The sequence below is a fragment of the Podarcis gaigeae genome (genome assembly GCF_964106915.1).
Source record: "Podarcis gaigeae genome assembly, chromosome: 17".
Lineage (NCBI taxonomy): Eukaryota > Metazoa > Chordata > Lepidosauria > Squamata > Lacertidae > Podarcis > Podarcis gaigeae.
The window spans coordinates 39366435-39424944 of NC_139694.1; the positions used below are offsets into that span (position 1 = coordinate 39366435).

General features: G+C 45.0%; 3 protein-coding genes and 1 long non-coding RNA gene across 10 annotated transcripts; 2 read left to right on the top strand and 2 right to left on the bottom strand.

Annotated features, from left to right (window-relative positions):
• Positions 1–12175: 12175 nt before the first annotated feature.
• Positions 12176–19465, top strand: OPN1MW3 (opsin 1, medium wave sensitive 3). The gene is made up of 6 exons (XM_083719510.1): positions 12176–13745; positions 14212–14508; positions 14943–15111; positions 15814–15979; positions 16585–16824; positions 17823–19465. Exons 1-6 carry the CDS (start codon positions 13637–13639, stop codon positions 17937–17939), a joined length of 1098 nt encoding a protein of 365 aa, XP_083575636.1. The 5' UTR covers positions 12176–13636; the 3' UTR covers positions 17940–19465.
• Positions 19466–19568: 103 nt separating this feature from the next.
• On the bottom strand, positions 19569–35523 carry TEX28 (testis expressed 28). Of its 6 annotated transcripts, none has more exons than XM_083719419.1 (7): positions 35096–35523; positions 33407–33518; positions 29390–29456; positions 25469–25539; positions 23929–24599; positions 21148–21283; positions 19569–20007 (listed from the first exon to the last, which is right to left on the bottom strand). In XM_083719419.1, the coding sequence occupies exons 3-7, from the start codon at positions 29442–29444 to the stop codon at positions 19693–19695; spliced, it is 1248 nt and encodes a 415-aa protein (XP_083575545.1). In that variant the 5' UTR covers positions 29445–29456; positions 33407–33518; positions 35096–35523; the 3' UTR covers positions 19569–19692. The 6 variants fall into 6 exon arrangements, with proteins under 6 accessions (XP_083575545.1, XP_083575549.1, XP_083575550.1 ...); XM_083719423.1 differs by lacking the exon at positions 35096–35523 and adding an exon at positions 34669–34781; XM_083719424.1 differs by lacking the exon at positions 35096–35523 and adding an exon at positions 34495–34615.
• Positions 35524–35541: 18 nt separating this feature from the next.
• LOC310834729 (protein bicaudal D homolog 2-like) lies at positions 35542–58156 on the top strand. Of its 2 annotated transcripts, none has more exons than XM_083718905.1 (9): positions 35542–35913; positions 40228–40447; positions 40559–40771; positions 42811–42963; positions 45254–45661; positions 52553–53320; positions 55544–55695; positions 56488–56692; positions 57494–58156. In XM_083718905.1, the coding sequence occupies exons 2-9, from the start codon at positions 40235–40237 to the stop codon at positions 57497–57499; spliced, it is 2118 nt and encodes a 705-aa protein (XP_083575031.1). In that variant the 5' UTR covers positions 35542–35913; positions 40228–40234; the 3' UTR covers positions 57500–58156. The 2 variants fall into 2 exon arrangements, with proteins under 2 accessions (XP_083575031.1, XP_083575032.1); XM_083718906.1 differs by having other exon boundaries at positions 35654–36490.
• LOC310835423 lies at positions 53594–55536 on the bottom strand. Its single transcript, XR_014559662.1, has 2 exons — positions 54949–55536; positions 53594–54275 (listed from the first exon to the last, which is right to left on the bottom strand). It is a non-coding gene; the product is annotated as an uncharacterized lncRNA (long non-coding RNA).
• Positions 58157–58510: the final 354 nt, after the last annotated feature.

Consider the following 58510-nt stretch of genomic DNA (forward strand, 5'->3'; position numbering starts at 1 on the left):
TGGAGGAACAGGGACCCCCCAGACCCCTGGGTGCCAGATTTCCCCCTCTAAATGCTGGGGTTAAATCAAAGCCTTGAGGAGTAAGGTGAGCTGACAGGCTGAGCCAGACAGAGGGAGATGATGGCCCAGCCATTAACCCATGGCAAAAGACAAAAGACAAAAGACCCTGCCAGTAACCCAGGGGGAGGTTGCTAGGGCAATGTGAGCATGATGTCACACAGAAAATAGTTGTCCCTTTACACAGAGGTGTTTTTTAGCAAGGTGTTTTGGGAACAAGAATGAGGAAGTTAAAGAGAACTCCATGCGGTGCTCATGCCCCACATCACCCAACATTTCTCCAATGAAATTAGGGATGTCCTATTCCATAAGAATAAGAATAAGAATAAGAGGGTGGCGCTTGGGGGGGAAAATTGTCATCGCGCCACTCCTTGGTGTGTGGAGTGCCTCAGGGTGCGATACTCTCCCCGATGCTTTTAACATCTTTATGCGCCCCCTCGCCCCGCTCAGTATGCCGATGACACCCAACTCATCTGTTGATGGACGGCCATCCTGACTTGGCCCCAGACACACTGATCAGATGTTTGGAAGCTGTGGCTGGATGGTTACGTGGAAGCCTGTTGAAGTTAAATCCTTCGAAGACAGAGGTCCTCTGGCTGGGTTGGGACAATATGGGATTGGGGGGGGCAACTCCCATCTCTTGTGGGGGTGCAATTAGTGCCAGCACCGTCCGTTAACAGTTTGGGTGTAATCTTCAACACCTCCCTTTCCATGGAGGCGCAGATTGCAGCTACAACAAAGGCGGCATTTTTTCATCTCCGCCAGGCTAAGCAGTTGGCTCCTTACCTCTCTCGCCCTAACCTAGCCACTGTGATCCACGCGACGGTCACCTCCAGACTGGATTATTGTAAATCGCTCTACGTGGGGCTGCCCTTGAGACTGACCCAGAAACTCCATCGGGTGCAGAATGCCGCAGCGAGACTCCTTATGGGGTCTTCGCTGCGAGATCACATTCACCCGGTGTTATACCAGCTGCACTGGCTCCCGGTGGAGTACAGGATCAGGTTTAAGGTGCTGGTTTTAACCTTCAAAGCCCTATACGGCCTAGGGCCCTCGTACCTACGGGACCGCCTCTCCTGGTATGCCCCACAGAGGAACTTATGATCTTCAAATAAAAACACCTTGAAGGTCCCAAGCCACAGAGAGGTTAGGCTGGCCTCAACTAGAGCCAGGGCTTTTTCGGCTGCGGCTCCAACCTGGTGGAACGCTCTGTCACAAGAGACAAGGGCCCTGCAGGACTTGACATCTTTCCGCAGGGCCTGCAAGACAGAGCTGTTCCACCAGGCCTTTGGTCAGGGCGCAGCCTGACTCCCTCCTTTGGCAATCTTTACAGAACTTTAGTTTATGGTTGCCATCAATTTTCAATTTAATTAATTTTTAGAATGTTTTTATAATGTTGCACTATTTTAGTGTTGTTAGCCGCCCTGAGCCTGGCTTTGGCTGGGGAGGGCGGGATATAAATTTATTATTATTATTATTATTATTATTATTATTATTATTATTATTATTATTAACAGCACCAAGAATATCCTTGCAGAGAATGCAGTTACAAATTAAAGAAGGCAGTTTTGGAATTCCAAATTTGGAACTATATCATGTTGCTTATTTGCTGTCAAGTATTAAATATTGGAAAACCACTGTTGGTATAAATTTTCTGACATGGGTAACTCTATTTATTTATTTTTTAATATATTTATTAGGTTTTTGCAAAAGAAAAGACACATAACAACCACAAATTTAAAAAGAAACAAAACATAATCAAAAATACATATAAAACAGATCAAAACGACAGAAAACAGAAAAGTAAGATTCCACCCAACAAAATAAGAAACATAAAAACTCCAACTTTTAAAATCATACTTGATTAACTTTCTTTCTTGACCTCCTCACGCCTCCCTTTTTTGTGTTCCTCTTTACCCAATCAGATACAGCAGATCCTTACCCTCTTTCAAAACTCATTTCTAATTATTAGATTTGTTCTATTTATGTCTCCAATCTTTCCTCCTTATACTTAAACACCTTTAAAATATTGTTTACTTTCGACATAATATACCTTTGGTCTTTCACCCTTTTCTGTTACATTTTAGCATACTTTTTTGCACTATATCACTAATGCCATATTATTTTCATATCCAACATCATTTTAACATTCATAAACTTTGCAGTGTTTCTGCAGATAATCTTTAAACTTCTTCCAGTCCTCTTCCACTAACTCTTCTCCCAGGTCTTGGATTCTGCCGGTCATTTCTGCCAACTCCATATAGTCTATTACTTGCGTCTGCCATTCTTCCAAGGTGGGCAAATCTTGTGTCTTCCAATACTTTGCGATAAGTATTCTTGCTGCTGTTGTCACGTACATAAAAAACGTTCTATCTTTCTTTAACACCAATTGGCCGACTATGCCCAAGAGAAAGACCTCTGGTTTCTTAAGGAAGGTATATTTAAATACCTTTTTCAGTTCATTATATATCATCTCCCAGAAAGCACCACCAGAGGTGGAAGAATGTACCCTCAGACTCTTTACATTTCCAACACTTGTTATCAGGCAGATGATAAATTTTTGCAAGCTTGACTGGGGTCATGTACCACCTATAAATCATTTTCATAATATTCTCTCTTAAGGCATTACAAGCCGTAAATTTCATACCGGTGGTCTGACATGGGTAACTCTAGAATACATACATAGAGCACCTTTGGTTGGTTGGACAATACTAGGATCAAAATATTCAAAATCCCAGGTGATTCTGGAAACCACTAAGTCAGTTAGATGGAATATATTGTCTAATTTGATTCATTCTCACATGCTAAACTTACTGTGTGGAGAAACCCTACTCTAAAAATTGCAAAAAAGATAGTAACATGGAAAAACTGGATGGAAGCAGGTGTGTTGACTCTGGACCAGCTGATAGATGAGTAAGATGAATTTTATACTTATGCTGTTTTAAGACAAAAAATGTCACCCATCAGATGAGGCCCAGTGGCAATATCTCCAATTGCAACATCTCCTAGCAAGAGTTTGGGCCGTCAGCCTTCTCAGCTTCTGAGACACCTGAGATATTGGAGCAATTGGATAGCTCACTTGAAACTAAAAAGCCAGTGATTACTTTTAAAAGATATTTATTAACAACAAATAAGTTTGGTATGCAAACTTTAAGAAATGATTGGAATAAAGAATTGGAACTTTCAGTATTATCCAGACAGTGAGAAAGTATTTTAGCCTCGAAACTCAAGGTATTGATGGAGTTTAAATTAAGACTTATACAACAGAAAATAATATTCAGAATGTAACTTTTAGCGGAGAATATTCTTTTAACTATATACCTATTGTATGGAAGTTAAAAATGGGACAATGAAAATGGTGACCAAGAGACTGATACTGATGAATTGGAAAAATGAAGATATGATCCCCTTTAATCAATAGATTGACAATATGACAACACTCGCAACTTATGAATGTACTGCTTACAGATATAGACTTTGGATAAATATGACAACATTTTGAATGAGTTCATGAAGAATGTAGTAGGATATTAACATCTACATATGTATTAGGATAATAACATCATATATATTTAAATAAGAACATTTTTTTTAAAGGCAGGGTTTTGAAATGGGCAGTATAAACTCAGGAAGTACGTAGAACCTATCATAGACCATCACACATTCAGTATGACCTTCATTTTATGACCCAGTTATTTTTAATCAGTATTTTCATTACACTATACTGTATATTGATCTTCAGTGAAAGAGAGTCAAAGCACTAACATTATTTTTTTTAAAAAAAACTAACAAATCTTTTTCTGTCAACATAATTAAAGGTGGTGACTAGATAAAGATATTTAAAAAATGATAAAATTAAATATTAACATGATAGCTTCATGGTGCTACAACACTGTAACTCTCTTACATAAAAGAATAAATTATAACAGGAAAAGTATTGCAGTCCTAATTAAAAGATCAATTTAAAATGGGTTATAGAATGATGCCCCCCTCAGCGGTTCTAGTGGTTGACCTGTGTCAAGCCCATGGCTGTGGACAGAACAGAGTGGCCTGGGAACACAGAAACAGTGCAATACTCTTGGTACTACAGAAAATCAGTTGCAATTCTGCTTGCAGCTTTCAAAGGAAGAGCAATGATTGGGCACTGGAGCTACCTGTCTGGATGCAGCCCTATTTAGAGTTGGCTGTTGTGTTTCTGTACAGTTACACACATCTCTATGATTCTGTAACTGCTGACATCCTGTGAATGTCCTTCACTGCTTTCCTTATGAACCTTTGGAGAATTACTGAATCCTGGCAGCTGAGAGATGCAGCAAAAGTACTCACTTATATGGAACATGATTTTGTAAGAGAGGTTACCTCCCTTTGAAAGTTATCCTTCAGGTAAGGTTTAAGTAAACAGAAACATCTCGGGCAACTGAAGTGGCCACTTGGTGCATTGGTGAGTATGGATGAGAGCCAGTGTTATCACACATTTCAGTGGGCCTACTCTGAGTATGATTAGCACTGGTTATTACCCACAGAAATTAATGGGGACAATGAAGCAACTTAAGGGACGCCGGTGGTGCTGTGGGTAAAACCTCAGTGCCTAGGGCTTGCCGATCGCATGGTCGGCGGTTGGAATCCCCGTGGCGGGGTGAGCTCCTGTCTTTCGGTCCCAGCTCCTGCCCACCTAGCAGTTCAAAAGCACCCTTAAGTGCAAGTAGATAAATAGGTACCGCTTTATAGCGGGAAGGTAAACGGCGTTTCCGTGTGCTGCACTGGTGCTGGCTCGCCAGAGCAGCTTCGTCACGCTGGCCACGTGACCCGGAAGTGTCTCTGGACAGCGCTGGCCCCTGGCCTCTTAAGTGAGATGGGCGCACAACCCTAGAGTCGGACATGACTGGCCCATACGGGCAGGGGTACCTTTACCTTTACCTATATGAAGCAACTTGATTACCGTATATTCCTATACAGCTTCTACTCATTTCATTGGGGGGTGATCCATTTCATTATGGATCACCACTTGTGTTTCCCACTCAAATGCCATTAATGGCACCAACAAACTGCTGTCTTGGGTGTTACCACCTCCCACCAGTGGTGGGCTTTGGGCTGTCAGATTTCAATGGTGCCCAGTGCAACACTAAAATTTGAAGCACACCGCTCTAAAACCGCCTCTGCTCCCATTTCCTTCTGAAGCAGTCATTCTCAAGGTGTAGCCTTGCCTTCTTCACACAACAGCCCTGACAGAGACCCCAGTTAGCTTATGTATATGAGTTACAAGAGAGAAGTGAATACAGTGGTACCTCAGGTTACATACGCTTCAGGTTACAGACTCCGCTAACCCAGAAACAGTGGTACCTCGGGTTAAGAACTTTGCTTCAGGTTGAGAACAGAAATTGTGCGGGGGTGGCACAGTGACAGTGGGAGGCCCCATTAGCTAAAGTGGTGCTTCAGGTTAAGAACAGTTTCAGGTTAAGAACAGACCTCCGGAACGAATTAAGTTCTTAACCTGAGGTACCACTGTATTGTCAGAAAAATTAGGGTCTGTTGTTCCAACTGGTCTGGGCCCCAGCTCTGTCAGCATCTTGGATGGATGGCAGCAGTGATTTGTGGTGCTGCAAACACACACACCCTTCCGCCTTTCCCTTCCTGTAGCTCTTGACTTCTTTGTGTCCCCCCCCATCTTGTTTCTTGCGCTCACCTGTGCACAATGTTGCCAGGCTTTTAATCTCCTCTGATCTCCTGTTTAACCCTAATTAGCAATTAAGGTTCCATTAATGTTTTGTCCTGCTTTCTATTTATACAACTGGAGAGGAGAGGAGTAAAGTCCCATCTCATCTCTTCCTTTTACTCTCTCTAAAGAATGGGCTCACCCTCCATCCTGACAGGGCAGCGGCTCATAACCCCCCCTCTCCCTCCGAACCTTCAAGGACTTGCCTGACCACTCAATGATTTTCTTGCCTGTAGGATCAATTGCAAATGTGCTGGGTGCTGCATTGCTGCATGACTGACAATTGTATTTTCATTGCCTTTTTATTTCTCATATATTGTATTACAATTTGAATTCCATAGAATTAAAAATGTGATACAGTAAAATACAGCATATGAGAAATAAAAGAAGCAATACAAATGCAACTGACAATCAATATGAATATTTAATGCAATGGTTGAGCATTCTTTCATCTTCAGTGTCAATTCTGCAGACCACAAAATTAAGCTTGAAGATCACAATCTGGGAACACCTGTGACAGGGAACTATCCTGCCTATGAAGGTGATCCAAATACAGCTGTCAGCAGCAATATAGGACAAAGAAAGCAAGGGGAGTTTTTAAGCCACAACCACACTCTTGTTTAAATGCAATTTCCTGGATATTTCTCATAGTTAGGCACATCAGCTTTCCAATGTCAGCCCTGTCCCTGCTCTCAGCAGAGCATTGCTCTTTATTTCATTCCCCCTGCTGGGTGCTCCAGTTGGACCTTTGCCCTGACCTATACACTCAAGTGATATAACAGCAATTTACTCTGGAGCAGCAATGGAAGTGACCCAGCCCAGCTTAATATCTGCAATGCAGGAATCACAGCTAGAAAATCCTCAAGAGACGGCCATTCAACCTCTCTTTAAAAACCTCCAATGGAGGAGAGTACACAACCTTCCAAGGGACTTTAGTTGAGATTCCTGCTTTACGGGGGGTTGGACTAGATGATCCTTGGAATCCCTTCCAACCCTAAGAGTCTATGGTTCCATGAGTCTGTTCCACTATCAAACAGCTCTGAAGGTCAGAAAGTTCTTTCAGATGTTTAGTTGGAATCTCCTTTCTTGTAATTTGGATCCATTGGCTTGGTCCCTGCTCTTCAGAGCAGGAGAAAACAAGCTTGCTCTCTCTTCCGTGTGACAGCCCTTCAGCTATTTGGCCCATCACAAGGAATATGGCCAACCAGAGTCTATTAAAAAGTTCCACTTCATTTTGCCGTCTTCACAAAACTTCTAAGTCATCAGTGTGACCATCAACATGTGGGATCCACACCTTTTAAAAATATCCTTATGACTGCTTGTTTTCCAGACTCAGACACCATGATTCTTGATGCTATATCCACACGATTCAGATGCCCCCTTACCATTAAGTGAGAGGTAGTCATTTATTGTAGTGGCTTCTTCAGGAGGAAAAGTTAAGAGGCCGTGCCATGTTACGGCCTCCAACCCTGTGTCATTCAGGGGGTGCATTGCGGAGCACTAACCAGGACACTCCAACATATTCTTCTTTTTCTCCTACTTGATTTTCTGCCCTGGCCAACATTCAATCAGCATTAGGGTTGCCATATTTTGAAGAGCAAAAAAGAGGACACATTTGAGCCACCGGCACTGCCACGTTGCCCTCGCACTCTCCCTCACACACTCAGTTACACACACACACATACATTGCCCCCCCCCCCCACTGTGAATAGCAGAGCTGCCGCCAATGCTGCTTTTGCCGCCCCCTACTCCTCTGGAGAGATTCAGCCTGCACTTCCCTCACCATGAAGCGGGCAGCAGGGCTCACAGAGGGATTCCGGGCTTCCTGGCCCAGGGGAGCGCGGTGCTGTGAACCTGAGATGGCGCCAGACAAGGAGCTGGGGGGACCAGGGCGGGCAAGCAGTGAATAGGTGCATGCGCTGCCGCCCCCCAATACAAGTGCTTTAATACATGTCTGCACTCCCCGCCTCCCCCTAACTATGCCACTGCACACACACACACACACACACACACACACACACACACACACACACATTGCCCCTCTATTTCCCCCTCTCCACTACCTTGGTCCTTGGGCAGCTTCCCAGCCAGTTTGAGAGCACTGGGGAGGGACACAACTGCATGCAAATGCTCCCTTGGAATGAAAGAAAACTACCTGGACATACTTGCAGATTCTAAAAATTCACCCAGAGATTTTGACCCCTGGAAAAAAGATACGTATCCAGGAAAATCTGGACGTATGACAACCCTAGTCAGCATTCTGTGCACACTAAGCATTCTCCATCCTGACAAAGCCACTGAGGTGTGCGTTCCCCTTTGCATTTTTTGTCTCCTAAACATTTTTTGCACTTCTACAAACCTTTGTGTTCCTTCAAGTCTACTGATTCCTCTCTTCCCCCACCCCACAGGATGCAACTTGCTATTGTTCAATATTTGTTCAATATTTTGGAGTCAGAAACTCCTACCAACAAACCTATACTTCTCCTCTCTTTTGAGTGCTGATGACTTTAGCTGCACAGACATCTGTCACCATTTTGTGATGGGTTCTGCCCCTGCACGGCCATTTTGTGACTAGAGGGCCTGTTAAGTCTGTGCAGCCATCTGACAGAGGAGGCTGTTGCATTCCTTATTTAGGCCACAGTGCTGTTGTATTTCCAGTGAAGCAATCTGTGCTGTGCTTTGAGGTGCTGTTTACCAACATGTCCATTTGGGCTTCTGTCAGTTCCTCATTTTTTCAATCCATGTTTCCACATCAGTTTGAATTTTTAAAAAGTCCTTATGAAAATTCATTGGCATTTTAATGCAAATTTCTCCTAATATACACATTTTTTACAAAGCAATTTCTCATACTAGAATGCATTTTTATATATCTTCACAAATATATGCATTTATATGCATACTTTACCCTATGCCTTTTAGGACAAGTTATTTGGCTGGAGAACTGCATTGCAAAATTCAGAGAAATGTAGATTTTGAATCAAAATCCCCACCCCACCCCGTGCCTCCCGCATACCCCAGAAACATAACCGCTGACTTATAGGTTGCTTCTCTGAAACGCACATTCCTCTTCCCTGGAGGTGACTTTCATACTGCCTAGTTAAACGTCCTGTGCAAAGGTATGGAAAATGGACATGGCAGGGGGCAGTCATACATGCTGTGCTACTCACAGGAGTGAATGGGGCCAATTATGACCAGAATTCCATAAAAGAGCTGGATTTTACCAGATTTTCAGATGGTTTTTCAAAGTGTGGGTGCTAAACACACACACAGACATTTGGAATACTAGTTATTTGGAATACTAATTGTTATTCATTTAGTTAAACATATCAGACATATATAAAATTTTATTGTATACAGAAAAAAAGGAAATAGGAACACTTGAGTGTCTGATATGTTTAATTAAATAAATAATAACTAGTATTCCAAAAACTTCACTGGAGTCTCAAAGTATTCCCAACAAAGTGTATGGATTTATGTTTTCTCATACCTTATTATATCTCCCTATCACCAGATGGGACTAAATCTTTAACACAGCCAAACAAAAGAGCTAATATGTGATGACAATAAAGAAAGATCTAAAGGGTTTGAGACCTGGGTATCTTGAAGGACCACCAACACTTCCTGATTTTATGCTTATCACCTGAGACCCTTATTGGAGTCTCCCCGACCCCCTGCCTTCTGAAATTAGGCAAGTAGTAAGACGGCATTCCCAGGTGTGGCCCTCTGAGTGCAGAACACCCTTCCAGGGAATCCCATCTGACACCAAATCTGGTGTCTTTCTGTTGCCAAGCAAAGACATTCTGCAGCATGTTATCCTCAGCATTAGTCTGGCTTAAATTCCTTTTTGCTGTCTTATTGCTCTGTTTTGTTTCATTTATTAATTACATTTATATGCATGCATATTCTGGTTTTTCCCTGCTGTGGTTGTGTTAACTCTATACTGTTTATGATGTTTATGGTCTGCGAACCAACTACACTAAACTACTATTGCATTTATAGTCTGCTTTCCTCCCAGAAGCTTGAGGTGGTGAACAGGCTTCTCCTACCCATTTTCTTCTCCCTGTGTCATGCTCCCGTCCCAAAGCACGACAACAGTGGCTCTTACTTGAAACTAAATATAGATATTTATTCAGGCTAATAAATGTGCGAACTCAGCAGCAGGATTTGAGTCCAAAAGTGATGGTCCAAGGGGACACAAGCAAGGCAAGAGATGCCGAACTGAACAGAACCAATGAATATGTCCCAACAGTCTCCCTCCTCTCCTCCCCAGCTTTTGAATACAAGATGGGGCAAGCTCACTTACAAGGCTTTCTTCCCACGAGACCCCTGCATGTTCAAATGTACACTCCTTCTGGGTGAGTGTGTCTGATTTCACCTATGGAAGCAATGCTCCTCTGCCTCCAGCTCTTCCTCCTCATCTTGTTTTGCTCCTCACCCTGAATGGGTGAAATACTTCCCCCATGCTCTTCCCCAATGAGGTGCTACACTCCATAGGAAGGGTGATGAAGAGAGACAGTGGATCTGCCTTCCCCTCCCCAACATCTGGAGTCATAAGGGGAGGACCTCCATCCTGTTTTTAAGCCTCCATCCTGTTTCTTCTTCTCCTCTTCTTTCATCTGTGGTTTATTTATTGTTTCATAAAATTTATACATAGTTTGATTGTTAAAAAACCCCTCAACGTGGTTATGAAAGGAAGACAATAAAATCAGGGTGGTATGCAATGAAAGCCTTAGAAGCAAGAGTTGATAGCTGAGGTGTGTGGACTAGAAGCAGGCAGAAGTCAGAGAGAGAGAGAAAGAGGAAGGGAGGGAGGGAAGGAAGGAAGGAGGGAGGGAGGGAGATATCATAGAATCATAAAAAGAGTTGGAAGGGACCCCAAGAGTAATCTAATAGCACCCCCCCTTGCAATGCAGGAATCTCAGCTAAAGCATCCATGGCAGATGGCCACCCAACCTCTGCTTTAAAATCTCCAGGGAAGGAGAGTCCACCACCTTCCGAGGGATCCCATTCCACTGTCAAATGGCTCTTGCCATCAGAAAGTTATTCCTGATGTTGAGTTGGAATCTCCGTTCTTGTAACTTGAAACCTTTGGTTCCCTCCAGAGCAGGAGAAACCAAGCTTGCTCCATCTTTCATGTGACAGCCCTGGAGATACTTGAAGATGGCTATCATATCTCCTCTTAGTTTCCTCTTCCCCAGGCTAAACTTACCTAGCTCCCTCAATCATTCTTCATAAGGCTTGATTTCCAGACCCTTGATCATTTTGGTTGCCATCCTCTGCACTTTCCAGCTTGTCAACATTGTTCTTAAATTGTGGTGCCCAAAATTGGACCCAGTATTCCAGGTGTGGTCTGAGCAAGGCAGAATAGAGTGGCACTATGACTTCCCTTGATTAGGACACCATACGTCTGTTGATACAGTCTAGAATGGCATTAGCATTTTTATTTATTAATTTTTTTAAAAAAAATTGCTCCTGCATGCATCACACTGCTGACGCATGCTGAGCTTCTGGTCCACCAAGACCCCTCGATCCTTTTCACATGTACAGCTAGTAAGCCAAGTGTCCCCCATCTTATATTTGCGCATCTAGTTCTTCCTGCCTAAGTGCAGAACCTTACATTTGTCCCTACTGAAATTCATTTTGTTAGCTTGGGACCAGTTCTCCAATCTGTTAAGGTCATTTTGAATTCATATTCTGTCTTCTGTGGCATTAGTTACCCCTCCCAATTTGGTGTCATCTGCAAATTGGATGAGCATCCCCTCAAATCCTCCATCCAAGTTGTATATAAAGATGTTGAACAACAACAGGCCCTGTGGCACCCCACTTGTCATTTTTCTCCAGGATGATGAGGAATAATAATAATAATGATTTATTTATTTATACATACATACATACATACATACATACATACCTTTCCCACCTGGCTGGGTTTCCCCAGCCACTTTGGGCGGCTTCCAACAAAATATTAAAATACAATAGTCTGTTAAACATTAAAAGCTTCCCTAAACAGGGCTGCCTTCAGATGTCTTCTAAAAGTCTGGTAGTTGTTCTTCTCTTTGACATCTGGTGGGAGGGCGTTCCACAGGGTGGGTGCCACTACCGAGAAGGCCCTCTGCCTGGTTCCCTGAAACTTGGCTTCTCACAGTGAGGGAACCGCCAGAAGGCCCTCGGCGCTGGACCTCAGTGTCCGGGCAGAACGATGGGGGTGGAGACACTCCTTCAGGTATACTGGACCGAGGCCGTTTAGGGCTTTAAAGGCCAGCACCAGCATTTTGAATTGTTCTCGGAAACGTACTGGGAGCCAATGTAGGTCTTTCTTTTTTCTTTTCTTTTTTTGTTACAGCCTTTATTAATTTTCCAAAAAAAATTCCAATTAACACATCAAATCATAATCTAATAAAAATAAGAAATAAAATAAAAAAGATCAAATTGTCTTCCAAATTGTAATTTTGATTTTAATTTTGATTTATCGGCTTCCTACAGTCTGAACCTCGAAGCATATCCAAATCTCAGTCCTGCTTCTCATTGATATTTCCATATTTCCATATCTCAATTTTATCTCTCCAGACTTCTTTGCCTCTGGCTCTGCGATCCTCAATCATGTCAGAAAACAGATAACCTAGGCGGTCCAGAAGGATGTTATGGTCGATTGTATCAAAAGCCGCTGAGAGATCCAGCAGAACTCGGAAACAGCTCTCAACTTTGTCCCTAGCCCACTGGAGATCATCACCCAGCGCGACCAAGGCAGTTTCAGTCCCATGATGAGGCCTGAATCCCGACTGGAAGGGATCCAAATGGTCCACATCCTCCAGGCGTGCCTGGAGTTGTTCAGCAACCACTCGCTCTTTGGTTTTGGTCCTCCAACCAGCTACAAATCCACCTAACAGTTATTTTGTTCAATCCACATTTTGCCAGCTTCCTCACAAGAATATCATGGGGGACTTTGTCAAAAGATGTTTGATTTCTGTTTGAATCCAAGGCTGCGGTTATGGGGAAAGCAAGACTCCCTTGGGGTGTTCATGCTGTGAACCCCTCCATCACAGGCTCAGGTTGTATATTTGTTTAATGAAACATCTAACATAAGGACCCCCCCAGTCTCCACTGTGGTTCATTCTAAAGGAAACACAAACCCAGAGAGCCCTGGAATCTTGCATCGCTCGGAGCTTGGGGTGGCATGCACAAGATGATTGTCGTTCTGCTTAAGGAAGCATTTTGTGGGGTTTGTTTTGGCCTTGGCAGAGGACAGGCAATTCTGAGGCATATTGCTTTGTGGCACCATGGTTGGTGAGTCCATGGTGGGCTGAAACCTTGCCTTCAGTGATGAACAGCTATCTCCGGCTGTAGGAAAATTGGGCCAAAACGTCCTTTGGCCTAGTTAGAAAAATGGGCCATTAGGAAATTGCAAGGAAGGACCGTTCTGAGAGGGATTAGCTGAGCTCTTTTGACTCTCTAATCACCCTTCCATGCTCATCCCTCACCTGAAGTGTCCGGCAAAGACACCCATGGTGACGCAGGGTACGCGTGAGTCCTTCATGCCATGGTAAATGGGGGGGGGGCTGAGACAGGGAGGGGGCCAAATCGCAGCCCAATTAAGGGATAAAACATTTAAGGGCTTTGGGGATCTTGTGCTCCAAGCTGGGTGCTTAATCCACCTGGGGGGGTAGGTATATAAATGAGTATTTGTCCTGGACCCTGGCACAGACAAGCGGATGGGAGAGACTGAGCGGTAGCGAGGGAAAGAAAGAGGAAAACAGAGAGCAACAGAGACAGAGAGAATCGAGTAGGAAAGAAAAAGAAAAAGGGAGGGAGTGGGACAGGGCAACAAACAGGTGCAGGTGGAAGGTGGGAAAGAAGGCAGCAAAGGCCATGACAGAAGCCTGGGATGTGGCTGTATTTGCTGCCCGCCGGCGCAATGAAGATGATGATACCACCAGAGACAGCTTGTTTACTTACACCAACAGCAACAATACTCGGGGTGAGCCCAGCAGCAGGGCAGCAGAAATGGGGGGGGGGAGCCTAAAATTGGGGATTAGATATGGAGGTGCACTGGCATTTAGTTTAACCTTGATAGAGCAAGTGATGCAGCAAGGGGGATGGTTAGTTGGTTACAAGCCTGTCTAGGGGACAAGTGTTCGAAAAGTGGAATTTGCCCAAGTTTTTTTGGGAAAGGTTCTGGAAAGTTTTGGGGACTAGGCAAGGAAGGGTTCTCAGCTGGTACAGGTGGAGGTCTCTGTGTGCAACTAGAGAGAGGTGTAACCTTATCCACTTTCCTGGTGTATGACTTGTGAAGGGGAAGGACCCTGTACGGTCTGCAAGGGAAGGGACACTAAGAAAATATGGGAAGATGCCTTCCCAAGTCTTGGTACAGTAGATTCCTGATGGATTATCTTATGAGGCAGGCTGGGATCCCTCCAACTCCTAACCTTTTCCCTCCTTCGCAGACCCTTTTGAAGGTCCAAACTATCACATTGCACCACGATGGGTCTATAACATCACTTCTCTCTGGATGATCTTTGTGGTCGTTGCCTCAGTCTTCACTAATGGTTTGGTATTGGTGGCCACTGCCAAGTTCAAGAAGCTACGGCATCCACTCAACTGGATTTTGGTGAACTTGGCAATAGCTGATCTGGGTGAGACAGTTATTGCCAGCACCATCAGCGTCATCAACCAGATCTTTGGCTATTTCATTCTTGGTCATCCCATGTGTGTGTTGGAAGGATACACCGTGTCTGCTTGTGGTAAGAGGCCAAGGGATTTCTTATTTACAATAATTTCTGCTTAATGCTCTGTCATCCTATTCCTTCCCCATGTTATCCCTCCTGGCTCATATATTTACCCCCATTTAATCACAAGCCAGAGTCCTGTTTTCTTCCAAGATCACCACACTCTTTCCACCCTGCTTCTCCTTGTCAGGAATTTATGGGGTAGAAGGAATGCCAGCCCCACCCTTATCCCTGCTTGTCTTCCTCCTATGAATTCTGTGCATTCCAGAACTCTTTAGCTATGGTGTTTAGCAAGTGCAAAAGTTTGATCTACAATGCCCTCAACTATGATTGTAGTTGCTGAGAAAGCCAGGTAACGGGAGATGAATTGGGACAGTCCCAAAGTCTCATGGTAGAATCCATACTCCCTTTTGTGACAACTGCTCCCGCTGTTCTTTCCTCTCCCACAGGCATAACAGCCCTCTGGTCTTTAGCCATTATCTCCTGGGAGCGTTGGGTTGTTGTCTGCAAGCCCTTTGGAAATGTCAAGTTTGATGCCAAACTGGCCATGGCTGGCATTGTCTTCTCCTGGGTGTGGTCTTGTATTTGGACAGCACCACCCATCTTTGGCTGGAGTAGGTGAGTGTGAGGAGAGACTTGGACCGGCAGCAGCTGTGGAGAGAAGCAAGTAATGTAAGCACATGTACATAAAAAGAAGGGCTGGTGATGGGGACTGGGAAGGTTAGACCCTATTCCATTTCAACTGTGCTAGCAGGACAAGCGCCACAAGCTTTGCCAAAGTAACACAGAACTGTTCAAGCCAGGCAATGTCCACTGAGAAAGATTAGAGGGAAAGAAGAGGTCACGGAGTTCCTTGCTATGAGAAAATCTGCCCCATTTACAGTCTGTGAGATATTACATGTAGCTTTTGGCATGGGGAAATTTTTCTGGGGTTGTGAAGCTTAAGTAGGGTATTCTATTGAAGTACTGCCTCAGGCAATGGGCATTTCTGTATAAGGCTTAAAGCAGTTTGTGTCAATCAGCTTGTCACAGGAATGTTAAAACTACAGAATGGTTAGAATGTTTATTCATATCACAAAGGCCACCACTCCATGTGTGTAGCCAGGATTTGCGGGGGGGGGGGGGGAGAGAACCTCAGTTAGCTATGTATTTTTTTATTTCCCCCTCCCACTACGCCCTTGCACTGCTCTGTTTTCTCTTTTGAACTGCTCTGGATGAGAGACAGTCGTTCTCTCATCAAATAGTGGTGGAAGAGACTCAAAGCTGATTTAAGTCCTGTTTGTGAAAATGGTCTTCCTCTTTCCTCTCCCTGTCCTGCAGGTACTGGCCCCATGGTCTGAAGACATCATGCGGTCCAGATGTATTCAGTGGCAGTGAGGACCCTGGAGTTCAGTCTTACATGGTTGTGCTCATGATCACCTGTTGCTTCCTCCCACTGGCGGTCATCATTCTCTGCTACCTGCAAGTGTGGCTCGCTATCCGTGCGGTGAGCACCCACCTTATCCTAGGACCCCACCTCTGCATGCCCTGATTCTCCCTCAGGCTCAGAACAAAGCTTCACATAGGAACAGTCACCCTTAATCCTGTCCCTTTTGCTGATTTCTGAAACTGCATCTCTCCCAAACTTGAGCTACCATACCTCTGGGATTTTTGTCTGGGATCGAACTACCAATTGCTAACATTCTACCATGCCTTCATTTTACTACTTCCACTGTGGAATCCCCTTGGTCACATTGCAACCAACAGTAGAATGTTCTCTCCATAGCTGCAGGCCAGACAAGACCCCACAAATATAGTGGGATTTTCATTTCTGTAGCAGACCCCACTCTCTGCCCCTGCTTAATTTCTTGGTGAGCCCCTGTTATCCAGATCCAGTTGGAACCCCCCCCCCCATTTCCACTGGATTCCTTCCCTTTTCCATGGCTTGCTGTATATTGCTTGTGAGAAGATAGCCTGGTTGAAACATACCTGGATATAGTCTCCCATGAGACCTTCTCTTGTTTTACCTAAACCAGGTTTGTTGCAGGTTGAATCCCTCTCATCCATGTTCTGTGTGTGGGAATAATCTCACCTCCTCTTCCTCTTGTACAGGTTGCTGCCCAGCAGAAGGAATCGGAATCTACACAGAAAGCTGAGAGGGAAGTATCAAGGATGGTAGTGGTTATGATCATTGCCTATTGCTTCTGCTGGGGACCATATACGATCTTTGCCTGCTTTGCTGCTGCCAACCCAGGCTATGCCTTCCACCCCCTTGCAGCTGCCCTGCCTGCCTTCTTTGCAAAGAGCGCCACCATCTACAACCCCATTATCTACGTCTTCATGAACAGACAGGTAATCTGCTATATTGTAAAATGGAGAATTAAGAGGCTAGCCAAGATATTAAAAGTACTGAAAACCAGAGTTGTAAGGGAAGGGATTTATGGACAGAAAACCCCATGTAGGATGAATGGCCTTGTAGATGACGAGTGTTGTATAGCTATACATACTGGAGGCATGTAGAACTGCTCGCCAGTTCTGATTAACCTTGTCTCCATTTCCTCCACCCACTCGCCCTCTCTCTTGGAACTGTAGAGTTGGAAGGGACCCCAAGAGTAATCTAATAGCACCCCCTTGCAATGCAGGAATCTCACCTAAAGCATCCATGGCAGATGGCCACCCAACCTCTGCTTTAAAATCTCCAGGGAAGGAGAGTCCACCACCTTCCGAGGGATCCCATTCCACTGTCAAATGGCTCTTGCCATCAGAAAGTTATTCCTGATGTTGAGTTGGAATCTCCGTTCTTGTAACTTGAAACCTTTGGTTCCCTCCAGAGCAGGAGAAACCAAGCTTGCTCCCTCTTTCATGTGACAGCCCTGGAGATACTTGAAGATGGCTATCATATCTCCTCTTAGTTTCCTCTTCCCCAGGCTAAACTTACCTAGCTCCCTCAATCATTCTTCACAAGGCTTGATTTCCAGACCCTTGATCATTTTGGTTGCCATCCTCTGCACTTTCCAGCTTGTCAACATCGTTCTTAAATTGTGGTGCCCAAAACTGGACCCAGTATTCCAGGTGTGGTCTGACCAAGGCAGAATAGTGTGGTACTATGACTTTCCTTGATTAGGACACCATACTTCTGTTGATGCAGCCTAAACTAGTATTAACCTTTTTTGCTCCTGCATCACACTGTTGACTCATGTTAAGCTTGTGGTCTACTAAGACCCCCTCAATACTTTTCACTTGTACTACTGACAAGCCATGTGTCCCTCATCTTAGTGCGGCTGGTTCTTCTTTCATAAGTGTGGAATCTTACATTTGTAGAACCTTACCTCTTCCTTTCTCTCTGGCAGTTCCGTAACTGCATATTGCAGCTCTTTGGCAAGAAGGTTGATGATGGCTCTGAGGTCTCCTCCACTTCCCGCACTGAAGTCTCATCTGTCTCTAATTCCTCTGTATCACCATCATAAGAGCCCCATGCCTGGATGGACACCGTGACAGAACTCTGCCTCCCAGGAGAGCCCCAGTGATTGTGAGCCTCCCCTTCCTTCTGTGCCGTATGGATTCCCTTTGAGCATATGAAATACTGGCCTGCCATCTCAACAGATCCTCTCCTTTGAACTTAGACTGTGCCCCAGGCTGGGGTACTGCTGTTTCTCCTGTGGTTGGGGGAGGGAAATGTTTCTGTTTTTCTCCAAGAATTGTTTTTGGATGGGGGTGAAGGATGCAGAATTCCATGCTCAAATATACCAGCATTGTGCACCTTTCCTGGGACATCAGGGGTTGCTTGGACACTCCTTCCCCTCAGCTCTGATCCTTAAGTAGTCTCCCACTTGTTACTCTGTCTCCCAGAAGGGAACAGAACTAAGGGGGCTCCTTGTGGGAAGTATATAGCTTTTGTAAAGCAACTCTGTCCAAGGCCTTTCCTTGAAACTGCCCCGAAGACCACACATCCCAAGTTCAACACACTGATTCCTGTGGATGAATGAGTTGGTGGATGTGAACCAATATAATTCACAATTTGACCATGCAGCACCTATTTTGATTCCCTTTTGCTCTGTCCTTCCTATATAAAAAAAATCACTGGTACCAGAGAGTGCATCACAGGGGTGGTCAGGTGAATAAAGTTTGTCCTCCAAGGTGTCTGTGCCTCAGCAAGGTTGGGTGTATTGAGTTCTAGCTCTGTCTAGGAGCTGACGTAATTCTAATGTGGGACAGAACCACGGAGAATCAGCACGAGCCAACTTGGACACCACTGAGGACTTAGTGCTTCTCCCCAACACGGCTCAACTGGAACCTTTCTGTACATAGTGTTTGATACTAAAGCCTATTTTGTCCCTGGGACATCTAGCTAGAAATGCAATGGGGGAAATGGAAAAAACAAAAAAACCAAACTGACTGCAGCAAGAAGAATGAGATAGAGAATAAAGATTTTTAACTTCTGTATAAAAGCTCAGTTTTTATCCTACAAACTATGTAACAAAACAGTGTTTGATGCATGGGAAGGGGGTGCAATAGTTGCCAGAGTAATAACTGTGGAGAGAGGAGAGTAGTTTTCGTTGCTTGCAGGTGCAATCAATCAATCAATCAATCAATCAAGAAAGACAACCATCTGGCAAGGTGAAGCAGTTGCCTCTGGCAGGAGGGTTTTCAGTACTATTAAGAGTTGAAGAATTGGGGGACAAGAGATCTAACCTACCAGGCACAATCCATTGGAAAGTTCTTATGTGCAAATTCTATTGACATGAGCAAGAGCTGAATATGAAAAGCACTGCCATGGAGAGTGCCTTTTGTTAATTAGGGGGTAATAAGATGCAATTAGGTTTTTCTACCTCAGGACAAGTTCCATTTGTGTGGTTTCTTTCATACTCAAGTCAGCTTTCAGAACATGTGTGTGTCCTAGCTCTCTGCCCACTTCCTACTGAGTCACCTTGCTTAGCATGGATACCACCACCCAAGCTCCTTACAGATTTTTGACCCATCTTGGATGTTGCAACCTAGAGTTAGGCTTGTCACCTGGAATGATTTTTCAGTTAACTATCACATATAGCTTGGCATAGCCACAGGGAGAAATAGACACGTGGGAAAGCACAGGGGAATAGGCTCTTAATTTTTAATTAATAAATAAACAAACAAACAAGTAGTTAAATAAGCATTGAGAGTAGGGAGTGTTGGAGAGCATCAGGATGGATAAGGAAATTTGTGTGCCATTTTGTTCTCTGCCTACCAAGCAGAGGGAAGCCATGTTCTCCATTCCTGTTGACGAATGACAGGGAAGTACTTCCAGGCAGCGCTTATGATGACAATCACAAGCAGAGTGGCCAGGGCACGCCAGCGAGTGCGCAGGAGAGGAAGGGAACAGGCTGAAATAGTAGAAACACACACCAAGAGAATGGTGGCAATGGTCAGCAGCAGGTTGATGAGCTGTCCATAAAGTTTATAGACACTGGCCTGGGGTAGCTCCATTGCCTCCTGTTGCTGGGTTTGCTGCTGCATTTCGAGTTTGGCCAGCCGGGTCTGGTAGGAGTCCAGCACCTCCTGGCAGGGGTGAAAGGAGAAGGTATGAGGTCCAGATCAGATCAGGTCCTAGACCACCTGTCCCCACAATGGCTGGTCTTTCCCTCAGATAAACCTCTTTGGGTTCCCACACCCTTATTTCTCCCCTGGAATGTGCAATTCTTAAATTATAATGCTATTCTTTGATGGCCCTATCTTATATCCTGTTAGCAATCTCAGTTTACCAAGTGCCAGTTCTTAGGTAGTCAGTAGCACAATGCTCATACAAAAGGGAGGCATCAGCAAGTTCAGGGAGACCCCAAGGTGTGCAGTAGTAGTACACAAAAATATTTGGTGAACATAAATTGGGGAGGGGGGCAAAACAGCCCAATGGAGTTCAAGCACATTCTGTAGCAATAGAGTGCTTACTGAGAGATGGGAAACAGAAAATCATTGGGAAGAGGGGAAAAAGAAAATCATTGGGAACAGGGGTGCCAGCTTGAATAAAATATTGTGGGGATCCAGGTAAGCCCCACCCTGCATAATCAATCACATGAGGCAGTGCATGCAGACCATTTTAATGGGAATGCACATCAACTTTGTGGGGTCCCAGCCCCCTCAAATATTTTATTGGGGGAGCCAAAGCCCCCACAGCCCCTAGGAGCTGGCTCCTGTGATTGGGAAGGGGACTGAAATGGAACATCCTGAATGGGAGCATTCCCCACTGTATCATTTTGTTATAGGTCCCATAGTTCATGTGATAATGGTGTTACAATATATGCAAGTAAAATACTTGCCAATAAGGAACGTATCAGCATATGGGTAATAAAACCATCCACTGGCCAGCTTGAATCAGTACACACCAACCCACCTTGGGTATCACTCTACAAAAAGGTCAATGCCACCCCACCCTCCAATATTCTAAGCTATATAATTAATATTGACCTGAATCCTCTGAGCTTTCTAGCATTCTACTTTGACATGACATCCCTCTGGAAACACACGGCTGCATCTAAAGCTGACTGTTATGGCCTACCCCATAATGTGATATACCTCATTGCCTCTGCATCCACACATTCTGTCATGGCCAATAACATGAGGATCACTCCACTGTCCTACTCGCTGCCCTTCATAATAGTGCCATGCATACATCTTGGGCTCCTAGACATGGGAGCTCCTTACCCAGATGTCCCGGGACCTCTCATAAGACTGATAGACCATTTTCTCCTCCGTGCATGCCAGGTCATGTTTGAGGTTGGTGATCTCATTGAGATTTATCTGTATCACATCATTCACCTGCACTTCAAGATGGTAGTACCTGGAGAAGGGTGGCACAGTCAAGGAGGGCGGAGTGAAGTTCTGCCGTCTGGTCCTTTATCCCTTGCTTCCCTTTGCACACACACCCCAAGCCAGCTGGCTGATCTTATTACAGCCTGAGCTTAAAACACTGCTGGTAAATGGATTATGATTGAGTTGGCTCTGTTCCCTCATTTGACACTTCCAGTGACAAGACAGAGGTGAGCAGTGAAAGAGAGATGGCCATGATTACCCAGCAGACTCAAGGGCACCAAGTAGTGTGTGGTAAATATTAGGGCGCTGGACCAAAGAAGAGTGAGAAGAAACACTTCTGGGTGTCCTTGAAGATCAGGCCCCACGTGAGCATGTTACCAGGATAGTTTGACCCCAAGAACTGGTACTGGGGGAAATGTGATCCTGGCTGTGTTGAATTTGCTGTTATGCTAAGTATTCTATAGAGTATAGAAAAAATACCAGGCAGGTTGCTCACTGCTGAAGTGGAATTGTCGGGGGGGGGGGCGGTTATCAAAGCAAACTCTTCTATAACACTGCCATTCTATTTGAAATGACAAATGTGTTTACTAGCAAATCAAATGCTAGCTCAGCCATCAGCCTTGCCACTCATCCTATGCATCAGATGGATTGTCTACTTTTCTATTTTTTTTAAAGTGTTGCATAAGCAGTTCGTTCATTGCCTTATTTTTTAAAAACTTTTTTGAGACATCACTGGCACAGCCAAACAATATTGTGTTTCTGCTTCAGACTTGCAGAACATTTTCCCCACCCAGAGCTTAAGCTTGGAGGAAAATAGGCACATTTGCATCAGCTGCCATTAATGTGCTTTCAGAATGTCCATTGCTCTAAAAATGTGCCCTTTTGTGGAGGCTAGGTCTCTCTTCTTTGAACTGAAGACATTCAGAATTCCTTCATTTCTAAGGTCATGATAGCTCTTCCCTTTTCCTCATTACAAGAAAATTGGGACCTTGGTTCCCATGTAATGTAAATGCAGCAGAAAAAGCATGGAGATCAGAAGGTATAGGTACGGTATAAGCTATGGGGGGAAAGGATTTTGCTTCTGTGCCTCTGTGTGAATCAGCGCTAGTTCCAGGGTTTTTTTTGTGGGGGCCAATTCACACTCAATGAACCCCTCTCCAAAGCATTACTGTCCAGTTCTTTGCCCTCTCCCTCTGTTTCCAATCCATACAACTACCCAGAGGCAGAGGACAAGGGAAATGGAGGTTGCTTCTCCATCACCTCACTCTTGTCAGTGCTGGCATCTTTGGAAAGGGCAAGATGCACAAGCAGAAATAACTAGGAGGAGCATGAGCAGGCTGCTCCAGAGAGTGGGCAGTGGGCCACCTGCAGGAGTGTGGACCTCTGCAGGTGCCCAACAATGTGCTGGCCCTGGTGTTAATGCAGTGGAAAAGGGAGTGTGGCCCATGTATCCAGTAATAGAAGTCTGATCACATTCCTTGGTGGGCAGTGTTGCGGCCAGGCCTCAGACCATGCAAATGATCCAGTGAATGGCAGGCTCGATTGCCCAGCTCCCAGCTATTGGCCAATACCAGCAGTCCTTGAATGGGCATTCCCCTGGTGGTGGGCTCAACCAGCCAATGAGAATGCTTGGGCCCGCTACCAGGGGGCGTTAAATTGCGGCCTGCCCAGAAGTCTTCCCTGCCTTTTTTGTTGGATCCCCACCCCTTAATTTGATTGTTTTTACTTGTGCTTTCACCTTGCTATGGACCAAGCCAGCCACCATATTCAGGGCTGGGCAGGAATTTTTCCATTTGGCAAATTGGCACTCACCATCTGGTTTTCACCTATCTCATAGCACATCACAACTTTGTAAGGAGGTTAGGAATTGGGTAAGCCTAGATCTTGGCTGGAGGGGAGGTTGTAGCCTCTGCCTGCCCCCTTTGGGAAAGGGTATCCTGTTAAAAGGATCCAGGAGGAATGGTTCTGTCTGACACCCAGGCAGGGGCGGGGTCTCACCACTCTTCCAAAGGGGGCCCTGTGGGGGGTACCCCCTATTTGATATAGGTCAAAGGGCATTTCCCCCCTCCCCAAGATGTGATTTATCCTTTGATGCACTTCCAGCAGATGCACTGGAGTGGAATAGTAACGGCTTTACCCAATGCTTATGCCAAACCATTCTTTACTGTAACCAATTGTGGCCATATTCAAGGCAAAAACCCAATACAGTGGTACCTCGCACTACAGATGCTTCAGGTTACAGACGCTTCAGGTTACAGACTTAGCTAACCTAGAAATAGTACCTTGGGTTAAGAACTTTGCTTCAGGATGAGAACAGAAATGGTGCGGCAGTGGCGGGAGGCCCCATTAGCTAAAGTGGTACCTCAGGTTAAGAACAATTTCAGGTTAAGAACAGACCTCCAGAACCAATTAAGTTCTTAACCTGAGGTACCACTGTATGCTGTTGTCCTGTGTCATTTCCCTAGGGAACTGTGGGGTCATGGGGCCTTGGCACACAACTCTAGATTCTGGCCCTAACAGCAGAGCATTGAAGATCTTGAGCCACAGGCTCTGAACCTGTGAGACTGAGCAGGGGGACAAGGAGACAGGAGACCAGGAAACATCAAACCTGAGAATGGGGTGTCAGGAGATGGGATACTGGAGCCAACTGCCCTCATTAATGTGGGTGCCCACCTCTTCTTCTCCTCCTGCAGCAGTTCCATCATCTGTTGTTTGTCAGCCTTCCATGACTCATCCAGCTTGTGCCACTCATCCTCCAGGACCTTGTGGTCTTCTCTAAGATCAAGCAGCTGAGCTTTCAACTCTTGAACCCTCTGCTTAATCTCTTCCTCAAGGATTTGCTTTGAGGAAGCCTCTTGAGCAGACCTGTTTTCTTTGCTCTCCGAGATGGAAGGAAGGAGTTCCTCAGCAGTGAAAGTTTCTGAAGTGCGGCTTCTGGGTATGCTGAAGGATGGCTGGTGAGACATGCTGTTCCTGGGAGTGGTGAGCTGCTGCTGGGCAGGAGTAGCACTGCTGCTGCTGTCCTGGCTTGTAAAAATCCTCTGTTCCAACTTCTTCAGCTGAGCCCAGGAATCCTGCAGACGCTGTTCTAGTTGGGCAATATTGGCTGAGGAGCGCTGGTTGATACGTTCAAAGGCCTGCCGGATGGAAGGTGCTTTCTCTCTGTCTGCCTTGCCCACCAGCTCCACATAGCATGAGGTATTGTCATCCCGATTGGCTTTCTCCACCCGCAGCATCTCAGATAAGTGGAATATGCGATGGCGCAGGACATCCTTTGGGTTGCGGCTGCTTACTTGGGAAGTGGTAGAAACAACAGAGACACTGCGGGGCCGAGGGGGCTCCACCTACCACAGGGACGAGGTGGGAAGATGATCAGAGAAACAATAACATCAGCTAACCCTGAATTCATGCTGGGTCCCCACTAGCTACATCACAAGACATTGAATTATACTTCATCTAGAATGCATTCTGCCATGGCCATTATTGATCTTTTTATCTATCCCACAAAGCACTCTGCTGTGCTTCCTCTAAGGATTGAAAACATTTACAATTTTAATCATAAATTTAACAATACAATTAAAAATAAATTGGGCAATAATATTTGAATGTATATGATACTGCTCCAGTATGGGACGAAGGAATGGGGGGCTGAACAAGAGACAGCTGGCTTGGCAAGCACTCCTTGTAGGCTAAACAGTCACTCAGGTTGTTCACCACCAACACTTCCTGACTCCTTGATTCAAGCTAAGCAGGACTAACATCACAGTTCCTATTGAAATTATAGCCTTGAGCCCTGTTAACCATCTTGCATCCTCACCACCTGCCTCTCCCCACAAGGGGATTAGGCACTTATTCTTCATTGGCATTGGGGAGGGACCCAGGTTTAGTGAGTGAGCAGGACTTGAGGGCAAAGCCTTCCTTTGGTCCCTGCTGACTGCATTGGAAAGGCATGAGAGAGAAACGTTTCCTGACTTCTCCTGTCATGGGTCTCTGTGCAAAGGTCCTTCACAAAGAGAGTTCCCTGACATCAAATTATCACACAGTGACATCATAATATTTTCTCCCCTAAAGCCATGGCAGGTGCAGCTCCTGGAACCAGTAACCACAGATAGTGGGCAGTTAATGTGTAGAACATGGGCTGGGGCTTTTAAGAGTCTCCCCAAGAGAGCCACATGCCCTGGGGGAAATCAGGCTTTATCTTTTGGTCACTCACTGAACTGGCAGAGTCTTCTGCTTGCTGAAAGGATTCTCCCTTGGTTGAATTACAGAGATCCACCATGGGTGCTGTAAGGAGACAGGCATGTGCTTCAAAGAGCAATTCATTCAAGAAATGAAATTCCAACTAAACATGCGGAAAAAATTTCTGACAGTAAGAGTTGTTCCACAGTGGAAGGGTCTCCCTTGTGGAGGTTTTTAAGCAGAGGTTGGATGGTCATCTGTCACAGATGCTTTAGCTGAGATTCCTGCATTGCAGGGGGTTGGACTAGATGATCCTTGGGGTCCCTTCCAACTCTATGATTCTATCTCATCCTGAACCCAAGCTAAGGGCCCCATGAGACACGACGCAAGGGACAGTATGTGTCCACCTTCATCTCCATTACTCCAAGTCTTTATCAACACTGTCATCGTCATTATCCTTAATTATTAAATGAATGATATTAGACATTTCCCATCCCATTTGTTAAGTATCAAAAGCTTACAAACAAACACATTAAAAGCATAATAATATATTCTAGAATTTACCCCTCTCCCCAAAAATGTTTGTGATCAGGAACACTTTGGGGAGGACCGGGGGGCCCTGAATGCATGATTTTGAGGGGGTGTGAGCCAGGTAGCCTCCAACCAAGGATCCCCACCATGCCTGTCACTGGGGGTCTTTGGGCCCAGGAGCCCAGCCTGTCCTGGCCTCCCCTCACTGAATGACCAGCTGGCCAGTGCTGGGAGAATTCATCTGCCAAGGGCTGTGTTGGTCGCCTGGGCTCCTCCTGCGTGGGTGGGTGGGTGGGTGGGCAGGTGGCACAGCCTGGCCCCGTGAACCGTCTGTGCCCTGGGTGCCAATAAAGGACACAATGCCACTGTTTGTGATTGAAATGTGAACAAGTTCAATCCTCTTAATACAGGGATGGTGCACCTGTGGCCTTTCAGATGTTGTGGACTCCAACTCCCATCAGCTCCCCCAGTCAGCATGACCAATGGTCAGGGGTGATGGCAGTTGTAATCCAACAACACCTGGTGTACAACAGATTCCGCACACCTGACTTCATTAATGCAGTTTCCCCTTCCCACTAATCAATCCAAGAGCTCTGCCAACAAGACTTTTCTACAAGAGAATTTCCTGGTGCATTGTGCTTTATGTGTTAGAGTTGTATGTCCTTCAGCTTTCTGCCTGAGGCAAACACCTCATTTGCCTCATGTTAAGATCTTAAATTCAAATTCTTAAATTCAAATTTATTTATTTACGGCTATTAGCCCATAAAATATGTACAAACCTAAAAGCACAGAAACATAAAAACCAATACATCTAACAACAGAAGGGGAACACCACGATGCAAGGGTGGGTCATTGAGCAGTGACAAATAACAGCTTGGGGCCCGGAAAGATCCAAGGGACGGTTCACAGAAAAAGGAGAACTGGAGACGAGATCCGTCATGCACTCTCATCATAACTGTCCGATTAGTTTTTGTTGTTGATGTTGTTTTTTAGTGGTTTTTGTGTGTGAGATAACCGCATTCAGGAATCTCGCCACCTGCAGAGTTACAGAAGGATCTGTATCCTGCAAAAGCAGTGCGGCATTTGACTCAACAGGCCTGCCAACCAAACGCAGTAAAGCAGGACCCAGGAATTTAGTCCTGGCTATGCTATGTAAGGGACAGTTGAACATTATATGTGGAAGAGATTCAACTGTTTTCCCGTCACACTCGCATAGCGGAGACATCAAACCCTTGGAAAATCTGTGGCTCAGCAGGTTCGATGGAAAAACATTGAACCTTGCACGAATAAATGCAAGTCGGTGTGGTACAGATGAAAGAGATGACATATATGATGGAAGGCCAAGTGGTGGGGTTATTCCATGATACCTGGGGGAGCAGACACCCCCACCCCTGGAGAGGTTGTGTTGATTTTCAATGTCTGCTAATCTTTGCTCGATAAGGCTTTTGGCTGAGCGTAGGTTCATCTTTAAGGAGTCTGCTGTTAAGATCTCCTTTGAGTAGGGGTTGCATATATATTAAGCAAACAGATGTCTTGGAGGACATTTAGAGGTGGGTGTGAGGGGTGATGAGCCAGCACCTCAACCCCAAACAGTCAAAGTGGTTTGCCAACTTCTGTAACCACTAGAGATATAAGGATAAAGTCCTAATTAACGGAGGCCCCAAATATCTGAAAGTCTGCCTCCTCAGGTGTTAAGAAAGGCAGAGAGGGCTGTATTGGTTATTCCACCTGTGACATACTATCTCACTGAAGATGTGAACTAGGTAATGTGACTTATTTTCTCTGTGTTTAAAAGCTTCATCTCTCCCTGTTGACAACACTAGGTAGGCCTGTTTGTGGTAGTGTTTCTTTATTATACTACAGCCAGGTGTTTTACTTATGTGAAGGCTGCTGTGTGTTCACTTATCCTCCCCCCCCCCGATTCAATTTAAGGAGGATGCACTTCTGGAACAAAACTAGACTTTTTAATTAATTACACTCATGGAGGTTGGAAAAGATTGTGAATTGAACCAACGCATGGTGAATTTGCTCTCACTGAATCCTTGCTGCAATAATGCTTGTACATCATTCTGATTACATAAAATATTTGGAATGTGGCAGATTTGGAATGTTAACAGATATTATGAAATGCCAAAAAACTTAGTGAATGCTAGGCCCAGACTAATTGGTTGTCATTATGACCTATATACTAGAGCCAAGGCTGTTACATAAATTAGTCTCTTTGGACAAAGGCCACAATTTCTGATACGTCATACCCCCCCAAAAAGTACCATACATACTGGTAAGTAATTGCATCATTGAGACATACACGTATCTACCACTAGGTGGCAGATGACTGATATTAGCTGGCCATATAGCCACGAAATTGCTAAAATAGGCCTGAGGTATTGCACAGCCATAAACTGTTCCCAAGTAATCTGCCTAGAAGTCATGTTTCACCAGTTTTCAGCTGCAGACATAAAGTCTAGCTCCACCAGAATAATAGAGAGACTGTCTTCAGGCAGATATTGAAGTAGGTATCTGGGGGGGGGGGTTGAAGTAGGGTTTGGGGGGGGGGACAAAAACTACGTGAGTTGAGTTCATTCAATTCAATTCATTTTCCTTTATCAAAAGTTGCCTTGGGTTTCTGCTCAACATCTCCCTAGGAAGCAGAGATTTGCAGCACCAGGACATTATGCTATTAAAGCAAGTGAAAAGGTTTATATTGATAACCACTTATGATTTATCATCTTGGTAACCCAGCTTTGTGCACAAGTGCACATACAGTAATTCTTTTTGTTGTTGTTTTGTTTTGTTCAGTATCTACTGGATAGTAGTATCTACAGTATGTACTGTAGTATAAGAATAAAGTGCAGATTGCTCTCCACTTACAGCCCAGTTTTGGAGGGTGATGTCTGGTGCTGAATAGGCCTCCTCCATTTTCTTAGTTCACATGGGCCTCTTACTTTCCACTAGAGAACAGCAGTAGCTTCTTGAATTAGCCATATGTATTTTGAACTCCAACTTCCTGGCCAGCATGGCCAATTGTTAGGCATGATGGAAGTTGTAGTCAAGCAATATCTGGAGGGCCAAAGGTTGCTATAGGTTATTGTTTTATTATGTTAGTTGGCCAGTCATTTTCTGCATATGGGGTGCTTTATAGGTTGTGCATAAGAGCGATGCTAACCAGGTTACAGTTATTGAAGCATGTGCTACAGTCCATGAAGCCCTTGCAGCTGCTGCTGAGCTGGCCAAACAAGGTAATGGAATGCTGGGATATTTCCGCCCCGCCCCCTTGTGGAATTCTCTGCTCTTTTGCTTCCTCTTAAGCATCTATATCCCTTTATAATCAAACACTTGGATGCTGCCACCATAACCTCCGATGCCATAGCCATCAGAGGCCAAATCACCACTGCTGAGGATCACTAGAGAATAAGCAACTTACTCATCATGTTTGCTTCAAAATGACTGGGGAATGAAAGTTGTGACTGTGGAACCATGGCACAGGATGCCTCTGAAGAGAAACTATTCAAGACAATTCTGGCTCATCTTGCTTTTTTGATGACATGTTGTGTCTGCAATTGCCAGTTGTACAAGTGTGGCTATATGTTAGCACTGGAATATCACCACTCTTCCAAGTGCCCTGCAATTAAAAAAATAAAAAAGTGGAATGCCCTCCCAAAGGAGGTGAATCAGTCTCCTCCACTGTGAACTTTTAGGATATATTTAAAATGATTCCTGTTTACTTGGCCAATTGATGGCTGAAAATTATGTCCCTAGCAACTCTGTTATGATTAGTTTGAGTGTAGGTAATTGCTTTAAGGAATTTTAAACTGTTTTAGAAGGTTGTTTTAAACTGTTTTTTTAGTTGTGCACCATGGACTCTCTTGGTGGATGGCTTTGTGCCTACCCCTGTGCTAGGACCTTAATAAGAATCTGCCAAATCTATCAGCAAAACTTGGGTTGTAGGGATTTCCCATCAACAGGCTGGGTGGCAGCAATCCCCACTGATTGATGCTAGCCTGCCCCCATCGTTCTGACTTGATCTCAGGAGCTTTATGTTTTGCAGGCAGGGTGGTTAAGTGCTTGGGCTTATTACCATCTGAGTATTCCTTCTTGGGTTTGGCTAGGTCCCTGGTTATTGAGGAGATAGTGCCACCACCACAAAGTTTGCTCTCTGTGCCCACTTGTATCTACCTGATGTCCCTCTCCAAGAGTTTCCCCAAACAATTTATTGACAGCACAGGTTTGTCTTCTACTTGTGGGGAGAACACTGCTGCTGCTACAGTTGTTGTAATAATAATAATAATAATAATAATAATATAAATAAAATAAAAATAAAATTATTTATACCCCACCCTCCCCAGCCAAGACCAGGCTCAGGGTGGCTAACACCAAATATAAAAACAATTGGTTGAAATACAGCTTAAAAAACAAGATTAAAATACAACATTAAAACTTTAAGATGCAGCCTCATTTCAGTGGAAACTCAAATCGACATCAAAAACGTTTTGGGGATGAAAATGTCAAGTCTTCACCAAGGCTAACTATGCAGACAGGTCCTACATGGGCCAGAAAAAAGCCAGGGAAGTCCCCAAATAGGAGTTCCAACACAGAAGGAGAAAGGAAAAAAGAAAGAAAGAGGGGGAGGGAATCAAACTGATTCCAAGCCAAAGGCTAGGCGGAACAACTCTGTCTTACAGGCCCTGCAGAAAGAAGTCAGATCCTGCAGGACCCTGGTCTCATGAGACAGAGTGTTCCACCAGGCCAGAGCCAATGTTGAAAAGGCCCTGGCTCTGGTTGAGGCTAATCTGACTTCCTTAGGGCCCAGGACCTCTAGGATGTTGCTATTTATGGACCTTAAGGTCCCCCGTGGGGCATATCGGGAGAGGCGGTCCCATAAATATGAGGGCCCTAAGCCACAAAGGGCTTTAAATGTCAAAACCAGCACCTTAAATCTGACCCTGTACTCCACCGGGAGCCAGTGCCGCTGGAAAAGCACTGGGTGAATATGCTCCCATGGCAGAGACCCCGTGAGGAGCCTCACTGCAGCATTCTGCACCCGCTGGAGTTTCTGGGACAGCTTCAAGGGCAGCCCCGCATAGAGCGAATTACAGTAGTCAAGCCTGGAGGTGACCGTCGCATGGATCACTGTGGCCAGGTCGGGGCGGGAAAGGTAAGGGACCAACTGCCTGATGTGGTGAAGGTGGAAAAATGTTGCCTTGGCTGTTGCTGTAACCTGCGCCTCCATGGAAAGGGAGGCATCAAGGATTACACCTAAACTCTTAACGGAAGGCAATGGCACTAATTGGTCCCCTGCAAGAGAAGGGAGTTGGTCCCTCATCCCCATGCCATCCCGACCCAGCCAGAGGACCTCTGTCTTCAAAGGATTTAGTTTCAATTTGCTCCCACGAAACCATCTAGCCACAGCTTCCAAGCATCTGGTCAGTGTGTCCGGGGCCGAGTCGGTGTGACCATTCATTAGCAGATAGAGCTGAGGACTTCCGGGGTGGCGCCATCGGAAAATGGCTGATTCCCCTTAATTCGGAGGGGACTGGCTCCGCGGAAACTGGGTCTTTACCGCTACGGCGCAGCGGGGACCCTCAAAAAATCACAGGCGGGTGAAGCCTGTGACCGTGGGACTCGGCGGGCACCTATTGCACCCCCCCAATCGGCGAAGGAGTCCAGCTCTGGGCTCCGGAGCGGAGCGGGGAAGTGGCGCTGTTCTATGAGTCGTCTGCTTCTTCCGTGGAGTGAAGCCGCGAAGCCGTTGCCGGAGAGCGCTGCCTTCTTCCTGAAAATTTGGCACTAAAATCAACGATCAACGAGTAGGTCAATTTTGCAATTAAAGGAACTCTATAAAAGATTTGGCACCGAATGCGGAGAGGTATAAACAGGAAGTCTGCCTCCCGTTCTTGTAAAGGAAGTAAAGCAATGAACTTGTAAGCAGAAACCTTAAAGGACGTTCTTAAGGATTACAATCCGAACATCAAACAAGCGTTTTCCCCCCTTTGACACAGGGGAGGAGGGGGGAAAGGATTTGAACAGCATTTCCCTGCAAAAAGAGAGCTGAGTGACATCAGCATATTGGTGACAACCCGGCCCAAAACTCCAGACAATCAAGGCAAGGGGGCGCATAAAGATGTTAAAAAGCATCAGGGAGAGGATTGCACCCTGCGGCACTCCACACACCAAGGAGTGGTGCAAAGACATCTCCCTCCCTAGCACCACCCTCTGTCCCCACCAGAGATAAAGGAGCACAGCCATTTCCGGGCTATGCCCTGTATCCCCATGTCAGCGAGGTGGTGGTCCAGAAGATCATGATCGTCGATGTCAAAGGCTGCTGAGAAATCTAAGAGAATCAGTAGTCCTGACCCGCCTCGATCCAGTTGTCTACGGATATCATCTGTTAGGGCGACCAGAGCTGTCTCGGTCCCGAAACCAGGATGGAATCCGGACTGAAATGGATCTATGGATCTGAAATGTTATATGATTGACAGCTTTGCAGTAGCCTGTTTGTGAACATCTAACCTTCCTCTTTCCCACCTCCCTCTTCCCACCCTAAATAGCCTCCTGCCAATTGAAAAGAGAGGGTTTTTAATAGAAAGTTTGGTAGAGCTCTGTCAACACATTGTCACTTTGAGCTCAGGAAGACCAGAACTGAGCAGAGGCACACTCCCGCACTGGAAGGTTATCTCAAGTCTAACTTGCATAGCCCTGCTCACTGGAGCAAGTAGGAAGAAAAAGTCATTGTAAAAGTCCTCTTCCACTGTAAGGGGGAAAGTGTACTTTGGGAACACACAACGAATGATATACAGATTAAATCTGGCCCAGTTGGCTTGCCAGTCATACCTGCATATATAAACAACTTTGTAGAATCATAGGCTTGGAAGGGACCATGAGGGTCATCTAGTCCATCCCTCTGCAATGCATGAATCTTTTGCTCAATGTGGGGCTCAAAACCACGACCCTGAGTTAAGAGTCTCATGCTCTACTGACTGAGCTATCCCAGGATAGTTCCTCATAACTTGCTTATGTCTCCTTTCTTAAGCCAAATAGGGGTGCATTGGGTTAAGAATCAATTACCATGTTTTCTGTGTTTGCAGGCTCCTTCGCCCAGGAAAAGTGGCATAGATAAACCTAGTAGTTAAGTAGTAGGTCCCCTGTGAGCTGTGAAGAGTACCTTTGCCAACAAATACTGCTTTCTGCCTTTTGGTGGAAGGGATAGTGGAATTATGAAAAGTGAGGGTTTAAAAGAGCAAAGATATCTCTCAAACATTAACTTTTTGACTTCTTGTTTCCAGTTTTGACATAAATGCTAACATTCCCAGGCTTTGACCTGTCCAGTTTACCCTTTTCTCCATCCCTAAGCCATGGTACTTGATTTTAAAACTACTCTTGTATTAACCGGGCTCAAAAGCTTCCTGGCAATTATATGTGGACCAAATGGTACTTGTCTTACCTGAACCTGTTGACACCTACTCCTGTACCTGGCTCCTACCCTACTTGGCTTTCTTCTCTCATGCCTGACATTCCAGGGCCCTGTTGTGTAGTAAATGTTTCCTGGCTGTTTCCTACCAGAAGGTATTGACATAGAATTAGTTTTGCCTGCAGAAATGCAATGGGATGTCACGTAAATGCTTTTGCCTAACGTTCCTGTTGTGATATTAATTCTACTCTCACCCATCAGAAATAGATTTCAACCATCTTCCTGTTTTATATGTACTATATCTGCTATTCACAATGCACATCCAGCAAGTCAATAAAAAACAGCAAGTTTTCAACTGTTACCTTTCTGGATAATTTGTTTCATAACAGTAAGAGGTAGTGAAAGGACAGAAAGAAAAACTGAGGAAGGTTTGAGCATATGCATGGAAGGCAGGGGGAAAGAGAGAGAGAGATTTTTAGAGCAGAACTAGATGTTAAGACAGAAAACTAGAGCCCCACGTTGAGTTTCTCCCCACCCCCTCAGTAATCTGTAGTGAAAATTAGCCATGGCCAGACATCTTGCTGCCCTGTCCTTCTCATTATTGTCTGCTGCTGGGAGGGAAATGAAAGCATGATTTTGCCGGGACAAACTTAAGTTCTATTGACTACATTTCCCCTGGACAAGAGCCTTGCTTTTATTTGTAATTTTGATTTTTATTTATTTATTTTTATATTGGAAGCAGGATTTTGCAAGATGCACTGTACTGCTGTGCTGTAGTAGCATACGTCATCTCTTGCAAAACTTAGCTTCACAATATTGTTGAAAAGACCCAGAGGGTTGAAAACAATACTTTGCAGCATTTTACAGGAAACAGATTTAAGCAAGAACAAACAAGGTGGTGAATAATATTGTGTGTGTGTGTGTGTGTGTGTGTGTGTGGTTTGTGTAAAAGGGAAGAGGTCCTGGCTCAGTAACGGAGCATCTGCCTTGTATACAAAACATCTCAGCTTCAATCCCCAAAGGCACCTCCAGGCTGGGCCTGGGAAACCCCTGCCTGAAACCCTGGCACTGCCAGTCAGTGGACAGCCTTGAGCTAGATCCATCAGTGTTAGGCAACTGACCTGGTGCAAGGCAGCTCCCTGTGTTCCCACTTGAATGCTGTGGAAAATTTGTGGATCTTGACAGCTCTGCAAGGCTGTTTTTGCTGCAACAGGCTAACATGGCTGTCCTTTTGGAAAATGTCACATCAGTGGAGCCATTAATAAATTAGCAGTGTTCTTATTAATCATCCTCACTGGTATTGGGTTTCTTTAAAATCACTCCCTCCTTCCCCTTCAGAAGTCTCTGTCTTTTGGGGTGTATATTTTGTCTGTAAGCCACCTTGAAACCTTGTGAGGAAGAAAGGTGGGGTACAAATAAATATTTAATAATAATAATAAATATAAAGGAGCAGACAGACACCATGCCTATCTTTTTCTTTGTCTTTCTCTTTTATTGCTATTATTATTATTATTATTATTATTATTATTATTATTATTATTATTATTATTCATTTTTCAGAGAGCGCTTGGCCCTCTTGGAAAAAATGACCCCTTATCGCCCATCCCCGTTCCCTTTGAAGGCACTTGAATGGGGCTCTGTCTTCCTCTGAGGAGAGAAAGCAACACCTGCAAGTATCACGCAAGCGACTATTAATTCCTAAACTTCCCGACCCTCCCTCACCTCACGCAGATTTCGGAGGGCGGGAGTATTAGGGAGGTTCCTACAAATTAAATCTGCCGAAGCTGCGTTCTTATTGGCCTACGCACACGTCAATCAGCGTGCGTCCGGGCCCTCTGTCGTTGACCGTTATAAAGGGGAAAGCACGAGGGGACCAAGAAAGAGCCTTGGCCGCCAAAAGAGGGGAGGGGCAAAAGGCTTCCGTAGGGCAGAAGGCGGGACCTGGTAATAGAATATGGGGCGTGGCTCCCGGAGGATCTAGCCAAACAGAAGGCAGGAGGGGCGCAGTTTTGAGAAGCCGATAGCAAAGCGTATCCCATATAGCACAGCCCACTCCCACCCCGCCTGCTGCTCAGCCTATCATATCAGAGGAAGAGCGTTCCGTGAAAGAACCGGCCAATTAGAACTACGGCGCGCCGAGTCGGTTGCCCGGAGACCAATCAACGTTATCTGCCCTTCGCTCTGTCAGACATAATGGCGCGCAAGGAATTTCAAACGTTCGAGGGGGGAGGGGGAGGAGCGGGGCTTATAAGGGGGAGGAGCGGGCGGAGGATGAATAGCCTGTTGATGGCGGCGGCGGCGCCTGGCGCGGCTGGCCCGCGGAGTGCCACTGCTTGACGCCGGCCGCGCGGAGCGGCGCCTGGGGACGCCGCGTGCGGAGGAGAGGGAGGCGTCCCGCCCTCCCGCCAGAGGCGGAAATCCCCCGCGTCGGCCTGCCGGGGGCCGGAGGAGTGATCTTCGCGCCCAGCCGCGCTGCCGCTCTGCCATTGGAGGACGCTGAGGCGGAGGCCACGCCCCTTGCCCGCGAGGTGAGGGCGCAGGTGAGTTTGCGCGCCTTCCTCTGAGGGGCTGCGCGCGTCGAGCCCGGCCTCGGCCCCGTGGGAGCGGCGTCCTTTCGCCTCAGCCCGCCTTCACATCCGAAAGTGACAGCCCAGTGCCTTTTCATTAGCGCCTCTGGAACCCAAGGGCGTTATAACACTGGGGTGGGGTGGGGGGTTCGGGGGTTTTTGTGGGGAGGGGAAGCGGCGTTATTCTCAAAACGGATTCGCGCCAACAATTTTCCTTACTCGAGCTTGCAAAGCAGCTTTCTCGGCACTCTTCTGGCTTGTTGCCAGTCACGCAGGAGGGTGGTGTTTCCCACCTTCTTTTGAGATGCGTGAAAAAGCGAAATAAGCAGTCATTTAGAAGACGGGAAGGGGGAAGTAAACCCTTCAGAAATCCACAGCAGGGCAGTACGTTTTTCTTGGGACCAACCAAAATGTCGCAGAACAGTGAGGTTTTGAGATCTCGGAAACTGGCAAGGTGTCACACAAAGCACCGGGTGGGGGAGAAAGTGGGGGGTTTTGTGGCTGGAGCACAGGGTCCGATTTGATTCTGTGGCTGGAAGCACAGCTAAAGGTGGGTACCGTGTTCCATTACTTAATACAGAATGTGAAGCAACAATCTTCTGCACTATGAAGATGTGAAGTCAAGTTACACATTCCCAGACTGCTTAATCTGGATTAGTTACTTTGGCCAATGCCCTAGCATGTGTTCATGGGTAAAATGGGATTAATGGCAGGAGGTGGTCATTCTTCTGGAGTGCAAGGATGGTAGGTATGCATGTGTTGTTTCTCCAACACAGGATATTACAGCATTTTTCTGCAATTGTTCTTACTATTTGTGGGAGCATTCCTTTGATACTTGCGGTATCTTGATTGCCGCAGTTTTGACTCCTGTTGCTTACTGCCTTTTTAACTTTGGGTTTCAGCTGTTTGACTGTGTCCTCCTTCTCACCTGCTCATACATTCAGCTCTAGCCTAGTTCTCTTTAAAATGGCCAATTTGCCTCGGGGCTATACCAACTGAACCTCCAGGTGAAAGCTTGTGTGATGTAGTGCTCTTTCATACAGTCCATTCTCTTGTGAGCCCTCGCCTGTGATCATAAATTGGTACAGCCCTGGCAAATCCATTTCACCTTGGTGGCAAGTAGGCCTCTGCACTTATTACAGTACTAACATTGCCCTGCACTCAGTCACTGACAGACTCATAAAGGTAGCGCTGTAATCTGTAACTCTCATTGCATTGGTGTGGAGGGAAGTCAAGTGGTGGTTGATCAGCTTATGTGTCATCAAAGCAGAAGTCTCTCAAGCCTGTCTGAAGACTGTTGTGAAAGCAGAGTTTAGTTCTAGCTTTTTTAGCTATATCCTCCTTTCCTCTAGTACCCACCGTAGGAACTGTGGTAATCTTACTAGCCTTAAGGTGTCCTAAGGCTCTTTGTTTTCTTAGCAAAATGATCTGGAGAAGATACAACTTGCTTCAGAAAACAAAGTGGCAGTCTCACATCTTTCTCTTTTGCAGTCTTCTCTGGGCAACCTTGCATTTCTATTCCTGTCTGCTTCATTTCCTGTGATTGCAAACTGCAGTATAGTGTTTGGTTCCGTGGGTACTCCTGGAGCTGGACGGGTGCAAATAAGGTGTTCTGGGTTGTAAAGGGAAGGCTGGCAGCCTTCTCCACCTTTGCTATCTAGTACTTCTCCAGCTAGTAACATCTATTTTCTGGGGTGTTAGGGAAGGCAGAGGCACGCTCCATTGTCTCAAGATAGACTGGTGCAAATAACATTTACGGTACTTTCTAGGCAAGTAACTATTTACAAGTCTGGTGGACCATTCATGGATGGAGTTGTTTTGTTACATCCTTTAAAATGCTTTTTAATGTTAAGGAGTGGATGACAACATTTTGTTATATTTTGTAATGGGGAGCAATGGAAATCAAGGCACATATCTTCTAGGTCAGCATATAGCTTGGTTTTGGATGTCTGGGCAATCAAAAAACATTTTTCGCCAAATGCCTGGTAGTAGAAGATACATTGATCATGAAGAAATTTTCCTGAGTGGAGGCTCATCCGTTGCATGCTGGGTGTGCTGATCCCTGCGATTTCCCTAAATGTAAACCTGACTGTGTAATTTGTGGTAATTGTCAAAGCATTAACATTGGTGAACAGCAGATAATTAACTAATAACAAAAAGCAAGTTACAGCTGTTGTGAACTGTGACATGAACTCTAATGTGATACTCTACCCTTTAGACAGTGATATTTTCTTCTGATTACTGCTTTTGTTATTTTTTTAGAGAAGCTTGCAGTTATAATGGTTAGCCAGTGTGAGAAGCTTTTTTCTGCTGCTGTTTGCCCTCTCCCTATTACAAGGAAGGCAAACTTCACTCCTGACCTTCCTAAGCATGGCTGCATGCTTTCTCTGTATCCCCACCACTACCACCACCACCACCAAAAATGCTTATATTTTCCATATTCCTTATGGAAGCTTGCATATTCCTAAATGATACTTCCATGCACAGAGACGGTACTGGATGCTGCGTAAAGAATGACAGTTGCCTTCACTGAGTTCTGAGTATCTGAAAGGCATCTCCCCAGTTTCCAGACATCCCTTGGTCTTTTCCTATAAGTCAGTTCTTCTCATAGGGTAGATGCTACTTCTATCTAAATTATAAAACATAAAAAAATGTTGTCCCATATATCCCTAAAAAGCAACTCCTTCTATGTATCATGTTGTAGTCAGTACAGTCTGTCAGTAGCAGCCTCTCTTAGTATGCTTCAAGGAGCATGTTCCATAGGCAAGGTTTTGCATGGAGGTGTTTTCACTGGATGCTTTTTTCAGTTCCACGCATCCAGAGGGTCTGTCAAAGCCAAGGTCTCCTCTAGAAGCAATGCAATACATTTATATTCAGCCACATCTATTGTGAGCAGGGGAGCTCTCATTGAACGTAATTTGAGGGTGGGTTGAATTTGCCTCTCCCAGTGGTACTATTATCTTTCCATCTGATTCCCTCTTGGTTATTAATTATGCCATGCTGAAGTCCTTTGAGAAAGAAAGGGTGGGATACAATTTCTGGGCTGAGGTCTGTGATGTTTCTGACCAAATAGGCACCAATGTTTGGCACAGTAATGTTCCAGCTGCGACTGTTGCATGATGAATCATACATGTTAATTGATTTCTAAGTAGTTGTGCCTGCATGCTGAGATAGAGGATTAAAACTCCCAGTAAATATTTTATAGGAGGGACACGGGTGGCGCTGTGGGTTAAACCACAGAGCCTAGGACTTGCCGATCAGAAGGTCGGCGGTTCGAATCCCCGTGACGGGGTGAGCTCCTGTTGCTCGGTCCCTGCTCTTGCCAACCTAGCAATTCGAAAGCACGTCAAAGTGCAAGTAGATAAATAGGTATACCACTCCAGCGGGAAGGTAAACAGCGTTTCCGTGCACTGCTCTGTTTCACCAGAAGCAGCTTAGTCATGCTGGCCACATGACCTGGAAGCTGTACAGGCCAATAAAGCGCCGTAAACCCAGAGGCGGTCATGACTGGACCTAATGGTCAGGGGTCCCTTTACCTTTACCTTAAATATTTTATGCTTTGGTGTCTGAGGCTAACATCTAAACTATTCTTTCTCAGATGCCTCCCAGAACAATAACTCTTTGCCTGATTTTGAATCATTAGCTCCATAAAAGTTCAAAATGTGTTGGGGTGCAGTAATCAGATTAGTGGAGGCTAGTACTCTGATTTTGTATTTTTGTTTATTTGCTGTTTGTGTTTTCTCAAGCTCCTGGTTAACCCCCAACTAATGAATATCTGAGCCATCTTTGGCCTGTTTTGTCTATGGTGGGGGTTAGGGTTAGGGTCAGACTTGTAAATGTTACTGTATGAAGCCACAAATTAAACCTTAATTGTGCAGTTGACTTACCACATACATGTCTATTCAGTTAATTGCTTATAACTGTTTTATAGGTTTTACTACAACCAAGCGTTATATATTGTTAAATAAAAATGAGTAAAATATGTCTCTTTCTTTAGTATAGGTCAGAGTGATCAATAGATTAGACTTGCCTGGAGATGTTACTCATCCGTGCTGAGAGGTGGCTTAAGAACACCCCAGATTTTAGTTGGAGCACCAGTGGCATATTTGAGTTTTGAATGAGCAGGGGAGATGAAATCTGGGTGTGCAAGGCATCTCCATAATGGGATTTAAAAGGGGATTGACTGGCAGCTCTGTCTATTGGATAGAGAAGCCTGATAGTTTTATCTTCTGTGCTTCCACCTATGCTTTCCTGCCTCCTAGCAAATATTTATCTGTCATTGGCCAGGGGCAGCATGCCAGCAGCCTCCATGGCCCAAGATCCAGAAAAGCTTCAAGCAGAGGTGGAGCGACTGGTGGCTGAGCTGCAGGAGGCAACCCGAGAAAAAGTCCAGGCTGCACAGTATGGGCTGGCTGTGCTGGAGGAAAATGGCGAGCTCAAGCAGCGCTGTGGTGAGCTGGAAGGCCAGTTGGAGGTGCTACGCATGGAGCTGGTCCACATGAAGGAGGTGAGTGAAAGTTTCCCCTGTTCTGCCTTGGGCAAGGATGCCCTTAGCATGTTTCCAGCTTGGGCAATGTGCTCTTAACCATAATCTCCTGCCTCCTTCTATCTTGCCTAGGCTTTAGCAGAGTCCCACAGCAGTCACAAACGGGCAGCAGCTGACGGCGAGAGCCGAGAAGAATGTCTGCTCAGAGAAACTGCTTCCAAAGAAGCCTGCCTGACTCAGACCATTGAGGAGCTTCAGAACAATGTAAAGCATCTGAGATCCCAGTTGGACAACAATGGGGTAGAAAATGAGCGTATTAGTGTGGCTCTGCGGGACTTGAGGAAGGTAATGTGATTGTGTTAAGAAACTGGGGTGGTCCATACGGGTTGTAGTTCAGAACTGTCTAGCACACAAGTCTGTACATATGTATTTACTAAAGTGTATTAGGTTAGTTGCTAAATTGATAAAGGAATGAAATATTTGTAGTAAGCAGTTGGCTGCATTTTGCACAATTCTGTTTCCACTGTTTTATTGATTGATGTGCCACCTATATGCCATAATAGTTTCTAAGACAGGAAGGGGCAGATGAGGCCCTCAAGTTATATAAAGCACTGCAGCCCCAGTATCTGGCTACTGTAAGTCCTGTTTGTTTCCGTTCAGAAAATCTCACCAACCACTGCCCATGTGTATTCAAGATTATTTGTGCAGCCATCGAGACTGGAAGTTCTATTTTTTTGTTCTTTAAACTAATGAAAGCCAGCTACATAGAATACTGAACTAAACGCTTATGGGTTTAGAGTTTATAAAGCTAGAGTATTGCACCCATTCGGGTGAGCTTGATGAACCCTAGAGGTCATCCGAAACTTGAAGCTGGGGAGGTGCTTTGGGGAATCATCTCAGAAATCATGCTGTGCTTTAGAGGTCTTCTAAAGCACAACACAACTATGGTAACCCTCATAATGGGAGGAGGGCTGGCTGTGTCTCATTGCTTCCCAGGTTTTTGAAGTACCTCAAGCATGTTCTACTTCCATCTCCAAGTTTCAGGGGAGGTCTGCAGTGGTTGTTGAATTTTGCAGCTTGAAAGGTGTGTCTAATGCCTCAGAATGATAGTGTGGCGATGCCCCCAGACTTTGAGTTGGGAGGTAACTTGGAGGATCATTTCCACACTTGTGCTATGTTTCTGAGCTGCTCCGAGTGCTCACACGGTGCAAAATCAGGAATAAGGTTTTGCCCTTCTGCTATTGAGAGGACCAAGATCTTGGCCACCATAGAATTTAGCCTTGGTAGCCAGCCAACCAAAATGTGTGGGCCTCTTTGGTAGTGTATAACATAGAAAAACAGAGTAGCAAAAAATGGGGAATCTAACACAATGGTCCTGCAAACCAGAATGCAAAATTGGTTAGCTGTGAAATGGGAAAAGTGGTAGTGATTTGTTCCTGTAGTATTAAGACGTCCATGAGAATGTGAGGCGTTGCTCCCTGCATTTTGTTATTTCTACAGTGTACTCTGTGGGTGAAATTCACTGTCATGCCATAAAAATGTTCTGCTGTGGTTGACCACCAATAGCAGCTTGTACTTGCAGCTTGATGTAAGTGTTAGATATACTTTTAAGTGTGAAACCATGTGGACACTTCTCCCTCACTTTGATTTAATAATCAAGTCCTCAGGCATTACTGGGCCATGTTAAAAAGATGAAGGGGACCACAGTGACAATCATGCTAGCTCTGCCTCCCGTTGCCATGCTGGTTATCCTCCAAGTTGGAGGACAAAGCTTTGAAATGGGGGTTGGGTGGGGTCCCTGTGCTCAAGAATGTAAGAAGAATCCTGCTGGAGTAGGCCATCTAGACCAACTTTCTGTCCTCACAGTGGCTAACTTGATGACTGTGGGCAACCCTCAAGCAGGACCCAAGCACAAGAGCACCCTCCTCTCCTTTGATTTCTAGCAACTGGTGTTCAGAAACTGGTGTCTCCCAAACTATGGAGGCAGAGTGCCACCATCATGGCTAGTAGCCTTATCCTCCATGAATTGGACCAGTCCTCTTTTAAAGCCATCCAGGGTGCTGGTCCTCACTGACTCCTTTGGAAGCAAGTTGCATGAGCTGTATGAACAAGTCTTTTCTTCTGGTGGAGGCTCCTCATGCAGCTTTGACCCCCTGAAAAGCAGGGTTTTAAAGCTTGATGAGGAGCCTCCATGAATTAACATGGAATAAGAAAGCTTTAAAAAGTGTTTGTAGGTAGGATGAAGTTGCTTTGGGTATTGGATCTTGCCATTAACATATCCTATATCAAGTTCTTCCTTATCCAATCCTGCCTTGATGTAATACCATATGATGGGTGGTTTGTGGCATGTCTGACTTGGTTCCTATTTCCCCCTGTCTTCCCAGGAACGTCAGATCCTAGAATCCGAGAAGGCCCGGCTATGTGAGGAGATGAAACAGGTCAAGACACGGGAGCTGCGTCAGTTGCAGGACTGTGCTGAACTTGAAGAGGAGAACATCTCTCTGCAGAAGCAGGTCTCCGTGCTCAAGGGCAGTCAGGTATTGGTATCTTCCACATACTATAATGGGCTTGGCACTGACCACTTGAATGTGTGCCTTTCATACAGTGGTGTGGACCAGATGTCAACCACGTCATTGTATAGCATCTGCTTTATAGGAATACTGCTTCGGTTGTGTTCACCTGCTTTAATTTTGCAAATGTATGTTTGCTTTCACCTACAACCATGTCCCAATGGACCTTTGCTGGCTTGTGGATGGAAGTGGGGTGATACTAATACAGCTGCTGTAGAGACACTTCTAAGATGGCTGAACTCTGAGCCTTGATTAGTTGATTCTGAACCTCAGCAGTCTAGCAGTATTGCAGGAGCAATCTTACAGGACTTAAAACATGCAACCAACCGTCATAAACAGTCTAAATATTTAAAGCTGTAGTTCAAAACGTTAAGGGTGGAATTCAGTGTCGTACTAATATGAACATTCTACCAGTGCAAGAATTCTGCTTGCCGGGTAGAATTCTCCTCTCCTCTTCCCCATTTGCACTGTTCTAAAGGTTCTCCTGATCCTCCCAAGCTGATATGGGGGTGCAGGAGGAGACAGGGAAGCCACATTGTGCTACCGGGACTTGTGCCAGCTCCTGCTAGCGCAACTCCTTAGTTGAATCTAGCCCTGTTTTAAAGTGTTAGCCATTTAAAATCTTAAAACCTTTTCATTGTCTTGGAGAGTTTAAAAAAGAAAGTATTTGCCTGCTGCTAGAAAGACAGTAGTACAGTCATACCTTGGATCCTGAACGCCTTGCAAGTTGAATGTTTTGGCTCCCGAATGCCGCAGACCCGGAAGTGAGTGTTCCTTTTTGCAACCCGAACGTCCAACACAACTTCTGCGGCTTCTGGTTGGCTGCAGGAGCTTCCTGCCCTTTGGTTATCGAACGTTTTGGAAGTTGAATGGACTTCCGGAACATATTCTGTTTGATTTCTGAGGTACCACTATTAGGAACGCGAAGCAAGCCTCTTATAGAATTATATGCAGCTGTCCCTTACAGGGATTGAACCTGCAGCCTTGGCGTTATCAGCATTATGAGAGACTTCAAGGAAGTGTGACTGGCCCAAGGTCACCCAGCAGCTGCAGGTGGAGGAACGGAGACGCGAACCCGGTTCCCCAGATTACGAGACTATCGCTCTTAACCACTACACCACACTGGCAGCTATTCCAGAAGCCAGGCTGTGCAGCTATCCCAGAAGCCAGAACAGCAAGAGGGATTGCTGCTTTCACTGTGCAGCATTCCCTCTTGCTGTTCTGGCTTCTGATATTCAGAATATTTTTTTCCTTGTTTTTCCCCTCCAAAAACTAGGTGGTCTGTGGTCTGGTGCGTCTTATAGAGCGAAAAATACGGTACATACAGTGTGTGTGTGTGTGTGTGCGCGCGCCTTTGTACCTGGGATCTGTGCAATTAATTGGGTTTGGAGGAAGTATTTTTTATCGGATTGAACATATTTCTCCAAGGCTCTTAACTTCAAAGGGAAGTTAAAAGCTGTTAAAAGCTCTGGGGGCTGTAATTGCTATGCTCAAGTTTGCACCCACAATACTGATTTCTCTGCAGTGGTGTTAATAGTTGGGGACTGGAGCAGACCAGTTGTCTCCATCCTTCCATCTCTTAAGTTCCTTTCCCCTTGCTTTTTACTGATGCTTAATTGCTCGCATAGTCCAATTTCTGGATTTGAATACCTGTTGCTATGTCTCTTTCTGTGTTGAGTTAAACTAATTTTTTTTATAGTTTCACAATTATGCAGACATACTGACTTTGCTGATGGCCTCGTTTCACTGAAAAGCACAGGACCACCACCTTTGCTACTAGGATATAGGATTTGCATTTTAAACTTATTTTGAGCTTGTTGCAGAATAATGTGCAAGATGAATAAAACAGAATTGTTTAATAGCTCTTAAATGCCTGTCCAGCTTATCCACGTCATGAATAGGCCACTGAAAGCTCACTCAGGTTTTCTTGTTTTGGTTTCTGGAACGGTGGTGATAGGAAGTTCCACAATACAGGTGCCTGTCCCCAATTCCACATGTCTGTCTGACACTTACATAAGAGGACATGTAAGAAGGGCTTGCTGGTGGATCTTAAAGGATGGTGGGGATTGTTTTCCATCTGTAGGTGTAAAAAGAAAGTGTAAGCATGTGCCATATTCAGTCATGCCAAACTGGTTCGAGTGATGTTGAAGCTGAAAGATGTGGATGTCAGTAATTCAGATGAAATACTGGGGGAGGCAGGGCCTGATGATGAGCAGCAGCCAACCACCTAGTATTGTGCCCTTTTTTCCTTCCTCAGGTGGAGTTTGAGAGCATCAAGCATGCCCTTAGCTGCCGAGAGGAAGAGCTGGTGCTTGCTGGGACTCAGCTGCTGGAGCTGGGTCGTCTCCGGGACCTGGCAGAACACCAACTTCAGGAGGCACTAGAGGCTCTGCAGGCAGAGCGTGAGCAGAAGCAGGAATTGCGGCGAGAGCTGGCCATCTGCACAGGAGGGCGCCATGACTCCCTAAGCAGCTTGCAAGCCAACCTAGAAGAGCTTAACCACAGCCGTGCAGAGGAACAGGATAGTGGCTTTGCCAATGCCAGCAGCATTGGGAGCATGGCTTCCACACCCCACAGCATCCGGCCTGCACCTGGTCTTGTGGCAGACCTCTTCAGTGAGCTTAACTTGGCAGAGATTCACAAACTGCAGCAACAGCTGCTCCAGGTAAGCAGGCTAAGCCCTGTGGATCAGGGAGAGGTTTGGTTTCAATATGAGATGACTAACAACGTGAATTGCCTTCCTGTTGCACAGTGGAGCAAGATGTGCTATGTTTTTTTTTGCATGCATAATTTTTATTGGTTTACGTAATACAAAAGTAAAATATACAAATTCGATTATCGCTTTCACAGATTTTTAAATAAGACTTCCTTCCGCCCTTCCACAAATCATCCATATTAAACTCTTTAAGGTTTCGCAGTTCATAGTTTGTAATGTCATTATTCATTCTCGGTCTCACGTTTCTGTTTAGACAGTACTCTTTACTTTTTACAGAGCTCCTTTAAAGCCCGCTAGTGTTATTTGTCCATCGCTTAGGTTCTCCAGATAATTCGTAAAGTTTTCCCAGTCTTTAGTAAACCTCTGGTCCTTTAAATACCTGATCTTCCCTGTCATCCTGTCCATCTCCGCATATTCTAATAATTTAGATCTCCATTCTTCGACTGTCGGTAAGCACTCTAATTTCCAATTTTTGGCTAGTAGCACTCTTGCTGCCGTTGTTGCATAGTGGAACAGCTTATGATCTTCCCTCCTTATCTCCCTTCCTACCAGTCCCAACAAGAAGGCCTCTGGTCTTTTAACGAAAGTATATCTTAAGATTTTCTTCATTTCACTGTGTATACTCTCCCAGAACCCTTTTACCTTCTGACAGTCCCACCACATATGGTAGAAGGTCCCTTCCGTTTTCCTACACTTCCAACACTTATTACAGGATCCATACATCTTAGCTAATTTTACAGGGGTCATATACCAGCGGTAGAACATTTTCATAAGATTTTCCTTCAGTGTCACACAGGCCGTAAATTTGAGATGGTGTTTCCAAAGTTTTTCCCATTCTTCAAAATAAATATTACGGCCTAGATCCTTTGCCCAGTATATCATCACTGACTTGACTTCTTCGTCGATTAAATTCCAATCCAATAATTGCTTGTACATTTTAGACAAAATTTTTGTGTTATTATTTAATATCTCACTTTGAAATCTAGAAATTTTGTCTGCATATCCTTTGTCTTTAATATCCTTCCTAAACATATCACTGGTCTGGAAATAATGCAGCCAGTCATATACTTGGTCCTTGAGCAGTTCGTACTGCTTCATTTTCCACTTTCCTTCTTCTTTCGTTAATAGTTGTTCGTAGGTTGCCCAGTTAGTCCTCATGTTGATCTTTTTAACACTCATGACTTCTAGTGGCGACAGCCAGTGAGGAGTTTTGGGTTCTAGCATGTCTTTGTACCTCTCCCATACTTCAATCAGTGGGCCCCTAAAGATATGGTTTCCGAAATCTTTATGTACCTTCCTCCGCCCATGCCATAAATAGGCATGCCATCCAAAACAATTGTTATGTCCCTCTAAATCTAACACTTCTTTATCTTGCAGTTGTATCCAAGTTTTTAGCCAACATAGGCATGACGCCTCATAATATAACTTCATATCTGGCAGGGCGAAACCTCCCCTTTCCTTCACATCAGTCAACAATTTGAATTTTATTCTTGGTTTCTTGCCCTGCCAGATAAATTTAGAGATCTCCCTGTGCCAGTCTTTAAATAACTTTGTACCTTTAACCACGGGTAGGTTCTGAAATAGAAACAATAGTCTAGGAAGTACAGACATTTTTATCGTAGCTATTCTGCCCCAGAAAGACAGTTTAAGTCTGCCCCATGTTTCAATGTCTTTCTTAACTCCTTTCCATGCTGTTTCATAGTTGTTTTTAAATAAGTCTATATTTTTTGGTGTTACCCATACTCCTAAGTATTTCACCTTCCTGGTCACCTCTATTTCCGTTTCTCTTTATAACTCTTCAACTGTATCTGTTTGCATATTTTTAACTAATATTTTTGTTTTCCTTTTATTTAATTTAAAGCCTGCCACTTTTCCAAATTGGTCAAATTCTTCGAGTACCTCTTTAGTTGAATCTATTGGGTCTTCCATTGTTACGACCAAATCGTCTGCAAATGCCCTAATTTTATATTCGTTCTGCCCGACCATTATTCCTTTTATGCTTTTGTTTGCCCTTATTGAGTTTAGGAGGACTTCTAACACCATTATAAACAACAGTGGGGACAAGGGGCATCCCTGTCTGGTTCCCTTTGTTATTATTATTTCCGCAGTCTCAACATTGTTTATTATCAGCCTTGCCTTTTGTTCGGTGTAGATTGCCTTTATCCCATTATAAAATTCGGTGCCCACTTCCATATGTTCCAGTTGCCTCAGCAGAAAATCCCAAATCACATTATCAAACGCTTTTTCAGCGTCCACAAACAGCAGCAGACCTTGTTTATCACACCTATCTGATAGGTATTCTATGATGTTAACTATATTCCTTATGTTGTCTTTCATAAGCCTCCCCGGCAGGAAGCCCGCTTGGTCCTTATGTATGCTTTTTATCAGGATGTCCTTTAATCTTCTTGCCAGGATTCCCGCAAAGATCTTGTAGTCTATATTTAATAAAGAGATCGGTCTAAAATTTTTAATCTGTTGTAGATCTGAGTCCTGTTTGGGAATTAGTATGATTAGCGCCTCCTTCCATGTCTCAGGTATTTCTCTTTCTTTAAGGATGTTGTTCATTACTTCTTGTAGTGGGGTCAGCAGGACTGATTCCATCTCTTTATAATACCTGCCGGTAAACCCGTCTGGGCCCGGGGCTTTCCCTTTTTTTAGATCTTTTATAGTTGCTTTGATTTCTTCTATCTCAATTAAGGCACTCAATTTCCCTTTCTCCATTGGAGAAATCTTATTTATATTCTTGCATTTTAAATATCTTTCTATTTTTCTCAAATTATTCTTTTCAGTGTTTCTGAAGAGTCCTTTGTAAAAGTCTAAAAAGGCTTTCCTTATTTCTTTGGGTTTATTTATCTCTTCTCCTTCCACCACAATTTTATTTATTGTATTTTGTTCCTTCCTTTTTTTTAGTTGCCAAGCCAGTAACTTCCCTGACTTGTTGGCATATTCGAAGCTCCTCTGTCTTAATTTCTTAACATTCCATTCTATCTCCCTGTTTAACAGCATTGCATATTGAGATTGTAGAATTTTAATGTTCTCTTTTATTCTCTTATTTTTGGGGTTTTTGGTTAATTTTTGTTCGTTATCCCATATTTGTTGTAAAATCTCTCTTCTCCCTTTCTCACGTTTTTTATTCTTAATTGCACTTTGTTGAATGAAAAAGCCCCGCATCACCGCCTTGCCTGCATCCCATACAACTTTAGGTTTTGTATCATTGCCTAAGTTATCCTCAAAGTATTCCTTTAACCTTTTTTGGCCTTTCTCTACTATCTCTTGATCGTCTAGCAAGTAGTCTTTCATTCTCCATCGATATGATCTTCCTTCCATACCTTTCAACTCCATTTTTACTGGATTATGGTCCGAGATTGTTTTAGCCTGAATCCCTACCCGTACTGATCTTGGGACTAGTTCTGTCGAAATCCAAATCTGATCTAATCTTGAGAATGAATCTTTAGAGTCTGAGTGAAATGTATATTGTTTTTCCAGGGGGTATTTGAATCTCCAAATATCTACCAAGTTGCAGTTTTGAACCAATGAAAAAAAGGTTCTCGGTAGCTTTCCTTCTTTGCCCTTTCCGTCCCTTAACCTATCCATCTCTAACGACGCCAAGATGTGCTATGTTTTAGGCCAATGCGAATGGTTTGCTATCCCCACCCCTCACCCTACCCCAGCTGGCTAACTTGGGGTTTGCAGCTCTGTTAGAGATTCAGTCCACTGCCATGTACTGTGTATCCCAATTCTGAAAAAGTCATTGCCCCTGTCTCTGTAGTTACTGTGTAATACTTCAAGGGAGGGAATCAAATTGTTGAATGCTCCATTGTAGAAAAACAAAGCTAGTATTGGCAAGAAGATTCTAGTTTAGTCTTTGCCCCTGGTAATTTATATTTGAATGTACAGAGACTTGTTTTTTACAGAAGGGCGTCATTTAAACCAAATTCTTCTTCCTTGGACAGTCCATCTCTTACTTTGGCTAATAGGCAGTTGTCATTGATCTCCCACACAAGAGTCCTCTGGTGCATGTGGGGAACTTATCAGGAGGGATGTGCTTCAGTTCTCACTTTATGCTGGGCTTGGGAAATAAACAGCACTAGCTGTGCAAAGCCCAGTGTGCTGATGCAAGGCAAGACCCTTTGTTTTTCTCTTCCACTTCCCCTCCTGCCCAGAGCCCTCTTGTACCTGCAAAGAATGCAGAGCCTAGGGCTTGCCGATCAGAAGGTCAGCAGTTCGAATCCCCGCGATGGGGTGAGCTCCCGTTGCTCGGTCCCTGCTCCTGCCAGCCTAGCAGTTTGAAAGCACAAAGTGCAAGTACATAAATAGGTACCGCTCCAGCATGAAGGTAAACATTGTTTCCGTGCGCTGCTCTGGTTCACCAGAAGCTGCTTAAGTCATGCTGGCCACAGCACCCAGAAGCTGTACGCTGGCTCCCTCAGCAAGTAAAGCAAGATGAGTTGTCTGCGACTGGACCTAATGGTCAGGGATCCCTTTACCTTTACTTATCCCTTGCTTTTATCCAGCCACACAATTGTCAGAGAACCTGGGGAGAGTGAGTGGTCTCTTGTGCCCAGCAGAATTATTCCCTCCCTGTACACAAGCTATGAAGAACTTAAAAACTTGTTACAGATAGGTAGCCGTGTTGGTCTGTCATAGTCAAAACAAAAAAAATTCCTTCCAGTAGCACCTTAAAGACCAACTAAGCCAGTTAGACTGGAAAGAGAAGCTGCTGAATTACAACTTATCACCAAACTTAAAACCATGGAGAAACCTGGCCTGAACAAAGACCTTGGATTCTTATCTCATTATACATGACAAAGCCATTTTTCACCTTTTCACCCCTTGCTTCTTCCTGTAAGACCTATTGCAGTCGTTAAGAGTCGTCAACAGGCTCATCACAGCTATCTGCCAATCACCCATTCCCACAAGCCTTCTGAGTAATACCCCTCCCCACCTTCTCACTATATAGAAGGGTCTGGAAACTTCTGTTTCAGTGTATCTGAAGAAGTGTGCATGCACACGAAAGCTCATACCAAGAACTGACTTAGTTGGTCTTTAAGGTGCTACTGGAAGGAATTTTTTTTTTGTTTTAAAAACTTGTTGACAGTGGGAAGAGTTATCAAAGCTAGGAAATGGTAAAAGCAAGGTGGATGCTGAATAGAAGAATGGTACAAAGAAGTGTGGGATATAGCGATTAATGATAAATTAACGTGTGCTGTTAAAGTAAGAAGGGGAATATGGAAGAGAAATGACTTTGAGAAAATATGGAGAATATTTCTGGAGTTCATGTTGTTAAACCATCTCAAGAAGTCTTAAATTTTTGGAAATTTATCATTATGATAAATGATAGTCTCATGGTGGGGTGCACATTTCTATTTGCATTGTTTTTACTTTAAGGGGGGGAAAATAGAGAAAAATATTATTCCCTCCCCATTCACAGAGGATGCAGGAGTGGGATATCTTGGTGTTGACTATCTGGCAAGGGCAACTCCAGCTAGATTTGTAGACCCTTGATTTTTCCATCTGTAATCCTGAAGTGGTCCAGGGCAGCATTGGATGGCATCCCCTAGAACTGCTTGCCATTCCGTTTTGCCTCAGGCACAGAGGATGAAGGTATTACAGCACAAATAGTGGCCACCATTGCAATTTGAACAATCAGGCTGTGATGTCAAAAAGTGGGTTCCTGTTCTTCAAAGCTTAAAATGTACTGTAATGGGACTATTTCCTCTTTCTGTAGGGCGGGGAGCATGGGTGTGGCAAAAGCTAAGAAAATGCTAGGCTGGCAAGGTTTTAGAGATCAAAATTATGGCTTGATAGTATATCAATACAACAGTGAACTCAAAGGAGCTGTTCTGACTGCAAGTCGCTTGGATGCCAGAGGCATTGCTTTTGGGTTTCTACTCTGCCAATAATCTTGTCTGTGGAGTCTGCTGTTTGTTTCTGTCTGTCTCCCCACTCCGGTTGAGCTGGAAGCTTCTCAGTCGCCTGTAGAGTGAGTGGCAGGAAGCCACTAAAGTTATTCTGAGCAGCTGCACATCCTGCCCAGCTGGCGTCATGCTCTGGCCTGACCCTGTTGCACTTTCCCTACCCCCTTCAGGCTGCTTGTCTGCAGATTATCTCTCCCTCCTGCCAAGCCAGTTGTCTTGGCAAAGGAGGTTTGAATGCTGTTCTACTCTTGCAAGGTATTGGAGACATTTGTCCACTTTGTCCACTTTTTGTCCAGAATGCAGCTTACTCTTTTTCCATCTTCCTTCTATTTTTAACAGCTTATCTTGTATTAGAGATCACCCACAGTTTAGAGAGCCTCCTAAAGGTGAATGCTATGATAGCTGATTCTGGGTCACTTCCGGCTAGCCTCATTCTGGCCGCCCTTGGCCAAAGGAAATACCTGGCTGCGAATCAAAAGCCCGGAAGCTCAGCTTCTTTTTGTATGGCTCTTTAAAGCCCAGATGGAAACTTGAGACCTGGGAGTGGCAAGCTCTATAAAGAGAGAAGCCTGTCCCTTCTGTATTGATCCCTCCATAAGGGTCACAGTTTCGGAATAGAACTGAGCAGCCTTAATCTCTGGGGTAAGGCTGCAAAACCAGCGCTGTCCTTGCTCACTCAGAGCACTTGCCTATTAAGAGTGTCCTTGCCAGCTACTCCCAGTTTAGTTCCTGTTTTCCATGCCAGGATGTAGCTCTGCAAAATACACTGCTCTTGAGTATGTCCCAACAACTTAGAGTTCTATTGGCCTCCTTGGATCTGGATTTATCTTATGGCTCAGTTTATCTCCATGCCTTGTGTTGGGAAACATAAACACCAAACTCTCTCCCCATCCCCTTTCTAATTTTCTGTTTGCATTATTAGACAGAAAATGAGAAGGCCTCGCTTGCCTCAGACCTGCAGGACCTTAAGAAACAGCTGAGCAGCACCCAGGAGGCTCTAGCCCAGCAACAGCTGTGCAACAACCATGAAGTGGAGCAGTTTCAGACCCTGGATGCTGGCCCTAGCAATGGCGGGGACCACCCATCACCCTGTAAGAGGGAGCGCTGCCATGAAGAGTTAGAAAAGGCCCAGCTGGCAGCCCGGCAGGAGAGGGAGGCAGCTGCTCAGTTAGAAACAGAGCTGCGGGTTGCCCGAAGGATGGCACGGGAGAGTCAGTCACGGCTGGCCCAGGCCCAGGAAGAGCTCCTGGGTTTTTCCGAGGAGATGGCCGCTCTGTATCATCATGTCTGTGCCTGCCACAGCATCACCCCTCAGCGTGTTGTGTTGGACTATTACCGGGAAGGTCGTGGAGCCCGGAGCATGTGCAGAAGACGATCCTCCCGAAAACTCCTACTCACAGAAATGGAGACAAGCAGCAGTGGGGACCAGTCCCCAGCCAGCAGCCCCAGTTCCCCCTGTGGGTTGGAGCCCCTCAATGTGGCCAACCTGACTGCCGTCTTGCGAGAACAACTAGGGCACCTGCAGGTGGCGCTCTCCCTGGTGCATCAGCAGGGCCTGATGGGGCACAGTGCCGAACTGGAACGTGACAAGGAGGCGCTGGTGGAGGAGGTGCTGAAGCTGAAGTCCCTGCTGAGTACTAAGCGGGAGCAGATCGCCACCCTGCGCACAGTACTCAAGGCCAACAAGCAGGTGGGTGCAGGAGTAGCCTGTCTGTTGTGCAAGTCAGCCCTGAGTGAATAGGATGGGGAGGGTGAGAAAGGTGTGGGCCTGCAGCTGGGTCTGGGAGCACCCTCAGCTAGTGCAATGAGCCCTTTTGGTGGGTTTCCCACTGCCAGTAGCACCTTTTTCATCTTGCTGCTGCTTCTCCTGCCAAACAGTGCAGGCAGAGGAAGAAGAATGGAGTTCTGCTAGGCTACTGGTGCCAAATGGGCTCATCAGTGAGAGTTATGGGAATTTTCTTACACACTGACTGCAAAACTGAATGTGTTAAGAAGTCACAAAACAGGTATGATCAGGCTGTGAGTATGTTGTGTCTAAAAGTAAATGAGAAAAAGGCAGGAGATAAATGCAATAAATAAACTCTTCCGCTTACCTTCTTTAAAAAAACTGGAGGGGCCAGCCAGATGGAGATGTCTTTTTTTTCCCTTCAATTTTTTTTATTGATTTTCACAAAATTAAAAACACACTAACAAATAAACATAAATCATAACCTTATTAAAACTAATCTTCTTAACATTGTTAAGTAACTCCCTCGTATCCCCCTAGTTGAATTTCAGTGCTTATCATTTTAACGGTTTTCCAAATCAAAGTTCTTATAATTTTAACTTAATCACTTAACATCACTCTTTCTTCCCAATTCAGCATTAAACATAATGATTCATCACATTACTTATTTAAGTCCTAAGCCTAACTGGTGATTGCAAGCTTTTTCCAATTAATTTAACTTAACGTATTTAACTAAATAATCATTAAATTTCATCAATTCTTCCTGGTACTCCTCCTCATTCTGATCGTGGACTCATCTGGTCAGGTCGGCTAGCTCCGAAAAGTCCATCATCTTCATGCTGATGAAGATGCCAGATGGAGATATCAGTTGCCAACCTGGCATCCAGAGATCTCCACGTGGTTGCAGTTGAACCTGCACCTGTTGAAAAACGCACATGATGAATTTCTGACACAGCTTGCATGTGTAAGACTGGATATTGGGAATACTCCTGGCACATATACCAGGATTGAGCAGTCCTGGGATCTTTCAAGCACCCTGGGCTGTGTTGTGGAGGCTCCTTGCTGGAGCATCTTCTCTTGCTTTTAAAAAAAGGGCTGAAGCAAGAATGGGGCCACCCATGAGTGTAATCCTAGAGACACATAAACTTGTTCATTCTCTGAAAAAGGTGTCCTGTTGATGTGTTCCCTGTTGCTGACCTGAAAGTGAAGTAGCTTCTTGAAGGTATTTCCTTAGCAGGCTGGTAGCCCCATGTGCCTGGCTCTTCCAAGATTGTTCTTGTGGGTGGAATGGTTCCAGCTGCCTGTTTGAGTCTCCTATGCAGAGCAGCATAGAAGGGTGTGTGCACTATGTTTGTGTGCCAGTGCTTTAATGATACTTTCTGCATATGGTGAAGGGTGTTTCCATGCGGAGAAGCTATAGGTCAAAGAATTGGAAGGGCCCTCAATGGTCATCTAGTTCAACCCCCTACAATGCAGGAATCTCAACTAAGCATCCGTGACAGATGGCCATCGAACCTCTGCTTTAAAACCTTCAAGGAAAGAGAGTCCACCACATCCCAAGAGAATCCCTTCTACTGTCAAACAGCTCTTACTGTCAAAAAGTTCTTCCTGGTGTTTAGTTGGAATCTCCTTTCTTGATTCAAGTCCTACCCTCCAGAGCAGGAGAAAACAAGCAAGCTCCATCCTCCATGTAATATCCCTTGAGATATTGGAAGGTGGCTATCATATCTCTTCTTTTCCAGGCTAAACATACCCAGCTCCTTCAACCATTTCTCATAAGGCGTGGTTTCCAGACCCTTGTTCATCTTGGTCATCCCTCCTCTGCATACGTTACAGCTTGTCAATATCCTCCTTAAATTGTGAAGCCCAGAACTCCAGGCGTAGTCTAACTAAGGAAGAACAGAGTGGTAGTATTACTTCCATTGACCAGACACTAGACTTCTCTTGATGCAGCATAGCATAGCATTTGCTTTTTTTGCTGCTGCATCACACTGTTGACTGAGGGTCAGCTTGTGGTCTACAAAGACCATTAGATCCTTTTCACAGCTACTACTGGCAAGCCAAGTGTCCCCCATCTTTTATTTGTTCATCTGGTTATTCCTGCCTAAATGCAGAACCTTACATTTGTCCCTATTGAAATTAATTTTGTTAGTGCATCATCTGACCTTTGGCAACCTTCCCTTTTAGACAGCAGAGGCCGCCCTCTCAAACCTTAAAGGCCAGTTTGAAGGCGAGAAGGTGCTGGTGTCGGAGACCATGGCCAAGCTGCGTCATGAGCTGAAAGCCTTGAAGGAGGATGCTGCTACTTTCTGCTCCCTACGTGCCATGTTCGCCAGCAGGTTAGGAGCGGGCATCCCAGGGAGCTGTGTCTATAGTAGAGAAGGGGCAGTGGGGCAGAGGTTGGAGGTAAGCCACCTCTTGAAGTGGGTGGGGGCTGGCATTGAGCCTTTGATCTACTGCTTCTCCTGTTTCATGTTGGAATTGTGCCACTATCCTCACACAAGTGCTGAAACTGAGGACTTGCCATGTAGATTGGGAGAATCAAGTAATTGTGATATTGACTGGTTGTGGACTAGGAAGGCTGGTTTCACACGATGCATAGAAAGAGATGGAAAGCTGCTTAGACCGCAGAAGTTGCACAAGAGAAGGAAGCTGCAGGGGGTGAGGTAATGCTCTTTGAGGGGGTGCTGAACTAAAACAAAACTCCAAAATGTGCAATGTTTGTCATATTCTGTGCCACCAAAGGGTGGAATATAGAGCCTATATATTGCACAACATAAAACAAAATTTCTTTGATTCCTCATAACTTGTTTTGACAGTTGGCCAAACTATTCATATTATTGAAGCCCTATTCCTATAGTTTCTGAGATATTGCCAGGCATTGCTCATGCATTTTCCAATATACTTTCACAACCATAAGGACTAGAAACCACCCTTAATTTAAAGGGAGCCAAGATTTCAGCAAGCAATGATTAGTGTCCAGTGGGATATTCCATTCTTTTTCTGGCATTTGATGGGACCCTGAGAGTATATGCAAAGCACTGAGAGCTGGTGTAAGGCCTGCCCAGGATTCTGTGGTGTTGATCCTTTTTGACACTCGCCTTGAACTCACCACCTCCATCTGTCTCCAGGTGTGACCAGTATGTGAGTCAGCTAGATGAGATGCAGCGGCAGCTGGCAGCTGCTGAGGATGAGAAGAAGACACTGAGTTCCCTCTTGCGCATGGCCATACAGCAGAAGCTGGCACTCACACAAAGGTTGGAGTCCCTGGAGAGCCCAGCTGAGGTGCCACGGGGAAGTAGCAGGAGGGCGCTCAGGCCAGCCAAGGGTAGTGCGGTAAGAACAGTTGGAGCAATGAGTTCTGCTATGGGTGGGTGGTGAAACAAAAACCCCTGAAGCCATTCACCTGCTTAGGATGTAATGCTGCCCAGCTGCCTTTGGGAGTGATCCACAGCTTCTTCAAATTTATCAGTTCAAATTTCGCATAGAACTGTGGCAAGGTAATAGCCCTGAGAAGGTGTAGCCTTGAGTGATGTATAACCAGTGTACTTGTTCAGCTTTAATAACACTTACTTATCCAAGCAATTATCTCTGGAGATGATAAACCAGGAGAGTCAGTGTGGTAATGTGGTTAGAATGTCAGACTAGGACCTGAGAGACCAGGGTTCAAATCCCCACTTGTCCATGAAGCTCACCACCAGTCACTGCCTCTCAGCAGACTGTTTTAGGGATTATATGAAGAGTTCCATAGAGAAAAAGGTGGGATATAAATGCAGTAAATGAAAATTAAATGATGACACACGTGAGAGCCAAGGCTCTATTGTCCACGGACCAATAGCAATCCCCTACCCCACCTTCCATGCAGCCTTATGACTGAGAGCTAATGTGGCACTGAAGCCTTTGTGACCCCACTAGGTGGCCTTATGCCAGCCTCAGTGTCCTCCCTCCCACACCAGTCAGCAAAATTGGTCAATATGGTGGCACCTTAAACAGTTCAAGTGCTGTGTGAATGCTTAGCTGTAATGTGAGTGTCTATGCCAGGGCCAGCACAGGAGAGCTATAGGAAAACAAGTGGTACTTTTTAATGTATCTTTCTAACTGCCTTTCTTCTCTCCCTGGTCCCCGTTCTCCTTTCAGAGATGAGACAGCCAGTATCCAGTGCAGGATTTCCAGGCACTTCTCATTCATTCAGTGTCTTCCATTGTGGTCACAGAACTCCATTTATTATTATTATCTTTTGCATAACATGGAGAAGCCTGGCACCTGCAAGCTGTAGCCCATCAAGAGGAACCCTGTGCCAGCAGCAGGCCTCCAGCCAGTGTTTGCTTCCTGCCCTCGTGCCTTAAGAGTTATGTGAAGATACACACACCTTTTCTCTGTTTGCCTCAGTGCTGACTTTCCTAAGCGCCTCTAACACTGTGCCTTTTTGTGAGACACTGATGTCTGCCTTAATGACCAGGGCTGCCTGCTTTGGGTCTGGCTGTGAAAAGATGGGTTCTTCCCTTCCCCTGAATTTCTTTGCGCTGCTGTACTCTCCCAGGCCCATCACTTCTCTACCTGTCTCCACATGGGGTTTTGCACATAGTTAATGACTATATTGCTGACTGCATGGATTGTGGGGAGAAGGAAAACTAGCCCCATGCAGCCATGAGACATGTTGTGAGATGGACCCAGCAGTGTCTCCTGTTAACCTCACCATCCTGATGCCAGCAGTATAAGAGTATGAAACAGTTTTCTTTGTGGTCTGGAGCAAGATGAGCCCTGGTTGTTTGCCTCAAATAAATAATTGATTTCCCTGCATCCCTAGCCTTTTTTCTTTAACTAATTCAGAGCATTAAATAATAGTTATTACAAAATATGATAAATAACATAAGATTATTACTAGAAAACCACTCTTCAATTTTAGACTATACCACTTGAAATTTTACTGTAACAGTGTTCCCATTCATTTATGTACAGTAGCAAGAAAGTTGGGGTTTTGTGGCTCTTTCAGTGTTTGTCTTGGACTCCAACTTCAGTCAGCATGACTGGTGGTCAGGGAGGATGGGCTACAGGTTCCAATCTCTGGCCCCAATGGAAGCCATGTTTTTAAATACATTGTCCATTTGCCTTCTAAATTCCATAAGCTTTGGGCAATATTCAGCTATGTTTTGC

Excerpts from the sequence above, each read along its gene's own strand:
- LOC310834729 (XM_083718905.1), top strand. The coding sequence starts at position 40,235 with ATGCCAGCAGCCTCCATGGCCCAAGATCCAGAAAAGCTTCAAGCAGAG. Across the intron at positions 45,662-52,552 it reads TGCAGCAACAGCTGCTCCAG|ACAGAAAATGAGAAGGCCTC; the intron begins GTAAGCAGGCTA and ends TTGCATTATTAG. Across the intron at positions 53,321-55,543 it reads TACTCAAGGCCAACAAGCAG|ACAGCAGAGGCCGCCCTCTC; the intron begins GTGGGTGCAGGA and ends CTTCCCTTTTAG.
- TEX28 (XM_083719419.1), bottom strand. The coding sequence starts at position 29,444 with ATGGTTCCACAGTCACAACTTTCATTCCCCAGTCATTTTGAAGCAAAC. Across the intron at positions 25,540-29,389 it reads TTTTGAAGCAAACATGATGA|CACCCATGGTGGATCTCTGT; the intron begins GTAAGTTGCTTA and ends GTCTCCTTACAG. Across the intron at positions 21,284-23,928 it reads CTGCAGGAGGAGAAGAAGAG|GTACTACCATCTTGAAGTGC; the intron begins GTGGGCACCCAC and ends ACCCTTCTCCAG.
- OPN1MW3 (XM_083719510.1), top strand. The coding sequence starts at position 13,637 with ATGACAGAAGCCTGGGATGTGGCTGTATTTGCTGCCCGCCGGCGCAAT. Across the intron at positions 14,509-14,942 it reads ATACACCGTGTCTGCTTGTG|GCATAACAGCCCTCTGGTCT; the intron begins GTAAGAGGCCAA and ends CCTCTCCCACAG. Across the intron at positions 16,825-17,822 it reads ACGTCTTCATGAACAGACAG|TTCCGTAACTGCATATTGCA; the intron begins GTAATCTGCTAT and ends TCTCTCTGGCAG.